General features: G+C 46.0%; 3 protein-coding genes across 5 annotated transcripts; 2 read left to right on the top strand and 1 right to left on the bottom strand.

The window, feature by feature from the left end:
- The first annotated feature begins 29,060 nt into the window (after positions 1 to 29,060).
- FAM210B (family with sequence similarity 210 member B) lies at positions 29,061 to 40,343 on the top strand. Its single transcript, XM_059897806.1, has 3 exons — positions 29,061 to 29,304; positions 37,610 to 37,785; positions 37,960 to 40,343. Exons 1-3 carry the CDS (start codon positions 29,119 to 29,121, stop codon positions 38,174 to 38,176), a joined length of 579 nt encoding a protein of 192 aa, XP_059753789.1. The 5' UTR covers positions 29,061 to 29,118; the 3' UTR covers positions 38,177 to 40,343.
- Positions 40,344 to 41,480: 1,137 nt separating this feature from the next.
- AURKA (aurora kinase A) lies at positions 41,481 to 60,371 on the bottom strand. Its single transcript, XM_059896396.1, has 9 exons — positions 60,043 to 60,371; positions 56,399 to 56,442; positions 53,215 to 53,494; positions 50,990 to 51,044; positions 49,705 to 49,896; positions 48,774 to 48,912; positions 44,308 to 44,456; positions 42,271 to 42,445; positions 41,481 to 42,129 (listed from the first exon to the last, which is right to left on the bottom strand). Exons 2-9 carry the CDS (start codon positions 56,435 to 56,437, stop codon positions 41,950 to 41,952), a joined length of 1,209 nt encoding a protein of 402 aa, XP_059752379.1. The 5' UTR covers positions 56,438 to 56,442; positions 60,043 to 60,371; the 3' UTR covers positions 41,481 to 41,949.
- On the top strand, positions 60,260 to 70,619 carry CSTF1 (cleavage stimulation factor subunit 1). Of its 3 annotated transcripts, none has more exons than XM_059896395.1 (6): positions 60,260 to 60,401; positions 63,041 to 63,241; positions 65,298 to 65,575; positions 65,740 to 65,937; positions 66,697 to 67,087; positions 69,864 to 70,619. In XM_059896395.1, the coding sequence occupies exons 2-6, from the start codon at positions 63,073 to 63,075 to the stop codon at positions 70,121 to 70,123; spliced, it is 1,296 nt and encodes a 431-aa protein (XP_059752378.1). In that variant the 5' UTR covers positions 60,260 to 60,401; positions 63,041 to 63,072; the 3' UTR covers positions 70,124 to 70,619. The 3 variants fall into 3 exon arrangements, with proteins under 3 accessions (XP_059752378.1, XP_059752377.1, XP_059752376.1); XM_059896394.1 differs by lacking the exon at positions 60,260 to 60,401 and adding an exon at positions 60,412 to 60,602; XM_059896393.1 differs by lacking the exon at positions 60,260 to 60,401 and adding an exon at positions 60,413 to 60,585.
- The last annotated feature ends 219 nt before the right edge of the window (positions 70,620 to 70,838 follow it).

Below are 70,838 nucleotides of genomic sequence, written 5' to 3'. Positions count from 1 at the left end.
TTCCACATCCTCATCAATACTTGTTATCTCTTATCTTTTTGGTAATAGCCATTCTACCAGGTGTGGGTGATATCTCACTGTGGCTTGGAGAGGTTGCCTGATGGCTCTGTGTGTCTCTGAGCTCCCAGCCAGCTGAGGAGGAGAGGCTGCGTGTTGGTTAGGACGAGCCTGGGAGAAAGTGCCTGAGCTCAACATGCAATGGACGCAGCCACCACCAACAGGATGAAAATGGAGACCACCGAGCCACACAGCCGGTCAGGTGACACAAGGAAAACTGTAAGCTCAGATGTACTGCAGAGGCTGGAATATCCAGATCCTCCCCTGTCTTTCTTTTGCCTCTAGTTTATTCTAAGGCAAGATTCCTTACCATGCCCACAAGCCCCTGCAAGGGCTTACCCTGCTGACCTCCCTGACCTCCTTCCTCTCCACACTGCCCCTTCACAGATATATTCTTTTTTTTATTATTATTCTTTTTTATTTTTGCTGCGTTGGGTCTTCATTGCTGCGTGCGGGCTTTCTCTAGTTGCGGTGAGCCGGGGCTACTCTTGGTTGCGGTGCGCGGGCTTCTCATTGCGGTGGCTTCTCTTGTTGCGGAGCACGGGCTCTAGGCGCACAGGCTCAGTAGTTGTGGCTCGAGGGCTCTAGAGCGCAGGCTCAGTAGTTGTGGCACACGGGCTTAGCTGCTCCACAACATGTGGGATCTTCCTGGACCAGGGCTCGAACCCATGTCCCCTGCATTGGCAGGCGGATTCTCAGCCATTGCACCACAAGGGAAGTCCCCACAGATATATTCTTATCTCATCAGCTTTATTTCAGTGCCTGGAACATACCAATCTCTTCCCACATCTAGGCCTTTGCGATGTATGTTCCCTCTGCCTGGAATGCTCCTCTTTGCTCTTGCTTTGAGTGGCTCCTTAGGTAGGTCCGGCAGAAATGTCACTTCTCTTATCAGAAGGCTTTCAAGAAGCCTTCTCTAAATGCTCCATCCATAGGAGGTCCCTCCATCTCATACTCTATCTCTGCACCCTGTTTCTTTCCACTGCAGCACTCATGAGAATTTGCATTTAGATTGTGTATTTGGTTGTTTGCTTTTTCACTGTCTATCTTTATCACTAGGAAGTACGCACCTGTGGCAGCTGGGATTGTGTCTGCCTACTTAATCTCTGCTTCCCCAGGACCTAGCAGGGTGCCAGGCCCTAGAAGACACTCGATCATTTTAAGTGGACAAATGGCCTTCCTACCTGAGCAGAAGTGCTTCCCTGCCATCCCTTTTCCCCTCCTCTCATAAGAACAGCAAGGCCCAGAGCCTTCGAAGTTCTGCTTTCTGAATCCCAGACATGCTCTTCCCAAGTCTTGGTGATCATTCACCAAGGTAGAACTATTGATTAGCCCCATTTTACAGATGAAGAAAACGAGTCTCAGAGAAATGAAGAGACCACAGAGCACCTGAAATAGCAGACCCAAGACTTGGACCCACTTCCGTCCAACTCCAAAATCCGTGTTCCTCCCATGAGCGCCTGTCACCTCCAGTTTTCCAGAGAAGGCTTCTCGAGAAATCTTAACATCCCAAGTACTCACAGCAGCCAGTCCATGCCAACCCAGGTGGAGGAGAAAAGGGTAAGAGAAATCTGGCTGAAAGGAATTTGAGGCAGGTTCCAAGGCAACAGGCAGAGAAGGAGTCCCCACCAGAGGAAAGCGCTCCCTGGAGACTGTGGGCTCCGTACACACACTGGCTTGGTCTTGCTCACGGCTGCACCTTCAGAGGTAAGAATAGTGCCTGGTACGTGGTGGGCATTCAGTAAATATGGCTGAAAGAACTTAAAATGCTAATATCAAACTGTTAGGAGTTCATAGGTAGGTACATAGCAAGGGTCTTAACTTGAGTAGAATCCCCACACATACGGGCAGGCTTGCCAAGCATCTCAGTTATACTGGGGTTTCTCAACCTTGACACTACGGACATTTGGTGCCGGATCATTCTCGTCATGGGGGCTGCCCTGTGCACCACAGGAAGAGAGCAGCATCCCTGCCCTCTGCTTTAGAGGCCAGCACACCTCCCCCTCCACGTGGTAACAACCACCAATGTCTCCAGACATTCCCGAAAGTCCCCTCGGAGGGCAAAACCACCTTCCTAACTCATGAGAACCACTGACTTACGTGCAGTTGAGCCTAATCCTTATTGAAACATGGGCTCAGACCCTCAGAGATTTTTGCCAGAACGAGGAAATAAGCTACCAGGATGCTTGGCTTGCCTTCCTTTCTTGTATAAAACTGACAATCTCTGTTTCAGGAGAAATAAGGGGAGGGAATCAAGAAGACTCTGCAGGTCACCACGAGGCAATTCTGACTCAGGACACCGCTGGGGCTAGTCGGGGGCTTGGAGCTGTAGTCACGTTGATTCCTGGAGAAGCTGCCAAGGTAAATTTTCCAAGTGTATGGCTAAGTAACATCTGGACTTAATCTGAAATGAGGTTTCACTGCCTCCTCTCTCACCTTGGGATAAAAAAAAATCTTTTTTGTTCAGCCTAAATCGGAGTCTCTAACACTTAAAATGAGAGATTCTTGAACAGAAGGAGTAAGCCATACTACAAACCACAAAAAGATAGTGGGAGAAGGATACTTCCTCCATCTGAAATGCTGCCGGGTTAAAGAAAAACAAAGATCAAGGTTTCTCTTACTTTGGGGGTGTGATCTTTCTAGGAACAAGCAGTGCAGAAAACAGGGATAAATCAAAAGAGTTTTCTAAGTGGCACTGTGAAAGCTCTGTGCACTTAGAATCTCATTCTCCCAAGAGTTTCTTATCTGAATTGTTAAAGACGCTAATCAGTCCAGCAGAACTGATGTCACCTTCCTCGTGAACCTTGAGGAAAAGCACAGACTCTGAGTCCCAAACAGACTTTCACACCTGCCCTTCCTCCACTCTTTCGAATGTAAAAGAGGAATGAATGTGTTTTCATCTTAAATGTCAGGCCTGCTCCGTGGAGGGCATCTCCTCGGCAGAACATCAGAGGAAAGACCAATCACAGGAGGGTTTTCTATTCCAGGTTGTGAAAGAAAAGCTCAGGTTGGATGGAGTTCACAGAGCATTTTGCTTAAACGTGACCTGTTACTTATAGACAAGGGAGCAGGTGGCGGTGGGAGGGCTCTCGAGAGTGATTTTTAAAATAGACTTCTGATATCTGGAACATTTTCTTCTCACAAAATCTTAAGGAGGATCTCAATAAAAAGCAGATACAAGAGGAGCCTCTGGGACTTCCGTGGTGGTCCAGCGGTTAGGACTCTGCGCTTCCAATGCAGGCGGCGAGGGTTCTATCCCTGGTTGGGGAGGAAGTTCCGCATGCCACACAGTGCGACCAAAAACAAAAAAGAAGGTAGGGCTTCCCTGGTGGCGCAGTGGTTGAGAATCTGCCTGCCAATGCAGGGGACACGGGTTCGAGCCCTGGTCTGGGAGGATCCCACATGCCGCGGAGCAGCTGGGCCCATGAGCCACAACTGCTGAGCCTGCGCGTCTGGAGCCTGTGCTCCGCAACAAGAGAGGCCGCGATAGTGAGAGGCCCGTGCACCGCGATGAAGAGTGGCCCCCGCTTGCCGCAACTAGAGAAAGCCCTCGCACAGAAACGAAGACCCAACACAGCCAAAAGTAAATAAATAAATAAATTAAATGAAAAAAAAAAAAGAAGGCTTTTTCAGAGAAATGGGAAGTCTAGAAATCCACCCCAGGCAATACTTCGCACCACCATCTTCCCCAAAACCTCACCATGATCTGCCAAAACAACTTGGAGCTCTGTGTCTGGGGGACTGGGTTTTCCCTTTGGCACTGGGTTGCCCCATGGATTTCCAATAAACTGTCCTTGCATCTTGAGCTCGTTTCTCTGCCCACCTGCTCCTGCTCGGTGGCCTGGGAGCTGATTCTAGAGACTGGCTTACGAAAGTCCCCTGTCGCAGCCAATGGGAGGCAACAACAGGAGGTCCAAGGGCAGGAGGAGACAGCAGTCAGGACATTTCTTCCCCACAGGCTCCCAGGATTAGTCAGCTCGGGCTGGTTTTGAACATGGCTATCTAAGCCCAATTTTCGGAGTCTGTTTCCATTTCAAACACCGTGGTTCGGATTTGGGGCTGAGAAATGTGGTCCCTGATATAAATGTGCCTTAAGTTCGATCCTTCCCTGAAGAACAGTCACATTATTTTACCTGGAAGTGGAATCTACTTTGTTGGTTGCCTGAGAGACAAAATGCACTGCTCTGTACCATTTAAATGTTAAGAGGGCTCAGACCTTTTTCTGCAAAAAGCCTATTTACCTGGCACTGAGTTCCCCAGGTCTCGCAGTTTCACAGGTTAGGAAGTTCTCTTTCATTAGAAAGTTTTTTAGAAAATGTTAGGGATGGATTTCATTTATATCAATTTCTTGCTGTGCTTTCTACTAAATTCCAAATTAATGCCAGCCCAGGGTTTAATAGATCAGATCCCCGAGGTCACCGTGACTTTATATCTTACATTAAGCCTGACCGCTATTAACTGAGCACTAGCTTTGTGCAAGCCATGTTCTAGTCACTGTCTCTCATGCTCCTAAAACCCCCAAGGTAAGCAGCATTCTTCCCAATGGAAAAACTGAGGCTTCGGAATAAGTGAAGTCACTTAGAAGAGCTAGAATTTCAACTTTTATGGTCCTGAAGCCCGAATCTTTCGTACATCTGGGGAATGACTGTTAAGGGGTATGAGGGTTCTTTTTAGGGTGATGAAAATGTTCTGAAATTAGATCGTGGTAATGATTGTACAACTCTCTGAACAGAAGAAAACCACTGAATTGTATACTTTAAAAGGGTGAATCTCATGGCATACGAATTATGTCTCAAAAAAACTATTTTGAACAGCACTCAGAACAATGCTTGGCTAAGTGCTAAGGAAGTTTTCATTAAATAAATTAAAATAAATTGCAAAAACAATAAATTATTATTTCAGATTTTAAAATCTTAATTCATCAAATCCTTCGGCCACCCCACCACACGAGATTTTTCAGAATTGTCTTCAGTCCTTCAGAGCCTTCACCCTCTTCCCCGCTTTCCCATATTTTCTGCGATCCCTCCCTCCCAGTTGGCTCCCTTCCAACTCCAAATTTCCCTCTTCCTGTTATTCAAAGAAATCCTGCTTTATGTAAGTTGGTGCAGCCACTGTGGAAAACAGTATGGAGGTTACTCAGAAAACTAAAAATAGAACTACCGTATGATCCAGCAGTCCCACTCCTGGGCATATATCCAGACAAAACTATAATTCAAAAAGATACCTGCAAAAGATGGCGGTGTAGAAGGACGTGCTCTCACTCCCTCTTGCGAGAGCACCAGAATCACAACTAACTGCTGAACAATCATTGAGAGGAAGACACTGGAACTCACTAAAAAAGATACCCCACATCCAAAGACAAAGGAGAAGCCGCAGTGAGACGGCAGGAGGGGCGCAATCACAATAAAATCAAATCCCGTAACTGCTGGGTGGGTGACTCACAAACTGGAGAACGCTTATACCACAGAAGTCCACCCACTGGAGTAAAGGTTCTGAGCCCCACGTCAGGCTTCCCAACCTGGGGGTCTGGCAATGGGACAAGGAATTCCCAGAGAATCAGACTTTGAAGGCTAGCAGGATTTGATTGCAGGACTTCGACATGACTTGGGGAAACATAGACTCCACTCTTGGAGGGCACACACAAAGTAATGTGTGCCTCAGGACCCAGGGGAAGGAGCAGTGACCCCATAAGAGACCAAACCAGACCCACCTGATAGTGTTGGAAGGTCTCCTGCAGAGGCGGGGGGTGGCTGTGGCTCACCGTGGGGACAAGGACACTGGCAGCAGAAGTTCCAGGAGGTACTCCTTAGTGTGAGCCCTCCCAGAGTCTGCCATTAGCCCCACCAAAGAGCTGGGTAGGCTCCAGTGTTGGGTCGCCTCAGGCCTAACAACCAACAGGGAGGGAACCCAGCCCCACCCATCAGCAGACAAGCGGATTAAAGTTTTACTGAGCTCTGCCCACCAGAGGAACAGTCAGCTCTACCCACCACCAGTCCTTCCCATCAGGAAGCTTGCACAAGCCTCTTAGATAGCCTCATCCACCAGAGGGCAGACAGCAGAAGCAAGAAAAACTACAATCCTGCAGCCTGTGGAACAAAAACCACATTCACAGAAAGACAGGCAGAATGAAAAGTCAGAGGGCTATATATCAGATGAAGGGACAAGATAAAACCCCAGAAAAACAATTAAATGAAGTGGAGATAGGCAACCTTCCAGAAAAAGAATTCACAATAATGATAGTGAGGATGATCCAGGACCTCAGAAAAAGAATGGAGGCAAAGATCGAGAAGGGGCAAGAAATGTTTAACAGAGACCTATAAGAATTAAAGAACAAACACTTAGAAGAATTAAAGAACAAACAAACAGACATGAACAATACAATAACTGAAATGAAAAATACCCTAGAAGGAATCAATAGCAGAATAACTGAGGCAGAAGATGGCGGAGTAGAAGGATGTGCTCTCACTCCCTCTTGCGAGAGCACCAAAATCACAACTGGCTGCTGGACAATCATCGACAGGAAGACACTGGACTTCACCAAGGAGGATACCCCATGTCCAAGGACAGAGGAGAAGCCACAGTGAGACGGTAGGAAGGGCGCAATCAGAGTAAAATCAAATCCCATAACTGCTGGGTGGGTGACTCACAGACTGGTGAATGCTTATACCACAGAAGTCCACCCACTGGAGTGAAGGTTCTGAGCCCCACATCAGGCTTCCCAACCTGGGGGTCCGGCAACGGGAGGAGGAATTCCTAGAGAATCAGACTTTGAAGCCTAGTGGGAATTGATTGCAGGACTTCGACAGGACTGGGGAAAACAGAGACCCCACTCTTGGAGGGCACACACAAAGTAGTGTGCGCATCGGGACCCAGGGGAAGGAGCAGTGACCCTGGGGGAGACTGAACCAGACCTACCTGCTGGTGTTGGGGGGTCTCCTGCAGAGGCAGGATGTGGCTCTGTTTCACCGTGGGGACAAGGACTCTGGCAGCAGAGGTTCTGGAGAGTTCTCCTTGGCGTGAGCCCTCCCAGAGCCTGCCATTAACCCCACCAAAGAGCCCAGGTAGGCTCCAGTGTTGGGTTGCCTCAGGCAAAACAATCAACAGGGAGGGAACCCAGCCCCACCCATCAACAGTCAAGTGGATTAAAGTTTTACTGAGCTCTGACCGCCACAGCAACAGTCAGCTCTACCCACCACCAGAGCCTCCCATCAAGCCTCTTAGATAGCCTCAACCACCAGAGGGCAGACAGCAGAAGCAAGAAAAACTACAATCCTGCAGCCTGTGGACCAAAAACCACAGTTACAGAAAGATAGACAAGATGAAAAGGCACAGAGCTATATACCAGACGAAGGAACAAGAAAAAACCCCAGAAAAACAACTAAATGAAATGGAGATAGGCAACCTTCCAGAAAAAGAATTCAGAATAATGATAGTGAAGATGATCCAGGACCTCGGAATAAGAATGGAGGCAAAGATTGAGAAGATGCAAGAAATGATTAACAAAGACCTAGAAGAATTAAAGAACAAACAAACAGAGATGACCAATACAATAACTGAAATGAAAACTACACTAGAAGGAATCAATAGCAGAATAACTGAGGCAGAAGAACGGATAAGTGACCTGGAAGACACAATGGTGGAATTCACTGCTGAGGAACAGAATAAAGAAAAAAGAATGAAAAGAAATGAAGACAGCCTAAGAGACTTCTGGGACAACATTAAACGCAACAACATTAGCATTATAGAGGTCCCAGAAGGAGAAGAGAGAGAGAAAGGACCAGAGAAAATATTTGAAGAGATTAGAGTCGAAAACTTCCCTAACATGGGAAAGGAAATAGCCACCCAAGTCCAGGAAGCACAGAGAGTCCCATACAGGATAAACCCAAGGAGAAACACGCCAAGACACATAGTAATCAAAGTGGCAAAAATTAAAGACAAAGAAAAATTATTGAAAGCAGCAAGGGAAAAATGACAAATAACATACAAGGGAACTCCCATAAGGTTAACAGCTGATTTCTCAGCAGAAACTCTACAAGCCAGAAGGGAGTAGCATGATATACTTAAAGTGATGAAAGGGAAGAACCTACAACCAAGATTACTCTACCTGCCAAGGATCTCATTTAGATTTGATGGAGAAATCAAAAGCTTCACAGACAAGCAAAAGCTAAGAGAATTCAGCACCACCAAACCAGTTCTACAACAAATGCTAAAGGAACTTCTCTAAGTGGGAAACACAAGAGAAGAAAAGGACCTACAAAAACAAACCCAAAACAACTGAGAAAATGGTCATAGGAACTTACATATCGATAATTACCTTAAACGTGAATGGATTCAATGCTCCAACCAAAAGACACAGGCTTGCTGAATGGATACAAAAACAAGACCCATATATATGCTGTCTACAAGAGACCCACTTTAGACCTAGGGACACATACAGACTGAAAGTGAGGGGATGGAAAAAGATATTCCATGCAAATGGAAATCAAAAGAAAGCTGGAGTAGCTATACTCATATCAGATAAAATAGACTTTAAGATAAAGAATGTTACAAGAGACAAGGAAGGACACTACATAATGATCAAGGGATCAATCCAAGAAGAAGATATAACAATTATAAATATATCTGCACCCAACATAGGAGCACCTCAATACATAAGGCAACTGCTAACAGCTATAAAAGAGGAAATTGACAGTAACACAATAATAGTGGGGGACTTTAACACCTCACTTACACTAATGGACAGATCATCCAAAATGAAAATAAATAAGGAAACAGAAGCTTTAAATGACACAACAGACCAGATAGATTTAATTGATATTTATAGGACATTCCATCCAAAAACAGCAGATTACACTTTCTTCTCAAGTGCGCATGGAACATTCTCCAGGATAGATCACATCTTGGGTCACAAATCAAGCCTCAGTAAATTTAAGAAAATTGAAATCATATCAAGCATCTTTTCTGACCACAATGCTATGAGATTAGAAATGAATTACAGGGAAAAAAACGTAAAAAAGACAAACACATGGAGGCTAAACAATACGTTACTAAATAACCAAGAGATCACTGAAGAAATCAAAGAGGAAATCAAAAAATACCTAGAGACAAATGAAAATGAAAACATGACGACCCAAAACCTATGGGATGCAGCAAAAGCAGTTCTAAGAGGGAAGTTTATAGCTATACAAGCCTACCTAAAGAAAGAAGAAAAATCTCAAGTAAACAATCTAACCTTACACCTAAAGAAACTAGAGAAAGAAAAACAAACAAAACCCAAAGTTAGCAGAAGGAAAGAAATCATAAAGATCAGAGCAGAAATAAATGAAATAGCAACAAAGAAAACAATAGCAAAGATCAACAAAACTAAAAGCTGGTTCTCTGAGAAGATAAACAAAATTGATAAGCCATTAGCCAGACTCATCAAGAAAAAGAGGGAGAGGACTCAAATCAATAAAATCAGAAATGAAAAAGGAGAAGTTACAACAGACACTGCAGAAATACAAGGCATCCTAAGAGACTACTACAAGCAACTTTATGCCAATAAAATGGACAACCTGGAAGAAATGGACAAATTCTTAGAAAGGTATAACCTTCCAAGACTGAACCAGGAAGAAACAGAAAATATGAACAGACCAATCACAAGTAATGAAATTGAAACTGTGATTAAAAATCTTCCAACAAACAAAAGTCCAGGGGGACCAGATGGCTTCACAGGTGAATTCTATCAAACGTTTAGAGAAGAGCTAACACCTATCCTTCTCAAACTCTTCCAAAAAATTGCAGAGGAAGGAACACTCCCAAACTCATTCTATGAGGCCACCATCACCCTGATACCAAAACCGGACAAAGACACTACAAAAAAAGAAAATTACAGACCAATATCACTGATGAATAGAGATGCAAAAATCCTCAACAAAATACTAGCAAACAGAATCCAACAACACATTAAAAGGATCATACACCACGATAAGTGGGATTTATCCCAGGGATGCAAGGATTCTTCAATATACGCAAATCAATCAATGTGATACACCATATTAACAAATTGAAGAATAAAAACCATATGATCATCTCAATAGATGCAGAAAAAGCTTTTGACAAAATTCAACACCCATTTATGATAAAAAGTCTCCAGAAAGTGGGCATAGAGGGACCCTACCTCAACTTAATAAAGGCCATATATGACAAACCCACAGCAAACATCATTCTCAATAGTGAAAAACTGAAAGCATTTCCTCTAAGATCAGGAACAAGACAAGGATGTCCACTCTCACCACTATTATTCAACATAGTTCTGGAAGTCCTAGCCACGGCAATCAGAGAAGAAAAAGAAATAAAAGGAATACAAATTGGAAAAGAAGAAGTAAAACTGTCACTGTTCGCAGATGACATGATACTATACATAGAGAATCCTAAAGATACCACCAGAAAACCACTAGAGGTAATCAATGAATACTGTAAAGTTGCAGGATACAAAATTAATGCACAGAAATCGCTTGCATTCCTATACACTAATGATGAAAAATCAGAAAGAGAAATTATGGAAACATTCCCATTTACCATTGCAACAAAAAGAATAAAATACCTAGGGAGACAAAAGACCTGTATGCAGAAAACTATAAGACACTGATGAAAGAAATTAAAGATGATGCAAACAGATGGAGAGATATACCATGTTCTTGGATTGGAAGAATCAATATTGGGAAAATGACTATACTACCCAAAGCAATCCACAGATTCAATGCAATCCCTATCAAATTACCAATGGCTTTTTTTACAGAACTATAACAAAAAATCTTAAAATTTGTATGGAGACACAAAAGACCCCGAATAGCCAAAGCAGTCTTGAGGGAAAACACGGAGCTGGAGGAATCCGACTCCCTGACTTCAGGCTATACAAGCTACAGTAATCAAGACAATATGGTACTGACACAAAAACGGAAATATAGATCAATGGAACAAGATAGGAAGCCCAGAGATAAACCCATGCACCTGTGGTCAACTAATCTATGACAAAGGAGGCAAGGATATACAATGAAGAAAAGACAGTCTCTTCTATAAGTGGTGCTGGGAAAACTGGACAGCCACATGTAAAAGAATGAAATTAGAACACCACCTAACACTATACACAAAAATAAACTCAAAATGGATTAAAGACCTAAATGTAAGACCGGACACTATAAAACTCTTAGAGGAAAACACAGGAAGAACACTCTTTGACATAAATCACAGCAAGATCTTTTTTGACCCACCTCCTGGAGTAATGGAAATAAAAACAAAAATAAACAAATGGGACCTAATGAAACTTAAAAGCTTTTGCACAGCAAAGGAAACTATAAACAAGACGAAAAGACAATCCTCAGAATGGGAGAAAATATTTGCAAATGAATCAAAAGACAAAGGATTAATCTCCAAAATATATAAATAGCTCATGCAGCTCAATATTAAAAAACAAACAACCCAATCAAAAAATGGGCAGAAGACCTAAATAGACATTTTTCCAAAGAAGACATACAGATGGCCAAGAGGCACATGAAAGGCTGCTCAACATCACTAATTATTAGAGAAATGCAAATCAAAGCTACAATGAGGTATCACCTCACAGCAGTTAGAATGGGCATCATCAGAAAATCTACAAACAACAAATGCTGGAGAGGGTGTGGAGAAAAGGGAAGCCTCCTGCACTGTTGGTGGGAATGTAAATTGATACAGCCACTATGGAGAACAGTATGGAGATTCCTTAAAAAACTAAAAATAGAATTACCATATGACCCAGCAATCCCACTGCAGGGCATATACTCAGAGAAAACCATAATTCAAAAAGACACATGAACCCCAATGTTCACTGCGGCACTATTTACAATAGCCAGGTCATGGAAGCAACCTAACTGTTCATCGACAGACAAATGGATAAAGAAGATGTGGTACATATATACAATGGAATATTACTCAGCCATAAAAAGGAATGAAATTGGGTCATTTGTAGATTCGTGGATGGACCTAGAGACTGTCATACAGAGTGAAGTAAGTCAGAAAGAGATAAACAAATATCATATATTAACACATATATGTGTAATTTAGAAAAATGGTACAAATGAACTGGTTTGCAAGGCAGAAATAGAGACACAGATGTAGAGAACAAACGTATGGACACCAAGGGGGGAAAGTGGGGGGGGGGGGGGATGAACTGGGAGATTGGGATTGACATGTATACACTGATGTGTATATAATAGATAACGAATAAGAACCTGCTGTATAAAAAAATAATATAAAATAAAATCAAAAAAAAAAAAGATACATGCACCCCTTTGTTTAGCAGCACTATTTACAATAGCCAGGACATGGAAACAACCCAAATGCCCATCAGCACATGAGTGGATAAAGAAGACATGGTACATATATATAGTGGAATACTACTCAGCCATAAAAAAAAATGAAATAATGTCATTTGCAGCAACATGGATGCAACTACAGGTTATTATACTAAGTGAAGTAAGTCAAAAAGAGAAAGACAAATACCATATGATATCACTTATATGTGGAATCTAAAAGATGACACAAATGAACTTATCTATGAAACAGGAACAGAATCAGGAAAAAGAGAACAGACTGGTAGTTGTGAAGGGGGAGGGGATTAGGGAGGGATGGAGTGGGAGGTTGGGGTCAGCAGATGTAAGGTATTATATATAGAATGGATAAACAACAAGGTCCTACTGTACAGCACAGAGAACTATATTCAATATCCTATGATAAACCAAAATGGAAAAGAATATTTTTAAAAGAATGTATATATATGTGTAACTGACTCACTTTGCTGTACAGCAGAAATTAACACAACATTGTACATCAACCATACTTCAATAAAAAAAATTTTTTTATTAAAAAAAAAAAGAAATCCTACTTTCCCAAGGCCCTTTGCTCCAATCCAGTGCCATGCTCATTTTTGTGTATCCAAACCAAGAATCAAAGCGCTTTCCATTTAACAAGATTCCACCCTGATTAAAAAGTAATTATGATTTATGTTTTTTCTCTTTTTCTTACGCAAGTTATTGTAATAGAGATAATACATGTCTTCTCTTTTTCTTTTTCTGTTTTTTTTTTTAAGAATTCAGAGGATAGAGTGGAAAAGGAAAAAATGAGTCAGTAAGCCAGAGACCGAGGAAGCACAGATGGGACTGAAAAACTACGAACTTTTTTCTTCTCGTTCACCTTTTCTCCCCATCGAGGACAAATTTCAGACACCTTTTGGCCTCAGGACTTTGTATTTACTGTTCCCGCTACACAGAATGCTTTTCCCGCAGGAAGCCACATGGCTCACTACCATAATCCACGCAGGTCTCTGATCACATGTCCCCACTTCGTGACATTCCCAGGGTTCCCTGATTGCATCTCATCCCTGACACCCACGATCCCTCCCGCCTGCCTCCTTTCCTCTCAATAGCTTGCCTTATGATCTGCCATCCTACGTATTTCAGTATTTGCTTGTGTAGGGTCTCTCGCCCCACTAAAATGTCCGCCCTCTCAAGGCAGTCTTTCGTCTTTCTTATTCACAACGGTACCCCCAGCACCGAGAACAGTGTCTGGTGCATAGCAAGACGCCCAGTAAATATTATTTGGGTGAATGAATGAATGAACAAATAAATGAATGACACAAGAAGCTAATTTTCAACAGGTGTTCTAGACAAGGGGGTCATATTTTGCACAGATGGCAGGTATTGCTCTACGTTGGGTGGTATTCCAGTTCACCTGTATTATTTCCCTGGGTACCATGGAGACCTCTAAGAAGCCATTGTTCTGAAATACAATTACGGGAGAAAATTAGTCACTTCATTCAGAAGTATTCATGCTTCTGTGTAATAATTTGATGTGAAAAGAAAGACATGGAAAGATATTAGTCTTATTGTCAGTACACTTTTTTAAGTTTTTAAAAATCAAGTCTCCTCTGTGCTTGTCTTGACATTTCATCCATCAGGTTGAGAACTCCCCAAGGGAAGGGCTAGGCGGGAGGGGGTTTCAGGACAGCGCTGAGTGTCTGGGGAGGGGGTGGATGTCAGCTTTTCCCTGAGTTCTGTGAGCTGTCCCAGCAAATTATCAAACCCAAGGAGGGGATCATGGGAACCCTGATTTATAGCCGGTTGGTCAGAAGTACAGCTGACAACCTGGGACTTGCGATTTGGCATCTGAAGTGGGGTCAGTCTTGCGGGACGGAACCCTGAACTTGTGGGATCTGACACTAACCCTAGGTAGACAGAGGCAGAACTGAATTGAGTTCTAGGACATCCAATTGAGAATTGGTTGGTGTGGGGGGGGGAAATACCTACACTTCTGGACCCAGAGGTGAGTAGTACAAGAAAAACATGACAGTCTTTTTCTCTCAGACTAGCCGGGACTACTGAAGCAGAAACAGGGCATGGGGCCCAGCAGTCTTGTTCTCACAAGCCCAACAGGTGACTCTGGTATGAACTCAAGTCTGAGACCATTGCTTGCTTCCCCCTGGGAAGTCCCTGAGCGTCTAACCCTCCTCCAGCTAGTCTAGTATCCACGGCTCTCCCTGGGCAGCGTCGTCCCATCTGGGCTCACAGCACCAATCTCCAACAAACCCCAGTGTTCACCTCCACAGCTCAAAATAATATGTTGGTACCATTATTCCTGATTCAGGTAACACATATTACCTCCCCACCAAGAGGACTTAGTCCATAACTTCCCCTCTCCATCTCAATTTTTGATATTTATAGTTCTGGGACTCTCTTGAATTTTAGATGATATGCTCAATCCTCTATTTCTTGTTCTATCAACTTTCTGCGGGATCCTGGCCCCCCTGCTTTATAAGATGCTCATTAGCGCCCATCCCCTCCCTGCCCTTCTCCTCCCTCCAATCCATGTCACAACTTCTGCCTAAGACTCCTTGGCTTTTATGTTTCTAAACAGATCTTATTTACAGTTCATTCCCTCTCAAGGCAGTCTTTTGTCTTTCTTATTCACAGAAGTACCCCCAGCACCGAAAACAGTATCTGGTACATAGTAAGATGGCCAGTAAATATTTATTGGGTGAATGAAGAAATGTACAAATAAACGAATGACATGAGAAGCTAATTTTCAATAGGTGTTCTAGACAAGGGGTCATATTTTGCACAGATGGCAGGTATTACTCTACGTTGGGTGGTATTCCAATGTAGAGTAACACCTGCCATCAGGTATTACTAAACTTATAAGCTAAGTCTAAATACTGAAAACCAGTAAATAGCCTTTATATTATTACGAGAGTATGTGTGTAAAGAGCATGGCACAGTGTTTGGCAAGAGTAAGGCCTCCATCAATGGTAGTTGATTATTAATTTTATGACAAGCTAAATATTGTTCAGGTTGGTAGCCAGACTCCAAAGTGGTCCCCAGTGATGCTCACCTCCTGGTATTCATGTTTGTGTGTAATCTCCTCCTACACTGAATAGGGTTGACCTGTTTGACAAATGGGATGTTGCAGCAGTGACAGTGTGTAATTTCCAAAGCTAGGCTACAAAGGGCATCGTAACTTCTGCCTTGTTCTCTTGGGATTCCTTGGGCTGGGAAAAGCCAGCCACCATGTTGTGAGGACACTCAAGCTGCTCTATGGAGAGGCCCATGTGGAGAGGAACCTCCAGCAGTCGACACCAACTGGCCTGCCATGTGAGTGAGCTACTTTGGAAGGGGATCACCCAGCCCCAATGAAATCTTCACATGATGCTAGCCCTGGCCCATGTGTTGACTACAACCTCATGAAAAATTTTGAGTCAGAACCACCCGGTTATGAATTCCTGACCCAAAGAAACTATAAGTGATAATAAATGTTTATTATTGTTTTAAGCCACTAAGCATTGGGGTAACTTGTTACGCAGCAATAGATAACTACTACACTTTACTGTAGTGTCAGCCATCCTATTGAAGGGCCATATTTCACAGTACGTGACTAATTCCAAATGACATTATTCTAAATCAGATAAAAAGATGTGTCTCGGGACTTCCCTGGTGGTCCAGTGGTAAAGAATCCACCTTCCAGTGCAGGGGATGCGGGTTCGATCCCTGGTCAGGGAGCTAAGACCCCACATGCCACGGTGCAACTAAGCCCGCATGCCACAAGTACTGAGTTCACGCACCTCAACTAGAGCCCGTGAGCCACAAACTACAGAGCCCATGCACTCTGGAGCCCACGCACCACAACTACAGAGCCGCCCTGGAGGCTTCACACCACAACTAGAGAAAAGAAAACCCACACGCCACAACTAGAGAGAAGCCCACATACCACAACGAAAGATCTAGCATGCCTCAACAAAGACCCTGCGTGCTGCAACTGAGACCCGACGCAGCTGAAAATAAATTAAATAAATAAATACATAAACATAGGGGGGGAAGAAGAAAAAAATAAAAAGATGGGTCTCATTCAACCAAAGTGGTCCTTTCAGCCTGTGCTAAGACATGGTTTTAATTATCTACAAAATTCTTTCTTGATCCTAGTGGCAAAAATCAAAGCCAGTTCTCTTAAGTTACAGGTCAGCATCTCACTGAGAGCTTTCAGCTTAGACATTTTAACAAAGGCGAAGGCTTTCCAGAGCTCAGCCTTGCACCACATTGCCTGCTCCCTCCCACCTCTAAAGCAGTGCAGAAAATCACCTAAGTATTGATAGCTTGCTAAACTATAGATCCCCAGACCCCATTCCCAGGGATTCTGAATCAGTGGCTGTAGCCTGGACCCAGGAATCCGCTTTATAAAGAAACCGTCCCCCAGGTGATCCCGATATAGGTAGAGATGCTCTGAGAGAAAAGATGATCTAAAGACTGGCGTCTCCTCTCCCCTGATCCATTAGCTGAGCCGTCACAGCTGGTGAGATGGGAGTAACACTGAGAGCATCTGCCAGCATGCTTTGGAGCCAGGCCTTCTCCAAGTCTGAAGTCAGGGGACAGCAAGCTGAGCGCCACCGTGTAAAACATATACAATCACAATCCTTTTCTCTGTCTCAGGAAATATCCACCAGTGAGTAAGTCAGAGAAAAATTCCTCTGGAAGAATCAGTAGCCATTCCTACCTCTTGTAGGCTTTTTATTTTCTTTCCCCGTTTTGCAAATCTGAGGGAGTTACATCTGTTTCATTATATCAGATGTTTGGGACCAAGATTGTTTTTTAATAGCTCTTTAGAGTCTCATGGACAATGCAGGCAAAACAACACGGAAACCTTGAAAACCTAAAGTGTGAAAAGAAGAGCTGGTTCTTTCCTGCTACCTTGCTTACCTCCCTCAGGGACGCTGATTCAAAATAATCATTTCCTGGCCCTAGTCAATACCCATTGATTATTCACCACTGCAGTTATTAAAGCAGGTTGATGTGAGAAAGCTAGAGCTCAGCTGGTGCGAAGCATAAAGGTTCTATTTTCAAACAGGACCAGAGATAATCTTGATCAAAGAAACCCATGGATACAAAACTGAAAGTCCGCACCCCAAGAGGCAAGCCCGCATAGATGCAGGCCCTTTGAGAGTAGTCACAATAAATCATTCTCTACACCCACATTCAATCAGTATCTATAAATTCTCTAAGATTTACATGTGCCAAGATTGCTGCAAGCAGAAAACCAAGATTTGTTTCTATTCCATAGTCTTCATCGCATTGTTTGCAAACTGGTGATTCCTGGGGCCCCATCTGGAGCTCAGAAATATTTGGTTACACCTGTAGAGGTTCTTTGTTTGAATTCATTGTCAACGTTTTAAAATCAGGAGATTTTACACTCAATGCAGATGGCAAGCCTGGGTCAGTTAGTATTTTCTGTGTAATAACCATTTACTGTCCCATGATTCTGGGGTTCAGGAATTTGGGCTGGGCTCAGCCAGGTGGCTCTGCTGGTCTGGGCTGGCTTGAATGATCTCTGCCAGCCAGGTTCATGTGTTTGTGGTCGGCTGCCGGATCAGATGGGGGCTGACTGGTCTAGGGTGGCCTCAGCTGGGACAATTGGCTCTGTTCCACCTTGGTCTCTTCCTCCATCAGGCTAGCCCGGGCTTGTTCACAAGGCAATCACGGGTTCCAAGAGCAAGAGCAGACATGCAAGGTCTCGATGCCTGGGCTCAGAACTCACACACCATTACTTAAGCTGAATTCTATTGCCCAAAGCAAGTCACAGGCCAGCCTAGATTCAAAGGGTGGAAAAACGGACTCCACCTCTGGATAGGAGGGGAAGATGTTGAGGCCAATTTTGCAATTTTACACACAGCTTATCTTAAGAAATCAACAGATGGAACCACACCGTGTGCTAGAGTATAGAGGCAGCTGCCCCCGTAAGGGCTATGTCAGCCCCCTTCTGCACAAGCCTTGCCCTTGTGATTCGTTTACACAACGGTCTGGCCCTGAGGGCGTGGCAGGGTTTGCCATTCCTGATCCCGGAAGAAGCTCCCACCCTGTGTATCCCAAAGATCCGTCCCCAGCCATGACTGCACCCACTGTCAGTACCCTGGAATCACTTTTCACTTCTCAGAAAACATCTCCTTTCTGTTTACCCTGTCTCCCTTCCCCCAATAAATATCCCATTTTCTGCTGGGAGAATGAATGGGGGAAGGGGATGAGAAAGGGGGAAGGAGGGCGACTCTTCAGTAGTTAGAAGACTCAGGAAAAGAGCAGCTTTAGAACCAACAGACTTGGGTTCTCCTTGTGGCTCCAAGACCCCATGAACTTAGTGTCTCTAAGCCTGTTTCTCGTCTGTCAAACCGTACCTGCTACGTTTGCTTACTTCTCCTTGAAAATGAATTATGTTCGTTGATCCATACATTTTGCATAAATATGGACCCATTTTTGATGTAACGAAGTTAGGCAAAAAACAAAAAGGAAGCAAAAGCAACGACAACCCAGAAAAGCACTCAGAGAAATGAGTGGTTAAGGTTATTTCCCGGCTCAGCTGTGAGTTTACACCAGGCTTCCTACAAAAACCAATTCAGGACTCATGTGCAGAAGCGATTTGCTGAAAGATCCAGAGACTTAATGGCCCAGGGGGCTGCTTTATGTCCTCGCATTTACAAACTGTAACTTGCCCCAAAGCTCAGAATCCCTGGCAATGCCTGCCTCTCCTTGGTGGGAGCCTTGGGAGGGCCTGCAGCGCCCCCTGCTGGGTGAGGACGCCTGGGACAGGGTCACCCAGGGCTCAGAGCAGGGTTATTGAGGTAAGTCCGGGACAGATCCTCACCCTAAGGGACCTGCAAGCATCACTCAGCTGCAAGCCGGTGAAGCCGGAGTCCCCTAACACCCACTTCCGAGGCCCAGCTCTGCAGCGCCTGCCACCTTCAGGGCCCCAGACCACCTTCCCCTTAACCTCCCTAAGCCTCAATTCCCTCATTTGCAAAATGGAAATGAGAATGCCCAACCCCATGAGGTGCCTGTTAGGTGCAAATGTGACAATCCAGAGGAAGCCCTCAAAGCCTGGAAGTAGAGTGCACAACAAGTAGCAGCTATTGAGGTCAGGCCTGAATCTCGTCTGAATAAGAGTAACATAACAAGAATAATCTATAGCGGTCCCCTACCCACCCACCAGGAGTGTGGTAACAACACGTACCGGGGATTTACCATCTGCCAGGCTCCGAGACCCTTAGGTGTACTGAACGTTTTTAAACCTCAAGCATTTCCATAAAGTCCATAACATTATTAGCCCCCATTTCACAGATAAGGAAAACTCAGATTAAGTAACTTGGCCAAACTCAGCTAGAAGCAAGTAGCAGGACTAAAATTCAAAAGCCAGCAACCTGTGTCTAGAAGTAATAAAAAATTTTCTTCCTGGATAGATATTAGCAAGTCAAAACTCTCCCCACCTCCCCCCTTTTCCCTTGATAATCTATTAAAAAACGGAAACTAAGTGAATCAAATGGCTTTGTTTTCCCCCAAAGACCCTCCGTGACACTTTTACTACCTGCAGAGCTCCTCACCGGCCTGGCGGCCCTGGGTATGTGTCCTCATCTTACAGAAAGAAAATGGAGAAGCCGGGTCAGGCTAAGCAGTTCCAATCACTTGCTTGTCACCCCCAGAAGCCAGTGGCGGGTGCCCAGGCCAGAACCCCGTGGTCTAGGCCGCACGATGCACAAAGCTTGCCAGGGCGTTAGCTTTCGTAGCCTCATTAAAGCCAAGTGAGGGAGGCTGAGGAGAAACGCCTCCAAATTGCCGGGGGACAGATGAGAGACTGGTGAGCACACACACACACACACACCACACACAGCCCTCACACACATACCTCACACACACACATACCTGGTCAACCAAGAATCAACATCACTTTTCGACGCCCCTGCGTGCTGAAGTCCGAGAACTGGCCCAGCTTGCTGACACAAAGGAGGCTCTGAGTTCCCACGAGGTCTCAGGCAGAAGCTTGACTCACCCCCGCACGTGGGCGCTTCCCCAGCTCGCCCGGCTCGGCTCGGCAGATGCCTGTCGGTCTGTCTGTCCATCCGCCCTGAGCGTCAGGACCGGCATGCGGCCCTGGGTTCGCAAGCGCGAGAGCTGCGGGGTGAAATCCGAAACTGACCCCTGTGGACCGAGGGCCAGGGGAGGCCCAAGAAAGGGGCGGACCCTCCAGATGGGTGGGTGGTGCTTTCAACACGCGGGGAACTTATGAGGCTTGAAAGTTGTACCGAGCAGTTCTCCGCCCCGCGCCCGAGAATCTTAAAAGTTTACGTCGGGGCCTTAGCGGGCCTTCGTCATCCAGACCGTCTCAACAACACACGACTCTCAAGGCTGCGTCCTCCTAATGGCTCCCACTGTGGGATGGTGGGCGGAAGGTACATTTCAAGGCCGGGGGAGGAGCCTCCAATCGTCGGGGCCTAGTTCAAGGGTCCAGCGGAGGTCACGTCCTCTCGGTGACCTCCTCCCACAACGCCGAGCCCTCCCTCTCTTCACCCCACCTCCAGGCTTCGCTCGTGTCTCCCAAGTCCTCCCACGCGGCGTCTCCCAAGTCCTCCCACGCGGCGCCCAGAGTTCTGCAGACGCCGCCCGAGGCGGAAGACGCCGCCGTCTTCCGTCTTCCTCCCCGACCCCGACCTCCCGGCGCCAAGCAGAAGGGCCTGTTTAACGTGGTCATCAGATTACATGGCTCCGGTGATTAAGATCCTTCAATGCTTACCCACCGCAGCTAGAATAAAATTGGCTGATCTGGCCCCTGGCAACTTTTCCCAAACCCCTCGAGCCCCTCACTCCTTGCACACCGGCCACTCAGGCCTCCTCTGACACTCCCGCCCCCAACCTGCCACTCACACTGCTTTCTTCCTCCTTTGGACCTGCACCCAGTTGTCCCTCTGCTTGACCCCTCTTCCCCCTGGAAGCTCCACGTCTGCTCCTGGGCACCTTCCCGATGTCCAGTGCCTCCTCCTCCGGGAAGCCTTTCTGATCACCCCTCGCCCAACACAATGCATGATGCCGTCCTCCCCTGGCTATCTGTTCTCTGTCCATCAGGCCCACCCAACTCGAAGCTCCCTAAGAGCAGGGACCATTTGCAAGCCACCCACCTGCATAACCTGGCAGAGTAGAGGGCAGATCGTAGATGTTCAAAAAATATTGGAGGGAGGGAGGAAGGGAGGGAGAAAGGGAAGGAATGAGAAGACAGACACCGGAGAACAATCAGTAATTATTAACGTAATTTGTGATAACAGCCAACACCAGGATGGGCCTGCTCTGAGCCTGGCGCTATTCCATGCACTTCACATGTGTTAATGCATTTAATCCTCACTGCGAGTCCCCATCTTACGTGTGCAGAGACTGAGGCTCAAGTGAAGTAACTTGCCCAGTGTCCACAGGAAGCAAGCGGTATGGCTCAAGCTTGAACCTGGGCTTCACTCCAGAGTTCATGATCTCAGCCTCCAGGAAGGAGGCCCTAGATGTCCATGGCATAGGGGAAAGGACACCCCCTCCGCAGGGAATACAAGGCAGCCGCTTAAAGAAGGATTTCTGTATTTACTGACTTGGACAGGTGTCCTTGATGGGACACCGGGTGAAAAAAAAGCAAATGAAGGACACATGTTATAATCCCATTTTTTTAGAAAACAACAGCCAGATGTGATTGTTCACACACACAAACGTGGCTGGAAGGACACACAAACCTGGCTGACGCTGGCTACTGCTGGGAGGGCTTCCCCGGTCTCTCGCTCCAGGCTCTAGGCACGTGGAACTCTCCCTCGAGCCCTAGCAGGCTGCCCTATCCACAGTCACAGAGCCCCAACTCCCCAGCCCCCTACTTGGCTTCCACGCTGCATTTGCTGCTGCCTGACACCAGAGGGCACACTTATTTGTTTGATGCCCGTCTCTGTAAGGGTAAGAATAAATGGAAAAAGAAAAAAGTTGATTTTCCCTGGCGCAAAAAAAGAGGAGAACCTTCGCATTCCCACTCTCCTTTTCTTAGAGCATGTGATTCTTTCTCTGCCCTTTTGAGATGTATGTAAATCTTTTTAAAGGCGAAATAAGCCGCTTGCAGGTCTTTAGGACCCAGGAATGTGTTAAGAGTCTGAGAGCTGTCTCCTTGAAATGTAAACATCAAGGAAGATAGCAGCCTATCTCCTAGGCCAGGTGAGGGATTAACTTCGGTGACTAGCTCTGTGCTATAATTGCATGCTTGTCACAGAGGCACGGGAAGTGTATTATTCCTTTGGATAAAGACAATTAGCAGGGACAAACGAGGGTGAACTATGTGTGACAAACGGTGCCGTCAAGTCCTCTTACCTGAGAACTAGTTACTTTTTGTCTTTGGATGAAGCCATCTGCTTAGCTGCATAAAACGAGGCGCTTTCTTCCTGTCTTTGGGATCTCTTTAGTGAATTGCCCGTGATCTGCATCACGTTCTAGCTTAATGTTTACTCAGTAATAAAACTCTTTTCTTTCTCTTCTCCTTTTGTGGAAAGGTTTTCTGGGTCAGCAGATTTTGTTTTGAATTCTCCCCACCACCCCTCCCCCCTGGCTTCTCTTCCCCAGTAGAACATAAGCCCCAGGGGACCTTGTCTTCCTACTTCACGGCTGTGTGCCCGGCACTGAGGAGGTGCTTAAAACCTGTTTATTGAATGAATAAACGAAGTTGCTGGCTTTGTCCTTTGAGTTTTCATTTTTTCCAATGATCAAATGTCACCTATGACAATAGTTTTGTTAAAAAACAATTAAGCTTTCTCCACAGTTGTGCAATACAAAAGGCAGCCGCTGGTTTGCTTAACAGATATTGATTTTATTTCCTGTTAATCCCCATGCTTCTCAGGCATGAGTCAGTAGTCTTTAAATCGTTATTACCAAGTACTTCAGACATTCTTATTAGCAACATATTGAGACATCGAACGAATGAGAAAATCTTCAAACATCATAGTTCCAGCTAATCCAGATCCTTCCCGGGTACCGAGAAGTGATCGTTTCTATCTCCAAGGCAGTCGAGAGGAGATTCTTGGAAAACCCTATCAGCACGTTCATCCTCAACAAGCTTTTCTTGGTGGTGGTTTTACAAGTAGCATCTCTCTCCCTGAGTGGCCTCATTGGACCGCACAGCTCAGGTTCTACGCCCTGTGCCCCCGACCCCGAAGCTTTTATTTGTGTCCAGCCCACACCATTCATCCTCTTCTCGGAACGAATGAATGAAAAGGAACAATAATAATAATGGCCACTGTGCTCACCACGATCAGCTTTCGGGAAGGCACTGTATGTGCTGGTCCCTGTGCCGAGCATACACATGCATGAAATTTCTATTATTCTTCACAGCAACCTTGTGCTATGGTGCTATTATTATTCCCATCTTACAGATGAGAAAACTGAGGTCCCAAGATGTTGAGTGACTTGACCCATCACACGGTCAGTGCACCATAATGGGGGGACACACCCCCAGGCAATCTGACCCCAAAGCCCCAGCTCTTGGCCCCAAGCCATAAAACACCATTTGTTTCAAAGCGTTGGACTAATCTTCTACCTTATTTGTGGAAACAAGAGAAAACCCAGCCAGGCAGTAACCTGGGGCAGGAGGAACCCAAATTCCTCTTAATAACTCACATTTTCTGAGCTCCTGCCATCAGCCAGGCACTAGGCACAGCACTCAAAAGGTGTCATCCCACTTCAGCCTCACATCAAACTAAGAGGGGTTCACTCACTGTCCGCATCCCAGAGGTGAAGCCTGAGAAACACAGAGAGGTGTCGGGACTTGCCAAGGTGCCACAGTCACTCAGTGGCTGAGTTGGAATCATATCCAGGTCTCTCCGCTTCCACGGCCCATGTTCTTACTGACGATTTTTTCCCCAAATGATGAAGAAAAGCAGAGATGATGATCCAACGTCAGCCCAAGTTCAGACAAGGACAGAGCTCCCACAGGGTGGGCCACGAGGAGAAAGAGGTAGCTCAGAAGTGGGTGGTGGCAGCTACCACTGGTGACATTCTCCACGCCCCCCTTGGTGCCTAGCAGAGCCCCGAGCATGACGCGGATGCTGAATTAATAGTGACTGAACAACTGAGAGCGAATGCACCTCTCCCTACAGAGACCTACAGCGCGTGCCTCCATGGTTCCCAGTTCAGACGTGGTCTGTGGGGCGTGGAAGCCCGTTTTCTCCTCAGCTCTCCTCCTCCCTTCGTTGTGCCCCACAGGCCATCTGTGCCGTGATGGAGGGAAGTGGGGTGGGGGGTGAAGCCTTTGTGGGGACTGATACCATGCCCGTCGTGCACACATGGGATTGCTCTTCACTTTTTCAGGAAGTCACAGACACATGTGTCGTTATTCCCATATCACAGGAAAAGAAAGCTGAAGTTAAAGCAGGCTACATAGCCTCCTTGGGGCCGCACGGCTAGTGTCACGAGCTCCCAAACTCCACCCTGACCCGTTTGCCTCTGAAGACCCTGCCTCACAGAGAGAGAAGAATCAGTAGGTGCCACACGATGGAAGAAAATGTGCACACGTTGTTGGCACCCCGTAAGTGCGTGTTGATAAGTGAATGGGTGAGACTCTTTCAAGGAGAGGGTTACTAACAGGATCTACTGCTACAAGATGTCGCTAACAATAGTTCAAGTTATAATAGAAAAAAAACTGGAAATCACGTATATATATATATATATATATATATATATATTTTTTTTTTTTTTTTTTTTTTTCAGGGAAAACGAGTCTGTTTAATGACACGGCTGGGTCTGGTTACAAACATCAGAAACTACAAAAGGAGGACAGGCAGTTACACGGATGGCTGCACAAAGATGGGACAGGAGGACACAGGCACAGTAGCCACAGCAGCAAAACATCCTTGAGGACAATACACGTGACCAAGGGGCACACATTGGGGGGGTCCCCAGCAACGCTGACCTAGATGGATGGAGAGGGCCGACTGCAAGCCAGCAGCCAGGAGAGGCAGGGGAGGGAAGGCCCTCAGCCCACAGAGCCCCAGGAAGAGATGGAGGCATCTGGTCCTGTCACCACTGCCCCACCGACAGCAGCCTGGATCCCCCTCCCGCCAGGGCCGTCTGTCTTAGTGGCAAAGGCAGATGGAGCTGGCATCCGAGGTTTCTGGACCATGGCCCCTCCCCCGCTGCAGTCATCCTGTCCAGAACTTCTGGCCCCCTCTGTCTCCCCTTGCCCATTTAGGGACAAGTCAGGGAGCCACCTCCTTTTGTGGGGGGCAGAGGTAGGGAACGCCAAATCCTTTCTGCCTGAAGTGGAAAGCAGGAATGTGGGGAGCTGGTCAGAGAGAATGGGCTGGGCTTTGCTGGCAAGCTGGGTCACCCCAACCCTGCCCACGCAGGCCCGGGTCCTCTCTGTGCTGATGTGGGACCCCGTCATCTCTGCCGGAACACTCTGTTCTCTGCCCAGAAGCTGCCAAGACCCCTTGGAGGGCAGAACCAAGGCTTCACACGTGCCTCTGGGCCTTCACGTATATATTTATTATAACCTATATTAGTCAGCTCGGGCTCCCATAACAAAATACCATAAACTGGGTGGTTTAAACAACAGAAATTTATTTTCTCACAGTTCTGGAGGCTGGAAGTCCAAGATCAGGGTGCCAACATGGTCCAGTTCTTGTGAGTGTCCTCTTCCTGGCTTGCTGATTGCTTCTTGCTGTGTCCTCACGTGGCAGAGAGAAAGAGTTCTGGTGTCTCTTCCACTTCCTATAAGGGCACTAATCCCATCATGAGGAACCCACCCTTATGACCTAATCTAACTGTATTTACCTTCCAAAGGCCCCATCTCCAAACACTATCATACTGAGAATTAGTGCTTTAACATATGAATTTGGGGGGAGACACAAACCTTCAGTCCATAACACCCATTACCAGGACACTGGATTAAATAAATCATGGAGCACCTATACTATAGAATGCTCTGCAGCTTTTAAATAATAATATTGCACAATTATGGTTTCAACAGGAAAGACATTAGTGACAGATGAAGTGAAAAAGTCACATTATGATGCATATATACAACATCACCCCATTCCTACCAATACTAGGGGCGTGGGGTACTTTGGCAAGACCTGGATCTCACACCCATCCCCTGACCAGAGGGCCACCAACCATTGAGATTGGACAACTTCATACAAACTACAATAGGAAGGGAGGGGCATCTCCAATAGAAAGAGGGAGATGGGCAGACAAAAAAGACAGAAACGCCAGCCACACTGCCACGTCTTGAGTCCTCACTGTGCCACGCCAGGTACTACAGGCACTGAAATATACTATCTCCTTTAACTTTCACAGTAACCCTTTGAGATGGGTGTTATTCCTCTCACTTCTTGCAAGTGAGGAAACAAGAGACTTAGATCGTTGGAGTCGCTTAACAAAGATTCTAAACCGGGCCTGCACTGCACCAAAGCTGTGATACTAACCAACAAATCATGAAACCACAAAAGCCTTACTTTTACCGCATCGCCTGCTGCTGGCACATAGCAGGTGTTCAGAATGATGAATGCTGATCGGAAATGAATGGAGAGGAGGCAAGAAGTGATGTATGGGCACGGGTAGTTGGATTTGCTTTGGGAAAAGGGACAGAAGCAGGAGGTTGGGGAATGGTGGAGGGAAACAGGGAGTTGGGCTGGAGCCATCAGTTAACACTCAGGCTTCCCCTGAGAAGTAGGAGGCCAAGGTATATGCCAGGAGAGATGGCATCAGGGCAGGAAGGAGGACTCCAGGTGGGCAGAAACTGTTTAGAACAGGCACTGCAGAATCTGACAGAGAAAGAGAACTGGAAGAAAACTGTTCTCGTCCTCAGGAAGACTCAGGTACAACCACAGAATATGTAATGGGAGAAAACGCGGCAATGTATCCCAAACACTGTCCAGTTTCTATTTTAACACAGTTTATCTCCTTGTGCTCCAGAATCTACCTTCCCACATTCTTATAGAAATGAGCCACAGTGAGTAACCCCGAGGCCCTGGACCCCTGAGCAGATTAACCATGGTTCCCTTGGAAACTGGGAAGAAGTAGTTCCTCCTCCACCAGAAGGGAAAACTCCTTTTTCTTCCTCCAGCACCCCGGCCCCCTTTAGGTTTCAGCCCCCTCACACACACACACTCATGTGTGCCCCTTCCCCCGGTACACGTGCACTTCCCGTGTGACACTCGCCACCGTGCACAGGTGCACAGCCCTGTCACACTGCCTGGAGTTACCACCCCCACGTCCCCCGGCAGCCACCCCCTCTACCTCCCTGCCAACAGAACCCCGATTGTGTTCAGGAAGACGATGTGCCTGCTCTGACCTAAGCCAGGCCTATTTCTTTTGCCGGATCCTCAAATTCCAGACTCCCTTGCAGCTAAGAGTGTCCTGTGACTCAGCTGTAGCCAGTGAGACAGAAGGGGCTTCTCAAGGTGGGGGGAGGGCCCTGAGGTACTGAATTTGGGCACATCGATTCCCATCTCTTTCCAGTGTAGAACGGCTAAACGGCTGGCAGAACGGCTATAATTTCCCTTTGCACCTAGGTTTCTGGATACGAACTCATTTCTGCCAATTGAATGCACTCGCAGAATATTTCAAAGGCAGAAAGGAGGCGGAGGCATCCTCCTGCGGTTTGGGCTGTTTGCTGCTGGTAAACAAGTGTGAGGAGACGTGGGGTTTTCTGCAGCAGAATTCAGGTGTCCAGTCGCCAGCCCATGGGTGTGGACAGTTAGTTATGGCCGAGGCAGCCGCCTGACCCTGCTTTCCGGTGTCCAGTGATCTGTTCTGTAGAAGCTGGAAAGCAGCTGCAGTGGCAGTTTCCTGATCCTGGGGTCACGGCTCTGGCAGTGTGCTCTAGAATTCATTCATTCCACTGGCCGACCCCTGACACCCACCTAACGGCTTGTGGCTTGTGTCCCCCGCTCTTGCCGGCCCGTGTTGCTCTGTCCAGAGAGCCTTTCCTGGGGGGCCAGCCTAATGTCCACTCCTCCAGCTTTTCCAATGGTTTTCCAAGCAACCGTTCCCTGTGGTAAAAAAAAAAAATTTTTTTTTCTGTTTAAAATAGCAAAGATGTAGAAACATTCTGGATCCTCTAGTTTGAACCAAAAAATGCTACCGGGGGGTCAGGCATGACAAAAGAATGAGGATAAGAGGCCTCAGGGAAGGTTTCATTTCTGTGAGCCTCAGTTTCTTCTTCTGCAGAATGGAGATCAAAGACTATTATCTTTATTACAGTTAATAGTTGACTACTGTGGTAGATTGCATTTCCCAAACATGGTCACGACAACATTTCCCATTCCACAAGCCCTTCCACACGTGACCTTGTCACTTTCCGTCAAGTCGGAGGAATCTAACCCCCTCACTCCTGAATCAGGGCTGGGCTGGCATCTGGCATCTGACTCGCTTGCAACCAACATGATGAGTCAGGATCCGCCGGCTGGAATTCGCAGGCTGTCGGAAGGGGTGCACGTCTCCAGCCCCGCCCATTTCGCGCGGGGCTCCAGCTCCGGTCCCGCCCCGGCCGCGCGAGGCTCCAGCCCCGCCCTCGCCGCTCAGGCGGCGGAGGGGCGGGGGTCGGTGGGCGGGGCCAAGGACGGCGCGCGGCCCCGGCCCCACCCCGCCGCTCTGGGCTCGGGCTCCCGCGGGCCCCGCCCACCGCGCTGCTCCCTCTGCGGTCCGCTGTGCGGGCGGTGGCGCAGGGCTGTGCACCATGGCCGGGCTGCTGGCGCTGCTGTGCCCCACGGGCAGGGTGGGCGCCCGGGTCCGGTCTCGCGCCACCTGGCTCCTGGGCGCTGCCGCCCCCCGCGCCCCGCCGCCCGTGTTTCTGCCGCTGCTCGGGCCTGGGCTGGACGCCCCGCTGCTGCGCGCGGCCCGCGGGAACTGCCACGGCCGCCAGGTAAGCCTCCCCGCCCCCACCCCGAACCCCGGGAGCCCCGATCGTCGGCCCATCTCCGCCGAAGGAGAGCCTGACTCGCGCAGCTGCCCGAGACCGAGCACCTCCAGGGTCCCCAGGCCTCAGATCTCTGCAAGTCAAGGAAGCGGGTTCCCAGTTGACAGCCGGGGAAACTGAGGCTCAGGGAAGTGTGGTGACTGCCCAGGGTCACAACCTCCAGGGGATCCCAGGATCCCAAAGCGTCAGGCTGTACTGTGGTGGTGGCCGAGAGGATTGGAGATGGGGCCTGGGCTTGGTATGGACGTTCTCACTGGGCGGTAGAGTTGTTCCCTTTGAAGTCGCGCCGGGGCCTCCTCCCTGGGCCGAGGAGAAAGGCTTGGTGGGTGCTGCAGTCTCTAACACCCCCCAGCACTTGCTGCCACTCCCTTTTTATCTAACCCAGAGGGCAGGCCTCCCTGTCGGACTGCAGGCAGGACGCGCGCAAGAAACTCAGTGTTACTTCATTGCATCAATATTTCACTTCGGTCGCTTCTGTGTATGCTAACTGAAAACTGGTTTCCATTCAGAATGGTAATGCAGACTATCCCTTTTTGAAAGTTTTGAAGTGGGTCTCCTTAAAGAAAAAAGGGGGTAAGCAGTGAAGTCTGGAGATCCAGAGCTAACAAGTTGGGAGAAGCAGTGCCTGGAGCTTTGCACCTTCGGTCCCTTTGCCTGCCTGCATCCACTCACCAGCGGTGCAGCCCTGCCCCAAGTGCTGAAGGCCTCTGAGCCTGTTTGCTGACCTTGCAGGCGTTTAAAATAGCACCTTCCCAACAATAGTGTGGGGAACAGTTCCATGAGCTGATGTGGACCTCAACATGGTGCCACCGGGAGCCAGTGCTTCCTGAATGTTGCATAGGCATTTGACCCATGACCTTACCATGCCTCTGCCACAGGTGGAGAAACTTCCTTCCCTGCCTCTGCTCCCCCATCGGACAGGCGGTAGATCTTGTCTCTGCCTCCTGAGCCCAGTTAGGGGACCCTCATGCGTCTGGCACCCTCCGCGCACACCCAGCTGTCTCCTGGTGATTGTTCGTGGATCAGCCCAGCTGTCCCTTCCTCCCGGAAGCCTTCCCTGACCACCAGTGATACCTTGGGTGCCTCCACTGGCCCCCTCCTCAGCCCCATGGGTGTGCATCTTCTATGCGCTCATCATATGGAATGTCCTCCCGACTTGCTGGTCTGTCTTGTGAGCCTGGCACTGGCAGGTGTGTGTGTGTGTGTATGTATGTGTATGTGTACTGCTCCCCCACCCCATATTTATTAAAGTAAGAAGGCTGTATTAGAAGGGTCAGGAAGGTTTGAGGAATGAGCCAAATATCTTGCTCACAAGTTCAGATTGTTTAGAGTGACACCTGTTTTCATTCATGCAATAAGTAATATTAATAATAAACACTATATTGTGTTTACTTTGTACCAGGCACTGTTCTGAGTACTTTGAAAATATTAATTCATGTAATCCTCACAACAACCCTGTGACGTAAGCAATACTGTCATCCCCCCCTTAAGCCCAGAGAGGTTGAGTAACTTTCTGAGAATCACACAGAGGTTACCTGCCAGAACTGGGATCCAAACCAGTCTCGTTCCAAAGCTTCTGCCCTCAACAGCTGTGCTGTGTTCCTCACTTATTCGTGAGTGTCTGCACTGTGCTAGGCACTGCTCTAAGGTGGGGGGGGGGAGGAATAGAGCAATGAACAAAACAGACACAACCCACCCTCAGGGAGCCTGACGTCTAGTGGGAGGGGAGGGACAATAAACAGAATATATATACACTATATATATAAACTGTATACACTACCAAATGTAAAATAGCTAGCTAGTGGGAAGCAACCGCATAGCACAGGGAGATCAGCTCTGTGCTTTGTGACCACCTAGAGGGGTGGGACAGGGAGGGTAGGAGGGAGACGCAAGAGGGAGGGGATATGGGAACATATGTATATGTATAACTGATTCACTTTGTTATAAAGCAGAAACTAACACACCATTGTAAAGCAATTATACTCCAATAAAGATGTTAAAAAAAAAAAAGAAAAAGAAAATATCAGGCTTGTTGATGTGACAGGTGCTACTGAGAAATGCCAAGGGGGGAGGGAGGGTGCAGATGGGCAGGGCTGCAGGGAGGGGTGCTGCCAGTTTAATAAATAAGGTCATCAGGGAGGGGCTCCCTGAAAAGGCAGCGTGTGAGCGAGAACTGGGAGGTGAGGAGGACGCTGGGGCTCAAGAGAGCAAGCCCTCCGCAGGAACATGAAAGCACCTATCTAAGAATAGACACCGGGGAGGTGCGATGTTGTCTGCATCCAGGGCAGCGACTAAGGATACATCACAGGTTCTTAAGGTGATATTTCACGAAGAAATGCATGCCTGAAAAGTTTCCATTCCTTGCAGGTCATCGCCTCATAAATTCCTTTATTTCAGTCTCTTTATTCTCCTCCAGGGTTAGGAAGAAAAATGCGTGACCTACAATGATTAAAGAGATTTGCAGGATAAAAGGAAGAAAATTGTCCATATTAGATTCTAACTCTAGAAAGTTAAAAACTAACCGCAGCACCGGCTAACAGGAAATTGTCCGTTGTGTCTGAATATTTTGTCCCTCCCATTGTCTTGCAATAGATGCTGGTTATTCTGTAGCTGGAAGTCTGGCTGCCTTTTTATTTTTCTTTTCTGGCCAAAAGGCCTTTTGCCAAAATAGAGGTCGTACAGCAAAGGGCTCTCAAGAGAGAGAGACAGTTCCGCCCGGTCCTGGCAAGTGGACAGAGGGGACATAATGAAGTCTGGTTGGGCCAGGTGTCCAGGGTGGGAAGTGAAAGGGGCTTTCACCCGTCATCAGCCGCAGGACGTTGTTTGGCTCTTGGAACCGGGGGTTGTCCACTGCTCCTCCTATCAGGGCCTGGCAGATCTCCCGTCTGGGGCACTTCATCCGCAGCCAAAAGGCGGGTAGGGAGCTGTTTATCAGGAGGAGCCTGAGTTCCCAGCGGCCGTTCTGGCTGCTGGGCGTCAGGGAACAGGGAGGGCGCGGCGCCGGCCCAACCGAAGGGTACTGGTGACAGTTGTCCTTCCCCCCTCCAGAGCCTTGACGTTCTGGAACAGGATCTTCCTTGAGGAATGTTCAGCTCTTGGGGGACATGAAGGGGAGCCTGCAGCACAGAACTCAGTCTGGGCGCTGACAGCCAGCTCATAGCTTTGCCCCAAACCATGGTCTCCCATCTGTCGAAGTGGGAGCGACAGAGGTGCCCACGCCGTGGGGTTGTGGGGTTTTATGGGACGGCGCCTTTCAAGTGCTAAGCCCGGTACCTGGATCAATAGAAGGGGCCTCTCTTGAGGACACCGGTGCTTTTCCTGAAACCTTTCAAAAAATGTTATGCTTTCTTGCCTATCAGAACCAGTCTCTGGGACCCCATAAGTGGATACTGGAGTTTAGTAGCCACTCCCCTTTTTTTAAGTGTTTGTTTTCATAAGTCTGAAAAAAGCCCGCAGAAGTCAAAGCTAAAGGCAGAGAGGAAATACAGTTCCTCCCCCGCCTTAGGACCTTAACACTTAATTCCCAGGGACTGAGCAGCCTTTAATGAAACAGATTTAATTTTAATTTAAGCTTTAATTTAAAGCTTCCAGGTGTTTTGGGGTTTTGTTTGGTTGGTTTTTTTTTTTTTTTTTTCAGTCCCAACTGCAGTTTGGGAACAAAAGAGATGCTCTTCCAGTTGGGAGGTAATGAAAAGACTCTTTCAACTAATAAATCTGAGTTTTGTACCAACTTTTTTGGGAGCAGGGGCAAATGAGTAGCTGCTGTGTATGATTAAAAATCAAGGATGATTCTGGGAAACGTTTTTTTTTTTTTTTTTCTTGGCCACGCTGCGCAGCTTGTGAGATCTTAGTTCCCTGACCAGGGATTGAACTCGCGCCCTCGGCAGTGAAAGCGCGGAGTCCTAACTACTGGACCACCAGGGAATTCCCAATTCTGGGCAAGTTTTAATCCAAGACTGAATTCCACCCCCTCCTTGCCGTGCGTGGAATGTGGCCCTTCACTGAGCCTTACTTAGTTCTTCTGGGGACAGTAGGAGAGTCTGCTTTTGTGCTTTCTTATCTTCTATGTACGTGCAGCACCCACGGTTTACCTTCCGTTCTGGCGGCTGGTCCAGAGCCAATCCCTCCTGTCCTGCATGAAACCAAGCTGAGAGGCTGCCCCCGGGGTCAACAGACACAACAGGGCTCCAGACACTGCAGACATTCTTTGTAGGGCAAAATGGACTGTGGCTCCCAGCTTGCCCTGAAGAGTAAATTTTAGAATCTGTACTTTGTATTTCAGTTGAATCAAATTCTGCTTCATAAAAAGGAATGAAGTTTGATACCTGCTACAATGTGGATGAACCTTGCAAACATGATGATAAGTGAAAAAAGCTGCCGTAGTCTGTTCGGGCTGCTGTAACACCATAGGCTGGGCGGCTTAAAAGGCAGACATTCATTTCTCACAGTCCTGAAGTCAAGAAGTCCAAGGTCAAGACAAGGGCAGATTCAGTGACTGGTGAGGAGGGCCTGCTTCCTAGTTCATAGCCAGCTGTCTTCTGTCTTCTTGCCATGTCCTCACATGGTAGAAGGTTCAAGGGAGCGCTCTGGGGTCTCTTTTATAAGGGCCCTGATTCCATTCATGAGGGCTCCACCTTCATGACCTAGTCACCTCCCACCTCCAAATACCATCCTGGTGGGGATTCAGTTTCAACATACGGATTTGGGGCGGGGTGGGGGGGGGATTTCCACAAACATTCAGTCTGTAGCAGAAGCCAGTCACAAAAGGCCCCATGCTGTATGTATAGCCCCGTTTACATGAAACGTCCAGAAAGGGCAAATCCATAGACAGAAAGGAGTTTCGTGTTTGCCTTCCCCCATCAGGATGGGGGAGAGAGGAATGGGGAGTGACTGCTAATTGGGTGACAAAAATGTTCCAAAGTTAGATCCTTGTGATGGTTGCACAACTGCAAACACACGTAAACCATTCGACTGTATGTTTTAAACCTTAAGATGGACTTTATGGCCTGTAATCTATATACCAGCAGAACTGTTACCAAAGTGGATGGGCCTCCCTGGGGAGGAGGAAGAAACGCACGTGGGGCGTTAGGTGGTGACGTCCCGATGGAGGGAACTGCACAGGAGCGGCTGTGTGAGGGTCTAGGTTTTAAAGAGGGTGCTCCAGGAGGGCCTCCCTGAGGTGAGGTCGGAATAAAGACCTGGAGGCGGGTCTGTGAGGACGTCGGGGAAGAGCATTCAGGCAGAGGAAGCAGCAGATGCCAAGGCCTGGAGCGGGCCTGGCCTGTCCTGCTTAAAGCAGCAAGAAGGCCGCATGGCCCGAATGGGTAGCAGGAAGGAGAATGGGGGGGAGGGGGGCGGGCCTGGAGGGCTGAGGGGCTGGTGCTTCCAGGAGGCCTCTGACGGGGGTGGTGCTGTAATCCCACCTCGGCTTTTACAGGCTCCGTCCGGCCACTGTGTTGAGTGGTCAAGGGTGGGACTGGGGCACCAGCTGGGAGGGAGGCCATCACAGTAACCCAGGGGAGAGATGAGGGGCCTGGGCCAAGTGGTCCTGAAGCAGCGTTCCCTAAACCCACCTAGGCTGGCACCGCTCAGTGCCCCTCCGGTCAGTAGCCCTGTCTGCTGCTCTGTAGGGTCAGCCCCTCATGGGAGACCTGCGAGGTCAGGCCCCGGGCCCCTAGGTGGCCCCTGGTCTCTCATGTTCCTGCCCACAGCCTGGGCAAGAGTAGCTCGGGAGGTCTGGTCCGAGTGCCGTCAAAGAAAGAAAACAGCCCAGGAGGCCGACTGCAGTGGGCCCGGTGGAGGGCGGGGCAGTGGATTCTGATGGGCAGACACCGCCATGTCCTGAGGATGGCAGGGCAGGGGTGGGCCACCAGGGCTGCTGGCTCAGGGGACAGCACGGATGAGCACGAGGGATGGAGGACGCAGCGCGGGCCTGGCGTGCGATGGGAGGACGAGGCTTGGGTGGGCAATGGAAGTATCTGAGGAGGAAGGGGACCCGCTGCACTTAAAACTCTTTATCAGGGAGTTCCCTGGCAGTCCAGTGGTCAGGCCTCCGCGCTTTCAGTGCCGAGGGCACGGGTTTAATCCCTGGACAGGGAACTAAGATGCCAAGGCACAGCTGTGTGGCGCGGCCAAAAAAATAAAAAAGTAAAAACTCTTGATCACATCCTAGTACCTGTGCGTGCGATCCAGCTCGACCCCTCATATACCGGGCAGAGATGGTCCCTTCACCCTCCCAGTGCTAGGAGCCGGGCAAGACGACCAGGTCCTCGCTCCCTGGAACCACACGTTCCGGCCCTCTGGCCAACAGCAAACAAGCGAAGAACGGAATGCTTACATACATGTATTTGTTCTATTTGTTACATTATAAGCAGGACAACTCCTGAAGATGGAAATCTCAGAGAGGGAAGTAGACATGTGATAGCGTGGCTGCCACTGAGGGCAGGCAGCTGAGGTGGTCAAGGAGGGCCTCTTGGAGGAGGTGACTGTGTTTCCAGCTTAGGAAGTGGCGTCACTCCAGTGTGTCGCAAGGCAGGTACATCTGAGAAGGGAAGGCCGTGTGGAGAGTCTGCTGAGGGCGGGCAGGAGCAGGGCAAGGGGAGGCGAGAGTGCTGAGCAGGCGTTTACCTGGCAGCGCTGGCTGATCACTTCGAAGCACCAGGGGAACTGATACCTCATCGCAGTGCCCAGGCCTCACCCCAGATCTGTGAAATCAGAGGCTGGGCGCCTGGGCGTAGACAGACGGATCAGCACCATCCGGGTCCCCTGGGAGCTCTTGAGGAAGGCAGCGTCTGGGGCCTCCCCGCAGACGTGCTGGTCAAAGCTCCCGCCTGCCCGCCTGCCCACCTGCCCGGCAGGGGCTCCGGGGCAGGGCAGGGCCGGGAGGAGGACCTGTGCCTCGTTGTGTTTGGAGGCTGCTGCCCTGGGCACCTGTGTCATGTCACTTTCATCCCTGGGGGTGCCACGCTGCATGTCATGTGTCCCCACCCCCCCACCGCAGCCTTTGAAGCGTGGCTCCACTGCAGCATGTTGTAAAAACACAAGAAAGCACACAGAAACAAAGACCCAACACAGCCATAAAAATAAATAAATAAATAAAATATTAAAAAAAAAAAAAAAAAAAAAACACAAGAAAGCAGCCGTCCCGCTGCAGAGGCGGTAGCCGGAGCTGAGTCCCGCCGCAGAGGCGGTAGCCGGAGCTGAGTCCCGCCGCAGAGGCGGTAGCCGGAGCTGACCGACCCAGACGCTGTCAGAAGAGCTCTGAGGCCTGTCGTTAGAGCGGAAGAAATCCTTTGATGAAAAAGGCACTCTCCATGTTGAGCAGTTTTGTCTTGTTAATCCAAGGTTTTTATTTCTCCCAAACATTCCAGGCCTTGTAGATGCTCAGTAATTGTTAACAAACACCCCATGCAATGAATACTTTCTGTACTAACCCTGCCGCTGCATTTATGGCCCGGGAACTAGCCCTCCCTTTCTCCGTTCAGATCTCAGGGGTAAATCTTGATTCCAGAAGTAAATATGTCACGGCTTCTGCTCTGTTTTATTTCGTACCCACTGTCTTGTAGAGTCTAGCATGGTTGTCACGTCACCACAGACCTGGTGGCATGAGACGACACACATTTATTCTTTTACGGCCCTGGAGGTCAGAAGCCCAAACAGGGTCTCACAGGGCTAAAGTCAGTGTGTGGGCAGGGCTGGTTCCTTCCAGCTGCTCTCCGGGAGAATCCATTTCCTGCCTTTTCCAGCTTCTAGAGGTGCCTGCATTCCTTGGCTCGTGGCCTTTTCCTCTGTCTTCAGAGCCAGCAGCACAAATCTCTGCAAATCTGACTGCTTCTGGCCTCACATCTGCTTCTCTGACCCTCCTGCCCCCCTCTGTCCACTCACAGGACCCTTATGATTAAGGTCCCACTGGTCCCACTCAGAAAATCCAGGATGATTTGCCCATCTCAAGATCCTTAACTTAATCCCACCTGCAAAATCCTTCTGCCACGTAAGGTAACATATTCACAGGTTCTAGGGACTAGGACCTAGACATCTTTGGGGCCATCGTTCTGCCCATCGTACCTGGTACCCAGCCCTTCACTGCACTCAGTGGTTTAGCGGGCATTAGCCTCAGCTGACAAAGAAAGAGAGTAACTCATCTCTCACTGGACGGGAAAGAGCAGAACGCTGCCTGCGTCTGAAGCTGTTGACGACACTAACATCCTTGCTCCTGCCCTAAAGTGTCTCCCCTTCTTTGACTTGTGCGCAGGACACCAGCAAAATCACTGTGACAACAGGCGGCAACAGCAGCAGCACAGAGGAGAAAAAGCAAAGCAAGTCGCAGCAGCTGAAAAAGATTTTTCAAGAATATGGTGCCGTTGGCGTGTCAGTGCACATTGGAATCTCATTAATCTCTTTGGGCATGTTTTACATGGTTGTTTCAAGGTAAGATTTTGACAGTAATAGATATTTGTTTTTCGCTGTCACCCAAGTGTCTAGCTACTTTCATCACATTTTTTAAAAATACTGTAAATGTCATAGCCAAATTGATCGGTTAACTCTATCCCTTGCTGTAGTAAACATCTTTTGTGTTTGTCTGTTTGCCTCTCTCCCCTCCAGTGGTGTGGACATGTCAGCCATCCTGCTTAAACTCGGGTTTAAAGAGTCACTGGTACAGTCGAAAATGGCAGCAGGCACAAGTACTTTCGTGGTGGCCTATGCCATCCACAAGGTGTTCGCACCCGTGAGGATCAGCATTACCTTAGTTTCCGTGCCCCTGATTGTCAGATATTTTCGGAAAGTGGGAATTTTTAAACCTCCAGCTGCAAAGCCTTGATGAACTCTTCAGTTGTGGGCCTGAAAACCTATTTCTTTGAAATGACACATTTTGGACTGGTTTTATGATGTAGGGTTTATGGTGGGGGTGAGGCAGGGGCTAGCTGCTGTCTTCTCGTGAATAGGATTTACTTTTGCCAGCAAAAATTCAGGGTTTCAAATCACTGTAATGTTTTTGCTTTGTAAGTTTTGGTAATGCTGTTCATCATAGGGCTTGTCTGCATCACCTAAAATGTCAGCAAAGCATCACTACTGCGTTATCATCTGAAACAAAACTGTCAGCCAGGAAATGTTCCTTCTGGAAGATCATTGGTGAGGGTCTGCGTGCAGAAGCCTCAGGGGTTAATCTTTGCTCAAGTTCTTAAAGGGCAGCGATTCATTAAGCTGGTTTTTTAAATTCCCCTTCCTCCCATATTTGCTGTCAGGCTGCCTTCGTTTTAATATGCAGTATTGTGCAAAACAGCTGCCAGTGCTACAATTAATGAAGCAGAATTTAAGACTTCACAATATGGAATCAGGATCTTAATTATCATCAACACTTTGACATTCATTACACTTGTTTGGGGGGAAAGAAAAACAAGTATTTCTGGTACGTTTCACTGATCCCAAGACACCTTCAAGTCTGGACATGATGGGGCCTGCCTCAGCTGATTTTTCCCAAACTTCATTAAAGTAGGTCAGAATCATTTGTCTCTGTTTCGGTAAAATATGGAAACTTCATCCAATAGTAATGGCATCAGTTGGCCCCGGACGCCTGTGTCCTCAGAGGAATCTGGATACTGCATATATACGCAAAGCTGAGACAATCTTGGCCTAACCTACTCTGTCTCAGACTTCAGACATTCCAGAACTACTGTCACAGTGTTAACATTGTGTTGCTACTTATATTTTTTAATTGAGTTAAAATTATGTAATGTATGCAAAAAAAGATTTTGTATCACTCTCTAAAAAAGGAAAATTACTAGCAGTTGCTATAAATGGGAGACAACCGCAAAATAATAATACAAGCCGGGCAGGGACTGAGCTAGTTTACCAGATAAAGGGTGTGTGACTTTAGGCCCCTCATTCCCAATGTTTGGGACATTGGTTAAGAATAGAAATGCAAGCACACAGATCCCAGTTGAGACTTTCTCCTTGAGACAGTCAGGAGCAAGCGACGGAGGAATATATTCCCGTGGGCTTCGGCATCACTGACAGGACACTTGCTGCACACCCCAGGTACCCCAGTGTAACCAGTCTGCCCTGCCACCATGGTTGAGGGGTTGCATTTATCTTTCTGGCTCCCAGATTTATTTTTTTATTTTAGTTTTTTGGTTTGATTAACTACATTTGTGACAATCAGAAAACTCAAGGAACTATAAACTGATCATCCTGGTTTTACTGAGATCTGACTATTGACAGTTTCCTAGTTAGCCCGTAGTAACCCATGTCAATCAGTTATTTCAGTTAACTTTTATGAGAATCTTTGTGAGACAGATTCTCCACTTGCAAGATCTTTAAAGTGGATCCGTTATTCCACCCCCCCACCCCCCCTTTTAAAGCAGTTAGCCCACTGCCAAAAGGTTTTAGCAATTTAAAGTTGGAATTAGACTGCCTTTCTGGGGTCTAATTCCCAGGACACATCCACAGCAGAGAGAGATGGCACCAGTGCTAGGTAATTCCTCATGAGGGCAGGACCAGCACTTTTGTGTTGCTGTCTGTGTGTGAACAGTTGGCTTTGGGCTCCTAACCACCTTCCTCACCGGCCTCCCAACCATTCAGATCGTGAGTAATGCCTATGCAAAAAAGCCGATAGGGATTCCTACAGGTTTAAGGGCTTGAATGGGAGTGGAATGAAAGGGCAAGCAATAAAACAAATTATCATACCAAATAGCCATAGCGTTCTCTTGTAAGCCCCAACTCCACTCCACTCCAGTGGCCAGTTGTCAGAACAGAACAGAGTAACTAGAGAGGCAATCAAAGGATCAGGGAGTTAGAGCATTATGTGAATTCACCAGCAAGATGTACAGATCACTTGTATTTACATTGTTTTTATGGAACTAGGGGAATAAAACTGATGATCTATTTTAAACATGTAAGCCATTGTTCACCTCTAATTTTTTATCTGACAAAATGAGCAGCTTAAATTCCGTGAAACAAATAAACATCTTTGTAAAGTTTATGAAGAACTTTTTATTCTTAAAGAGCCATCACTGCTGCTGATTATGAAGCCGCAGCACGTGTGACTAGTTTATTAATGCTGTGCTGCTACAGTGAGCTCTCTTCTGTGCTTGTGTGGGATTGTTTGGGGAAATGACAGCTTAGCTAGTAGTATCACTGGTGGGGTTATTCATGTTGTGTTGACTACAGCCGGGGTGGATGGATGAACTACTACTCTGGGATGTAAAAGCTCAAGACTGTGGGAACCAAAAGCTCCTTTGTCCCAAGGGGGCTAACTGGACACGGCATGTTTTACTCAGTTCTTAAGTTTCCACGACTACTTCGGCAACTCTGACATGGAAGCGTATAGCCACGTCCTTCTGTGTAGACATTTCTGAGGTCTGTATGCCTCTTGCACTGAAAGTCGGCCATGAAAGCATATTTCCTCTCCTAGTTCTCAGTAAGTTCAACATTTCCACCTTTGCCTTCATCATGGTCAAGTTCACCATCTTTGATTGATGCACAGATGTTGGCAGCTAGAAATACGTCATTTTACGTGATAGGAACACACAGAACCTGAGACCAGCTCCTCTCATGGCACCTCCTCATTTTTAGGCCAAGAGTGAACAGGTGGGAAAAGAATTACCCATGCACTGCAGACAGGTGTATTTGTGGACTCAGGTTTCAAGTTCACACAGATGCCACAACTCCAGTGTGTCCCGTGGGAACCAGGTGACAAGGGGAAGAAGGGAAGCCTCTGCCAGCTGTACTTAAGGGGCAGCAGGCGTCCACTTTATAAGCCACGATGAACACTGATAGCGCCCAGATCCAAGTACAGCTGGGGAGGAGGGATTCCGTTTAGGCAAACACTCCTTCACCACAGAATCAAGACAAAAGCCACACTTGGAAAATCCGTTTGCCAAGAACTGGTTCACCCCACGTGTGAAGCTCTTTGCCACCCTGTTGAGAACACGGTCAGAGGCCAGAGGTGGGCAGGTGTGGATGTGGAGGACCCCTCCCCTCTGTCCTGACCACCTGCAGCTCTGGTGGTCCCCCAGAGGCCCCCGCTCAGTCTCGCCAGGAGCTAAGTGGCTGAGGACCAACAAGCAGGCTCGGCGGGGGCACTGGACAGACATGAGGGCGGTCCTAAAGGAATGCCATGGACGTAAAAATACACGTCTATACAAATGTCTTTATTTTAACATTTAAAAGAAAGAATCACATGTTCATTCCGACAGCTTTACCAGACCGGGCCACCCGATAAGTTACACGCACACAGGGACTTGGAAAGTTATTGCACAGCTTTTCAACGGGTCGAGTCAGGACCAAGCAGCTGCCCTTCCTCACAGGCGGCAAGTCCATCTTCCACAAGGACACCTTACTCGAAACAGGCTGCGGGGTGGCTGCACTTGAACCTTGCCTCCAGATTGATTACATAACCGCGGCTACTCCCGCTGCAGAGTGTCGTGTCTGCGGAGGTGGAGCTCTGAACTGGGAGGCCGAGCACTGCCTGCTCATAAACAGCATTTCCTGTAGCATCTCGACGGCGGGCAGGCAGCAGGGAGCTATGCCAGCAGCCTGTTCCAGGCAGGTAATCAGCAGCCCTGTCTCGAGGATTTCTGCCCCCAAAGGTTCTTAAGATTGTTTGCTAGCTGATTCTTTTTTTTGACTACTCGATGGTTTTGAATTTGCCGTGATCCAGGGGTGTTCAAGTACTTCTTTGAGGGTGGGCCGCTGGCTGGGATTATGCTTCAGCAGTCTGGAAATGAGGTCCCTGGCTCCCTCTGGCACAAAGTCAGGGAATGTGAATTCCACCTGGGTAAGTGTACAATAAGTGACAGAGTCACAAACGTGGCTAAGAGAGAACAGGACAAATATTCAGATGGTAGCCTAAAGTCAAGGCTGATAAGGAAGGAATTCTAACAGAATGATGGGTCCTTTCTAGTGATGTCTTACCCGCGATATTCTTTTGTAGGTCTCTTGGTATGTGTTTGCCTCAAAAGGAGGCTTCCCAACTAGAAATTCGTAGCAAAGCACCCCAAGGCTCCAGAGATCCACCTTCTCGTCATGCATCCGGCCTTCAATCATCTCAGGCGGCAAGTAGTCCAGGGTGCCGCAGAGGGTGGTTCTCCTAAAAACGGAGGCAGGTTCAGGTTGACGTGCTTCTGTTTCTGATGCACAACAGCTGCTCAAAATCACCAACCACTACACTAACGTTGAGCGCTTTTCCTAGGCTAGATCCTGTGCTACGAAGCAGGTACTGTTACAGATCCCCACTTTTAGACAGGGAGATGTACAAGATCTCACAGCTAGCAATCAAGCTGCACTCCAAATCTGTCCAACTCCAGAACTTCCTTAAATGATATAAAATATAGGATTTAAAGTATCACCACGATAAAATTTTGTGGACAACTAGGGAAATTTGAATATGGACTAAATAGTAGGTATTAACAAGGCTGTTAATTTTCTTAGGCATGATAATGGTTGTGATTATACAGGACAATGTCCTTATTTTTAGGACATGCACACTGAAGCACTCAAAGGACGAAGCACGCTGTCTGCAACTTATAAGCAGACGACACACCCAACATGGCAAAATGTTAACAACTGTTTGAGTGTAGGCACTGGATAGACAGGTGACCAATTCAGCACATTTGTATGTTGTTTTTATAACAGAGGTTGGAAACAAACATCAAAACAGGAGCAAAGACCATGCAGGTTTTGCTGGTTTATATCAGTTACTCTTTGCCTGGTGCCCAGGGAGCGCACAAATGTTCGCTCGACTGCATGGCGACCCAGGATTAAGGAGCTGCCTCTCCAGACATCTAGCCTCTCATCACCACCGAGATTCAGGAGACGGCCCGAATCGGGGGTTCTCAAATGACAGCACAATATCGCAGGAGCTCTTACAGTTATCAAGGTACGGGAGGCGAGGACAAGTGACCAACATTTACACAGTGTCCTCTTCAGAAAAGGATCAGCTACCTCTCCTGTCACGATGACACCACTGGGAGGGTTAAGGTACAGTTTAGCCCTGCGATGCCACGAAGCCAGGTGCCAACAGCTCCCACCCGCAGCAGACCACCAGATTTTTTTTTTTTTTTTTTTTTAAACAGAAAGAGACTGCAGCAGCAGATTCAGTGCCTTGCTGGAAACAATTAGGAGTGGTCTGTAACAAAAACAAAGCTCCCCACACCCAATGGCATCTATTTTAGACTATACAATTTTTTTCAACTGGCTTTAAGGTAATCTGGCTAAAACTTTTTAAAGACCTACCCCAAAGCTGACAAACTCTTATTGATGGATGTATGCTTTTAAATGCCCTACTTCACACGTGGTTCCAAAAGCTCATTTAAACTCCACTTAAATTTTAAAAAGGAGAAAATGTTTTAGCTCTGTTGGCAAAGTTCACTTAAATTGTTTCATTAGGTTGATCTCTCCACTTTAAGAGGAGACAGGAAAGGACTGTTATGTTGACAAACAGAGGACGAAAGAATCTTTGCCCCCCACCCTGAAAGCTCCATCCAAACCAGTTTGGTTCCTTTAAGTTCCCTGAAGAACTGTGCTCTTGGTTCTAGATCTTTGCAAGTGCTGCCCTCAGAAACTTCTGTCTCCTGGTCCAGGAAGCAGTGGAGTCTCCCTCACACCAGTCAGTCAGGTGTTACTGCCCCTGTACACATGCTGCACTTCACCTGTCATACAATTGTCATATCTTTTACTTATTTGTCCCCTTCATTAGCCTCGAAGGACATTACGCATCTTTTAACCCCAGGCTTAGGACAGGATAAACAGCGCAAAACGGCTGCAGAATAAAAATGTTCTTGAAGACGCTAGTTTACTATCAGGCTTAAATTACACCAAAGTACATGTGTCAGTTACCTGCCCCAACTCAGCACAACATCTATACTTTACATTTTTTACTATTTAGCTCATGATTAGCCCCTGGGCTTTTGCTAAACCAAACAAACAAGTTCCACGTCTGAAGTTACATACCTGGAGGATGGGGCATGTACTGACCACCCAAAATCTGCAATCTTAAGCTCTCCAGATGATCCAAGGAGCAGGTTCTCTGGCTTAATGTCTCTATGAATAACTCTCTTTGAATGACAGTAAGACAGGGCATTTGCCAATTCTGTGATATACTATTCAAAAAAAAAAAAAAAAAGTATTGAAAGTCTGTGTTTCAGATTTATATAACACAACTTTAGACACCTCTTCTGAAAGGAAACCCGACATAGATTTTAACATGTTTCGTAGATTTTTAAAGCCAAAACTAGAGACAATGGATGACTCTACAAGAAAACAAACCAATTTAGTGTTCAGCATGAAGTACAAGTGATTTTGTGCTACGTTATTTGCTAACACAGCAGATGTGATATTGAAAGACAGGAAAACACCGAGACAGCACTACATCCCCACGTGGCAATATATGGCCCAGCAGCAATGAATTAAGACAATATTGAAAAACTGGTATAAATTAGGGAGTCAGACGTGTAAACGGTTTTTAACATTTAAAACAAAAACTGTTAAGTACAGACAATTCCCATTTTTAAACCAAGGCCAATTTACAACAAAAGGATTTGTCTGAAGCTAAAACTTGAAGAGCACCGGAGGAAAAAAATCCTGAACAATAAACTAAGAGCAGTTGTCCTGGCATGTTAAGTAGTGGGCTAAATTTGGGGGCACATTACATAGTAATTCATTAGTCAGCTTCAAAGTACACAAGCAAGTCAGTCCTTTCATTCGTTTTGTTTCCATTTCAACTAAAAGATCTAGCAAGCAAGTCCAGAATTTGCTTTAACATATAAATAAGAATTGTTTTATAGTATACTGAAAGAATATATTTAGCTCTGACTTAAGTTAGAGAAGTGTTTGTTTCCCAAAAGTAATTCTAGACAGGACTGAACATTATTTTATACCAAAAAAGGTTTACTAAACAAATGGGTAGAAACCAGATGTTATCGTCAGAAAGGACATTTTTCATTTTTTTCAGCCAAAAGCCAGAGACCAAAATTTAGACCATAATAAACTGAAAGTGAAGGCAAAGAAAGCTCGTCGCCTGCACCAAAGCTGGGCTGATGATGCTCCAGGAGCACACGTTACAATTCCGGAGGGCAACAGGCTGTCCCTGCTCAAAGCTCGGCGAGAACCAGAGCCCTCTGGCATCAACTCCCTCCACACCTCCCACATTAGATTGTGGGTACACGTAAAGGTCCCTAACACTTCTCTAGAATTAGTTTTATTTTAATGAATCAGAAAATAAAAACAGGTGCGTATATATATCTCCGAACTACTAAGGAATCTAGAAAGAACCAATCTTTTCTTTCAAATAGCTATACGTTTACACCAAAGTAAACTCCATCTGGACTGAGGAAAACTGAGTACTACAAATATTAATTGCCAATTAAATAAGAAACTAGTTTGGTTAACTAATATTTAAAAAGCAAATAAAATAGATTTCTACTTATCCAAAGGGCAAATATTTAAGTTTAAAATAGTATGTCCTCGCACAGACAGGACCAGAGGGTCATTCACCAATAGTGCTGTGATTTCATCAGAAGATAAAAGTAAAACCACCTGAACTTAATGCCATTTAGATCAATGCCAAAAAGAAAATGAGTGTACATACTACCCAGAGACGTCCACCAGGAAACAGAACAAAGTAACCACCATTCAACAGGCCCATCGTCGGCTATTTCAACAAAAAACAGCCCAAATTAAGACTCAGCTTCTTCAAACAATTTTCACACAATAAAGGAGAGTAGAATTCGTGGGGGGGACAAAACAAAAACCTGATATGTTGAACTTTATTAAGATTAAAAACGTCTGCCCCCTGAAAAACAAAGTTAAGAGAATGAAAACACGAGCCACAGACTGGGAGAAAATGTGATAAAGGATACATATCACAAATACACACGAACCCTTAAAACTCAGTAAGACAACAAAAATTTTTAATGGGCAAAAGATCTGAAGAAACACCTCAAAGATGATATACAGATGGCAAATAAACACATGAAAAGATGCTCAACATTGTACGTCATTAGAGAACTGCAAATTAAAACAGTGAGGCACCACTGTACACCGACTGGAATGACTGAAATCCAAAAAGCTCAACACCACCAGTTGCTGGTGAGGAGCAACAGGAACTCTCATTCATGGGTGGGAATGCCAAGATGGTATATCCATCTTGGAAGACAGTTTAACAGTTTCTTAAAAGCTAAATGTAGTCTTACCATACAAGCCAGCAATCGCACCCCTAAGTATTTACCCAGCCAATTTGAAAACCTATGTCCCACAAAAACCTGCATGCAATTGTTTATAGCAGCTTTACTCGTAATCACCGAAAACTGGAAGAAACCAAGATGCCCTTCAGTAGATGAAGAGATAATAATGGAATAGTATTCACCAATAAAAAGAAATGAGTTATCAAACCCTAAAAAGATACAGATGAATCTCAAATGCATACAGTTGTTTCCCACAGGGTAACTGGTTAACAATGCTACCACTACACATGAACACTGGAATTGAACAGATAAATGGATGGCGGAGGGTGGAACCCAAGTTTCTCAATGTTGGGGTGGAGGTTACAGATAAGCAAGGGAGGAGGGTAAAATGATCCACGTGATAATGGACTCATGTTTTGCTTAATATAGATACGGATGGATAATATAGAAATACTTTCAGATACATGCATTTACATGGATTACTATACACATATTTCCTTGCTCTCTGTCAGCTGAAAGCCTAGAAGTAATAACACTCAGTAGCAATGATCATATCCAGCGCCCAGATCTTGGTTTCTAATAACATTTTCCAATAAAAGGAACCAAAGCTCCTTGGAGAAATAACGAATTCTAAGACTGGGATAGGAAATGTACAAGATGAAGCTGGAACATCTTATAGCACCAGAAAACAAGAAAGTGCTTTTACGTGCACGCACACACACAATGATAGGGACATATCCAAAGGACACAGGAACCACGAGAGAGCTCCCAGTGGCCAAAGCTGGAACAATGAAAGCAAAGTGATATTAGATTATACTCAAAGTATAAAATAATCCATGAGTATATATTAATAAATGATTGACTACATTTTCTGACTATTTTAACATCATTTTGCCTTTGGTGTGGATATTTGTTGTTATATGTCTTTTATGTCTATGGACTAATTTTGTCTGCTGAATCAAAGGATTTATATCATTTATCAAATTTGGAAAATTCCCAGCCATTATCACTTCAAACATTACCTTCTGCCCAATTTCTCTATTTTTTTTTCCTTCAGGATTACTAAATTTATTACTAAATTTATATAAGAAGTAAACATTACTTCCAAATGTCAAAAATAAATAAATAAATAAATAAATAAATAATGGAGAATAGAGAAATATCTGGTACAGAATTCCAAATAACTTATGTCGATACCCTGCCCTATAGGAGATGAAACATAACCCCCCATGGGCTGTTCCTCTGAAACGACACAGCATGCAAACGGAGAAAAAGAGTAACTTTACAGTGGAGAAACCTGACAAACACTACCTCAGCCAGGTGATCAAGGCCGACACTCAGGGATGAGGAGTTAGGTTAATAGTATGTATCCTTCATACGAGAATGCATTTTCCCTCTGATCTTCCTCTCAAAAACCCATGACCCTGGGGCTTCCCTGGTGGCGCAGTGGTTGAGAATCTGCCTGCCAATGCAGGGGACACTGGTTCGAGCCCTGGTCTGGGAAGATCCCACATGCCACGGAGCAACTAGGCCCGTGAGCCACAACTACTGAGCCTGCGTGTCTGGAGCTTGTGCTCCGCAACAAGAGAGGCCACGACAGTGAAAGGCCCGCGCACAGCGATGAAGAGTGGCCCCCGCTTGCCGCAACTAGAGAAAGCCCTCGCACAGAAACGAAGACCCAACACAGCCGAAAATAAATAAATAATAAAAATAAAGGAATTCCTTAAAAAAAAAAAAAAAAACCCATGACCCTAATCTAATCATGAGAAACTAAAGAAATCTGAATGAAGTATGGATTTCAGTCAATAGTTATGTACCAATATTGGTTCATTAGTTATGACAACTGTACCACACTGATAAAATATAAATAGGAGAAATTAGGTGTGTATTTATAGGAGAAAGTAAGTCTGTACTATCTTCAGTTATTCTATAAATCTAAAACTAATCTAAAACAAATTTTTCTTTTCTTTTCTTTTTTTTTTTAAAGAGAGCAACTATACATTTCCACAGAAACAGCTGTGGAAACCAACCACAGTATTCCATTTGGTACCTGATTTTATTTGTATATAAAAGATACACCTAAGCTATTTTGATTTTTCCATTTCAAATATTTGATCTGATTAAGCTATCTTCCCATGAGACAAAACCCCCTCTGTTATAAAATGAAAGGTACACTGCTAGGTAGGACAGGTATAGAGGAAACAGAATTAGTCCGGACAACAAATGAAAACTTACAGTAGCAGTTCTCTGCTCATCAAACTTTGACAGTTTCTGAAGTTCTCTATAGACAGCTCCGAGGGGTGCATATTCCAGAATTAGGTAGACTCTGGTAGCATCATGGAAATAACCATACAGCCTGAGAATATTTGGATGCCTGCAACGAAGGACGAACACTCTAACACCTGGTTTTGGAGCTGATATGTACTGAGTATCAAACAAATCCTCATGTGAAACCAGTGGTGAAAACTGCTGCTGGCCACAGATCCCACCTTCCACCCGCCTTGAGAATTTGAAACTACAGACCCACTGTAAGAAAAAGATGTACACTGCTATCAATTTACATGCATTTCAAGGTATTAACGGACCTTGGGTTTAGTTAAGACTATTGCCTTCCTTTAGGCCATCTATATTCTTAGGTGGGGAAAGAATTCAGATAAATGTTAAGTCTCTGCAAATTGGAAAAAAAAAAAGACATGGCACTCCCACAGTAGTTGAAACCCAAATACCATGAGACAGACAACACAGGCAGTGTTCACTAATGGCAGGGGATGTGCTGCTGACAGCTTTGGACAGCTGAGCACAGGCTATCTGTTTTTTTGTTTTGTTTTGCTTTTTTTTTTTTTTTAATTCACTGAAAGCAAAAAGAAAAAGATCCACTGGCCAAAGTCAACCTGTAGGCTGCCAGTTTGCAACCTGAACTCAAAATAAAAGGTATCATTCCCTTTAATTATCCACCAAAACAAAACAAAACAAAAACACCTCCGGTAAATTACTCCATCGACAAAACAAACCTTCAAGCAATTTTTCAGGACCACGGCACTGAAGTCTAGTGAGTTTAGTCACTCTCTGCAGTACTACGGAGCCAGCCTTCTACAAAGACGTTTACAATCATTTAACTCTTAAAGTTCTGTACACCACTCTCCTGGACATCAATCTGAAAACTTACCTAAGGTGGGACTGTATTTCTACTTCCCTCCTCAGCTGATGCTCAACTCCTGCTTTCTCCAACTGAGCTTTAAATAATACTTTAAGAGCCAGGATAAACTTGCTTTGTTTTTCTCTTGCCAAATAAACATTACCAAACTTTCCTTTACCCAGCGGGCGACCAATTTCAAAATCTTCCAAAGCCCACTGCCTTCTAGGAGAGAATTGAACATTTTAAAATGTGAAGAAAACACATCTTTTCTAACAACATATATTAGTTAGTAGACATCCTATAAACTTTATATCCAAAGTTGTACTGAGTATGTACCCTCTGCAAGAACCAAAACAATAACCACAATTAATGAGTCACCACAGACATTAAGCCCCCCATGCCCCCACCTGCCATCAGCTGAGTGACTCTGTGACAAGGAACAACCTGGACTGTTAGAGCTGAAGCTCTCACTGGGAAGCGTCCCAAGGCAGTACTATGCTCTGGAGCACAGACCTATTAACAACAGCACTTAGGACCACAAGAAGGATGAGGTGAGTAACTGGAGAGGGAAAAATGCTGCAGAACCACCTGTGAGCCTCTTTCAAACCAAGTACAGCCTCCTGCAGCCCCGGAGGTGCCAACATTCTCAGCTGGAGAGCAACCACTCCGGTTAAGCGAGCCGGATGGAGCCCGAAGGGCAGTGGGGTGAGAACCATTGGATGTAGATTCTCAGAGAGCCGCTGGTAGGCGCTAGAGCAAAAAAGGCTGTGGGTTCATTCCTGGCTCCTATCACATTCTAGAATCTAGACAGTTCAGAGATTGAGAGCAGGGGAAAATACAGCCAAGCTTTATTATGAGAAACAAGTATAATAATTCTATCAATACTTTCAGAATACTCAGACAGTCGTGTATTAGTCCATAGCTCTGCAATAGTACCAGATTTTGTCGTTGTTTTTTTAACTTCCACCTCTTTACTAGAATAGAAAAAAGTATAGAAGCATACATAAACCATATGTAGTAGTTACTTCTGAAGGCAGAGAGGAACTTTTACTTCACACATTTCTGTAACAGATTCATACAAGCCATTTCTAAATTTGTAAAGCAATAAGAAAAACTCGAGTCCCTAATAAACATACATCATTAAAATTCCTTCTCCCTTTTTTAAAAGATTGGAAATTTGAAACATCTATATTTTCTAAGTGAAAATACAGTATAAAGACCTATTTTAAAAGTGTTCCCATAACTAAATTTGCAATTAAATGGTGTATTCTAGTAGAGTGATGGCACAGAACTCTGTAAACAAGATAAAACTTACCTTTTTGATTCTTCATTTTTCTGTTTTGATGCCGCTTCCTTTTCAGGATTATTTCCTAGATAGAGTAAGTTAAAAACCTGTTGTTAGGGCTTCCCTGGTGGCGCAGTGGTTGAGAATCTGCCCGCCAATGCAGGGGACACAGGTTCGAGCCCTGGTCTGGGAAGATCCCACATGCCGCAGAGCAACTAGGCCCGTGAGCCACAACTACTGAGCCTGCGCGTCTGGAGCCTGTGCTCCGCAACAAGAGAGGCCACGATAGTGAGAGGCCCACGCACCGCGATGAAGAGTGGCCCCCGCTTGCCGCAACTAGAGAAAGCCCTCGCACAGAAACGAAGACCCAACACAGCCATAAATAAATAAATAAATAAATAAATAAAAAGGACAAAGATAAGCATAGATAAAAGACTATAAATGTATTAAATAATAATAAATAATATTTTAAAAAAAAAAGAATAAGTTAAAAATCTTTGATTAGAGATGAATCAAAGAATAGCTACCAAAATATTAGTGTATGTCCAGAATGATAGATCTGAACTATTACTAGTTTTAATTTATTTATTTTTTTTAAAAAAAGGGACGTCCCTGGGGGTCCAGTGGTAAAGAATTCGCCTTCCAGTGCAGGGGATGCGGGTTCTATCCCTGGTCGGGGAACTAAGATCCCACATGCCGCGGGGCAACTAAGCCCATGCGCCACAACTACTGAGCTTGTGCGCCTCAACTAGAGAGCCTGCACGCCACAACTACAGAGCCCATGCGACCTGGAGCCCGTGCATCACTACTAGAGAAGAGAAAACCAGCGTGCTGCAACGAAAGATCCCACCTGCCTCAACAAAGATCCCGCGTGCCAAAACTAAGACCAAACACAGCCAAAATAAATAAATAAATAAATAAATAAAATATTTAAAAAAAAAAAAAAAGACTACTACACTGTAACCTGACTCCTGCCATTTGAAGTCTTTATAGAACTTCGAGAGTAAAGACAAGCAGATACATACAGCTAGGCCCTTAGACAATCTCCCTGAAGCCTCAGTTTCTAAATGAAGAGCTTCTAAAGCAAAATTACCAATCTTCCCATCCATCACAAGCTCCCACCTCGTCACCTTTTCCCCAGGAGGTGGGCCAGCCAGCTGTCCATTTGCTACAGACAACGTGCAACAAAACATAAGCCAACCACCACCCTCCTTCCACTGTATTAGTGGCCAATGGGAAATTACATGGGACATTTCCACTTGTCTATTTCCAGCACTTCAAACTCTTAACAGCAGCACATTTTGCTCTGGTCAGATATTTGAATTCAGGCCTCACCTGGACTCTTCCCCTCCCTGGTTCACAATCTCAGTTAAGGCCACCAGTACAACCACCATCCCCACGTCCGGTTTATTGCCCAGTTCTGTCAAGTCTGCATCGTAAGTGAGCTCTCGCATTTGTCTGCACCACCCCATCCTGGCTGTCTTCGAATAAGTTAACACTTCGAAGTCTTAGCTTCCTCCTCCACAAAACCAAGTTAAAAACTGTGGCTGCCTTTGCAGAGTGGTTACGAGGACAGAACGACGCAAGGTGGATGAAGGACGCCTGCCGTGTGAGCACTCACACCTGGTAAACGACAACTGTCAACACCGACCCCACTCCACCTAGTCAGCTCACTGCCATACTGGCCCCAAACCACAATGGCTTCCCTCCTGCCTGGTACCCCTGCGTCCAGCAATGCTACTCTCCAATTCATGCCCCACATTCAGGTGAGCTTTCTATAAAGGCAGGTCAGCCCGTCCTCCGCTCAAAAACCTTTCAGCAGCTTCCCAGTGCACACGGGATGAAGCCCCACTCACCGCGGCCAGCAGTGCCCACCTCAACCTGACCTGGCCCGCCTCCGTCCACCCACTCCCCACGCCCGGCACTTCCCTCCACGCTCCAGAACCCTGGAGTTGTTCAGCTCCAAGAGTACCTGCTACGAGAACCCCGTCCCTCCCCTCCGCCCCTAATATGCAATCAAAGAACACGGCAATGGTGCTGCGTCCTCCCTGGCTGCCAACTCTTCCTTGAGGGTGGGAGTCCGGCCCGGCCCACAGGAGACACTGGTACTTCACCCGCACACCAGATTTTCTCCCCATCCTCAGTAGAAAATGACGTAAAAGCTAGGGTTCCAAACAATAAAGACACGTCTACACACTTGCTTTTTTAGCAACTAAAAAGAACGGCTCTCCAATGAGCCTCAGAGCGCTGATTACCAGGTGCTGGGAGCTGGGGCTGCTCGCTCTTCTGGGTATTACTCAGCGGCCTGGAGACAGGACGAGGGGCGCTGGCTGCCTGCGCCGGCTTCTGCTTCAGGGGCTGTACGGGTTTTTGGCTGGAGACAAGCTTTTGCACTTGTGAAGGAAGACGCTGCGAGGAATTTGAAGGACACAAGACCCGCTGAGCCTGGCCACTGTTCGCAGACACCGGATTCTGAGAAGGAAATTGCTGAGTCACTGGAACACGTTTTGGGCCATCACCAAGTGGAACTGTAGTCTAGATTGGGGAGGAAAAAGGAACTTTATGGTCTCCATGAAAAAAAGCTGAATATCATGAGAATATTCCAGAAGTTTGTTTTCCAATATAAGAAAATGAGTGTCACTCACTGAGAAGACATGGAAGGGGAAAGCGATTTTAATCAGCACTTCCAGAGGATACAGTTAGTATGCGGCTGAAATACCTGAATGATACCTCCTCCCCTTGCCCAACACCCCACCCCTGAAAAGCACACTCCCATAGACAAATGTTCATTAACAAACTTTCATCTAAAAAGGGAGGCATTAAACACTAAGAATTCCCAATGACTTGGGAATTATTATGTAGCAAGAAGCTGCAATTTGGAAACTTTATACCAAAATCCCAGTTCCAATGACATTTCTTTGACAATACCTATGTTTAGAAAAAAGACTGAAAGAAATACATCAAAATATTCAACAGTGATTATCTTTTTTTTAAATTAATTAATTAATTATTTTTGGCTGTGTTGGGTCTTTGTTTCTGTGCGAGGGCTTTCTCTAGTTGCTGCAAGCAGGGGCCACTCTTCATCGTGGTGTGCGGGCCTCTCACTATCGCAGCCTCTCTTGTTGCGGAGCACAGGCTCCAGACGCGCAGGCTCAGGAGTTGTGGCTCACGGGCCCAGTTGCTCCTCGGCATGTGGGATCTTCCCAGACCAGGGCTCGAACCCGTGTCCCCTGCATTGGCAGGCGGATTCTCAACCACTGCGCCACCAGGGAAGCCCTCAATAGTCATTATCTTTGAGTAAAGAAGTTTTGGAGAATTTCTGTACTTGCCAGATTTTCCACAAAAGCTAATTACTACTTTTTTTTTTACAATAATGACCACAGTTTTAATAGTCCAAAAAGCTAATTACTACTGATTTAGTAGTGTTTCAATTTCCAAGTGTTCAATACTGACAAAATGCATCTGAGGCAAAAGACAAAATAAACATAGGCTCTTCAAAAAGTTACTACTGGGCTTCCCTGGTGGTGCAGTGGTTGAGAGTCTGCCTGCCAATGCAGGGGACACGGGTTCGAGGCCTGGTCTGGGAAGATCCCACATGCCGCGGAGCGACTAGGCCCGTGAGCCACAACTGCTGAGCCTGCGCTCCGCAACAAGAGAGGCCACAATAGTGAGAGGCCTGCGCACCGCGATGAAGCGTGGCCCCCACTTGCCGCAACTAGAGAAAGCCCTCGCACAGAAACGAAGACCCAACACAGCTATAAATAAATAAATAAAATTAAAAAAAAAAAAAAGGATTTAAAAAAAAAAAAAGTTACTACCAAAATATATTATTTACATGCCTGTAAGTTGGATGTCACGAGTTTTTAAAATACTTAAATTCTAAGGCCCTGAGCTAATCAAACACAGGGCAGGGGGCACTTCCTCTAGCTTCAGTGGAGGAAATTTCCTCATAAACGAGGAAACAGTGCCAGAAGAAAAGCCTCACAATCCATCACCAGCTTGCTGGTACAAGTGCTTTCCAAGAGAGGGTTTCCAACTTGCAGGAAAAAGAGATTGCTTCTGAAACTAGCAGCATCCACAACACAGCAGACATTCGGGCAGCAAAAATCATTTTAAACACCGAGCAATTTTTTTAAAATATACATTTATTTATTTATTTTTGGCTGTGTTGGGTCTTCATTGCTGCACATGGCCTTTCTCTAGTTGCGGTGCACGGGTTTCTCACTGTGGTGGCTTCTCTTGTTGTGGAGCACGGGCTCTAGGCGCGCGGGCTTCAGTAGTTGCGGCACGGGGGCTCAGTAGTTGTAGCTCGCGGGCTCTAGAGCGCAGGCTCAGTAGTTGTGGCTCACGGGCTTAGTTGCTCCGCGGCATGTGGGATCTTCCCGGACCAGGGCTCGAACCCGTGTCCCCTGCATTAGCAGGCGGATTCTTAACCACTGTGCCACCAGGGAAGTCCCTAGAGCAAGTTTTTAAAATGATTACCATCATCAGAATTGAGAATCAAATACAGTGAATCAACTTAGCCTTTTTCTGGTTGGTCATTTTTACACTTTCAGCCAGTAAAAAAGGCTAAGTATCCATTTTTCGAAGATGAAGACTTCTAAAAACAAACCCCTCCCCTCAAAAAAAAACCCACAAAAAAACAAGCAGTGTTTATATTCTTCTAATTTCCTAGAAGGAAAAAAAACCCCAGGTATTACTTATATTAAAAGGATCTTTCTGTGAGAGACCCATTCACCTAACTGCTCCACAAATATTCATCAAATGCTAAGTAAGGGCCAGGGGGTCTCTCCTCCTGGATTCCAATCTACCCCAAGCTGAACTGAGCACCCCTCCTAAGAATTACTCAGGTTATATGTATATATAGTATGGTACTGGCTCACACACCTACCCAGAAGGGCTCTAAGTTCTTTAAAGTCAAAGGCCACGTGCTTTTCACCATTGTGATCCCTGCACCTGACACAGAACCTGGCTCCAAGTGGGCTCCCAGGAAATGCCCACTGAACTGCTGCTCGACGTTCCTCTAAAGCGTGAGCAGAACCAACTATGGCATAGAAATTAATTTCTGGCAAGCAAGGAAGTACAGGCAAGTATTAAGCACCTACTATGTACGTCATTATCCTGCATGCAATGGAGCAATATAGATACTTAAACAGCTAACTGTAAGACAAAGCAGAGGAAATAAAACTTACGGTGAAAGAAGCAACGAAGTGTTATTGAATTTGTAGAAAAATGACTAATTCCCACCCAGGAACGTGGTAGAGGGATCTAAAGTTACAACCCAAAGTAAAGGTAAAAAGAATTCTAGATTTAAAACCCAATCTCAAACAACTATACCCCAATAAAAAATAATAATAATATAAATAAATAAATAATAAAAACCCAATCTCCCTTTGGATTTTATAAATGTGACTTGAGATTACAGATCATTGGATTTACCTTAGGCCCCGAGATGCTGTTTTCTTTACATTTGTCCATGATGCCTGAAAAGAAAAAAGAACCACCTTTAATTTGTAAAAATCCACCTGCTTCCAAGTGTTATGCTGGATGAGGGTTATAAATCCTGATGAAATAGCCTCAACATCACACAGAATTTTACATGTTTTGTCATCCAAATGAGGCTGATAAGGGAGCAGTGCTTTCTCGCCTGATACCATTCCTCCCCCCTCACACACTGCTCCCCTCCCCGATACTCAGACTTCACTCCTGAACGGCCCTGTCCTGCCCCATCGTCTCTCTAACGGACCACTTCCATCACTGTACAAGCCAGCTTCCACACCTGCTGCCTTCAGAATAAAAAAGGTCCTCTTTACCCCAGAACTGACTCCAAAGCTATGGCCACATCTCTGGTCTCCCCTTTCAACAGCAAAGCTCTGCAAGTCTCTACCACTTCCCTCACGCTGCCGCAGCTCCCTCCCACAGGGCTTTTATCCCCACCGCCAGCCCAGCTCCAGACTGACCCCTGCTGTTGCTAAACTCAAAGGTCAATTCTCGGCCTTCCTCTAATGTGCATTCCCCGCATTCCAGGGGATCCTGCACTCTTTTTCCACTCCTTTCTTCGCTTAGCTCGCAGATTTGTCTTCACCTGACTGCTGTCCCACCGCAACCACCTTTGCTGATCAGCCTCACCTGTACCACCAATCTCAGTGTCTGGGGTGACGCCGGGATGGACTCCTCAGGTCTCCATCTACACCTGCCTAGGGCCCCAGGGCTCTAAACATCTTTATCAAGAGAACTCGAATTTGCGTCTCCTGCCCTCCCCTCTCCTGCGACTGCCAGGCTCTCTAACAACCTGCTCAGGATGCCCCAGGAAGGTCTGCCAGGCGTCTCAACCCAACACACCCAATGAAACCTCTTCTCTCCCGCACACTTCTTTTCCCTTTTGCCATGGGGGGTGCCCAGAAACACTTCTTTCCCAACTACACTCACTCCCTCGGTGAGCTCATCCCGTCTCCTGGCTTTCAATACCATCCACAGGCTGAGGATCCCCAACTTTCCATCGGAACTCTGACCACCTGGTAATCTGAGAGGCATCTCAATCTTAACCTGTCCCAAACTGAAGTCCTGCTCCCTTCCCCACGCCCATCTCCGACAACCCGCTCTCTCGGACTGCGGGCTGGGCTGCCCCCATCTCAGTAGACGGCAAATCCATCCTGCCAGTTGCTCAAGTCTAAAGTCTTAGCACAATCTTTTACACGGTTCTCCCTCAAACCCCATATCTGATCCATCAGCATATCTTAACAGGCTCTATCTTCACAATCACTGCTCACAGCCTTTACTACTCCCACCTCATCAAACCACAATTTTCTCTCCCTGCAATTATTTGCAGAAGGCTCCCAATGGTCACTCTGCTTCCATCCTTCTCCCATTAAGTCCATTCGCGACACTGTGCCCAGTGATCCCATTAACAAGTCAGATATATGGTCCTTGGTTCAGAGGCCCCTCATGGTTCCTCAACTCAAATTCAAAATCTTACTTGCACAAATAGGCCTATAAAGTCTCACAGAATGTGGATCTTGACCACCTCTGTGACCGGATCTCCTCCTCTTGTCTATTGCACACCAGCCATTCAGGGCTCCTCCCTTTCCCTGGCAGAGAAGCCCCCTGCCACAGGGCCTTTGCACTTCCTGTTCCCTCTACCTATGAGGCTCCTCCCTATAACAGAAGTGTGGCTGTTCCTTCATTTCATTCATGCTGAGAGGCCCCTTTCAGATCATCTCTCTTTTATTTTTACTTAACACCTTACATAACATTATTTGTACTTGTTTACCATCTGAGTCCCCAGACTCAGACACCCAGCTACCTGCTCAGTATCTCTAAAGAAAGTAAGCTCCACAGGAGGAAGAGCTTAGTCCCATTTTGTTCACTGTTACCTCCCCAGAACATGCCTGGCACATAGTATGTACTCTCATCTTTTGGGAATGAATCAATCAATTAACAAAGCAGATCAGTAATAAAAACACAGTTTCTAACACTTAGGAAGTGTTAGAATCACTTCCTGTGAGTCAGGCACAACAACCTATCCAGTAAGTAGAACATTTCTATTTCTCTTACTCAGATGCTCCCTATATTCTAGAATCCAATCAGAAAGCACTCCTCAGCCCCATGCTTTCACATCCACTTTATAAGTAATCAAATAACTCCACCTCGAAGACGGGACCAGGCTAACGAGCCTGGAGTCCTTATATCAAACAGCCATTTAGACATTACAGACAAAAAAGAAAAGGAAATACATTCTCCTATTATGTGAATTTCACACACGCTCTGATGCTTTCTTCACTCTCCCTAACAGTTACAAGCAGCAGACTCAGGAGAGCACACAGGCCAATGAACACTGATTCAACAGTCTTCAACTGAAGCTACATTCACTCACTCCAATATAATGCACTTTCCTTCTCAGGAAGAACAATAACAGAACGGAACATGATTCTGATCCAGAAATTCTGGAGAAAGCCGCAAGAAGACTGCTTCTCAGGTGATTCTGGCCTGCAGCCGAGTTCAGGAGTCACATGTCCAGACAACCTGCACAAGATCCCTGCAGTTCAAACCAGAGATCCTACTAGTATAAACAGCAAAACAGATTTAATAGCACTGTGGGTTGAGACTTTTCCTTCCTTCATTAAACCTGCAAATGTCTGCACAGATGCAGGAGAGTGGAGAGGAAATGAGTATATTGCTGAGAAGCATTTAATTCAAAGAACTAGGAAGGTTAAGGACGAGAAGGAAACAGTGAAAGTCAAGGGTGATGGCTACATCTACATCAGGAGGACATTTGCTAGAAATGGAGACTTTCAGGCCCAACCCCAGACCTAACAACTAGATCTTGCATTTCAAAGACACCCCCAGATAACCAGCATGTGGCTGGGCTAGACCACTAGTTCTCAACGAAACATGAGAATCACCTGCAGAGCTTGATGAAAATACAGACACCTGAGTCTTACACCCAAGCGCTTCTGATTCTTTCGGTGGGTTCACATTTTTAACAAGGACGCTCAAGTAATCCCGTTAAGGGTAGTCCAAGGTCTACGGTTTGAGAAGCACTGGCCCAGGAAGGCCTCTTCGAGGAAGTTAGTTATTTATTCACCCACTCATCCATCCCGCCCGGACAAGGGCCTTCCCTGGCTAGTCAATCCAAAGTAGCCCCCGGTTCCTAGCGCTCATCCCTATTGGAAGTTATCTTGCTAGTTCATCGTCTGTCTCCCCACCCCCCAGAACGTAAACTCCAAAACAACAAAAACCTTCTGTACTTCCTTACCCAGGTGCTCACTGAACACGAGAATCCCATCAGAAAGCACCCCCCAGACGCCCCACCCCCCGACGCCACACAACCCAACTCACTCCAAGTGTTTAATAAACACCAGGCGGCATGTTACAGGGCGTCTGGGGACCCAGGAGCTGATGGGAGGGCGCTGGAAAAGCAGGGGGGGACGCAGGGAGGAACTGGGGGACCAAGGTAGGCTTTCTCGCCCCGACTCTCCCCTCGCCGGCCCAGCGGCCCCAAAGACCGCTTCCCTCCCACCTACTCCCAAAAGCCACCCAGGGTCCTCCCGCCCGCCTCACAGAGATGCCCCAGGTCTACGTACCTACGGCCTCCCACCTCCGACCCGAAACCTCCGAGTCCTCCCGAGAGCTCAGCCGTTAGGGGTCAAAGTCTTCATTTTAAATAGGAGTTAAACCCTCGAACCCGAAAGCTGATTGGTCGGGGCTAGAGAGGCGCTGCCTTTTCATTGGTTCAAAACCAACTCGACGGCTTGAGTCACGGCCCGGCGGAGACGGCGCGCAGGCGCACTTGCGTCGTAAGGCCCCGGAAGTGATGGAGGCAACGGCCCGCCACACCCGCGGCCGTTCTAGCGCCCGCGGTGCTCTCCGGATCTGACATTTGTCCGTGAGGCAGCAGTCCGTTGGCGTCAGGGTTGTCGCGTCGGAGATAAAGTCGGAGGAGGTGAACGAATCTCTAGAACGCCCCTGTAAGATGGCGAGAAGGGCAGGAGCGAGTGGGGTCAATCGATAGCGCAGCGCTCGGCGCGATACCCTTTGTGCATGCGCAGTGAAGCGATCGATCGGGCAGGATTCGCGTCTCCATTTTTCTAGGAGAGAGCAGGAGACCGAGAGAGCGGGACGAGCCGGTATGGGGGAGCCCGGGGTGCGTGGAATGGCGGGTGCGGTCGGCTAGCGCTTTTGGGGCACCACAGGAAAGACGCGGGCGAGGCGGGAAGAGTCAATAGTGAGCGGGGCGGCATGCGCCCTGAGTTGCCAGGCTGGGCCTGCACTGATCCTCCTCTTCCTCAAAGGCCTTTCTTTCACCCTCACTCCATCCTTCGCTGGCCTCTAGCTCGGGATCATAGCGGAGCGTACGGTGAGGGGGCGTTTGTGTTCTCGCCCTGGTCTTCCTTCCAACTACGGGTACAACCAGTCCTGCACCAGGTTCTTCCTGTCTTCGGGCCGCAGACCCTTCACCTGCAAACTGGGGGCGGTAATTAGGCGCTTTCTAGCCCAGCGAGCGGACGTTCTATGGGAGTTGAGAAGCAGGGCTCGTCCTCTCTTTTCCTGTTTTAATCTCTTGGTAGCCCTATGATGCGCCTGGCACGAGTGAAGGATGGAATAGTGGTTAAGCTCTGGGCTCTGGGGTGGGTAGTCCTGGTGGCCACTTTAACCTTGGACGAGTTACGCAGCCACGTTTTACTTGCGGTATTTCCTAACCTCTTTGAGCCGGTTTCATCATCTCTGTTGTGTCCTCGTGTTGTCCACACAAGCATGGATTTATGTATATTTGCTTAATACCCATCAGTAGAGCACAGTGAGAGCTCAGGCTCTGGGTTAGGATCCAGGCTCCGCCATTTACAAGCTGTTCGATCCTGGGTGAGTTAACTTTCCTGTGCCTCCGGTTGCCCACCTCTAAAATGGGATAAGCTGAAGATTGAATGACGTAATGCATATTAGTTGCTTTCACCATGTGTTTTATATGCGGAATGTCTAATGAATTTTAGCTAGTTTATCATTAAGTTTTTAAGGAGCAGTACACGCAGCGATTAGAACAACACTATCTCTGGAGTCAAACCGCCTGCGTTCTAATGCTGGTTCCTCCAGGCACTAGTTCTGAGATCTTGGGCAAGTTATTTCCCCTCCTCACCTGTAAACAAGATTACTGGACCTCCTTTATAAGATGTTGTTGAGGATTGAGATGAAACATGGTAAACACTTAGGAAACATTGGCTATTCTTATCAGTAGCCTCAGTAATTCTCCAGAGGGCCTTGGGTAGTTAAAAACACTGTTCCCTGCCCCTTTCCTACAGCACCTCCCACTTTCAGAATCACCCCTGTGAAGTGGTGTTAACTGCCCACTCGCCGCCCTTCTTTCTTACATTCTTCTCTCTCTCCTGTGCTCTGCCTTCCAGTTTTCTTCTGTGCCACAGCTCCCTGTCTGCCTGTGACTTTTATTCTTTATGGCTGTTCCCCAGCTCCTGCAGCCTTCCGATACCTGTACAGATCTACACGTGTACAGACATTGATTTTTTTTTATTTATTTATTATTTATTTATTATTTATTTTTGGCTGTGTTGGGTCTTCGTTTCTGTGCGAGGGCTTTCTCTAGTTGCGGCAAGCGGGGGCCACTCTTCATCGCAACGCGCAGGCCTCTCACTATCGCGGCCTCTCTTGTTGCGCAGCACAGTCTCCAGACACGCAGGCTCAGTAGTTGTGGCTCACGGTCCCAGTTGCTCCGCGGCATGTGGGATCTTCCCAGACCAGGGCTCGAACTCATGTCCCCTGCATTGGCAGGCAGATTCTCAACCACTGCGCCACCAGGGAAGCCCCAGACATTGATTTTTATAATCAGATTATCTAATCACGTCAACCAATTGGAGTTCTTTTTTTTTTTTTTGCATAAACTGGAAACCATCTGTAATTTTCTCTTTTGCTTTCTGAGCCTGAGAGAGAACTTAAACACTTGTAAATCAATCTAAATGCACAGTCCTTCCAATTTTTCCTTTTTTTATAGTTATTTTGGCCATATCCTATTTGCCTATATTTTATTCAGCAATGCTTTCCAAAGTATTCTGTAATTCAATTATGTAATGTAACAAGCTCGGTTGCCTTGAAACATGTTTTAAGAATGACCATAACTGACATGAGTAAATATAACAGCTTAGCTGGTGGAAACGGTAGTGTCCAGACATCCAACAATAGCAGCTGTTGTACCTATTGCAAGTATTAGCCAGGGTTTCATTAACAGAAGAAATGGAAGATTCTGGGATAGCAATAAAGAATAAAAATTGCAGGTGGGTAATTTAGCAGAGAAAAAATGTTCATGAAGAGAGGTTCTACTGTAAATATTGGCTAACGTGATTTGAACCATTTCTGTGTGCCACTGTGCTCAATGCTCTACATGTATCATCTTGTTTAGCCTTCACTGACTTATTTAACAGCTGAGGACCCTGATCTCAGAGAAACATAGTTGCTGACCAAAGGTAATGCTGATAGAGCTGGGATTTAAGCCCTGGAAAGGCTGACCAGATTCCTGTGTTGCTTCTGTGGTTTACTAGTGCCTCTGCCCCTCATCATCACCTGTTTTCTCTCTTGCAGCTGGCAGGGAAATTATCTTCCTCTTCTCCAAGATGTACAGAACCAAAGTGGGCTTGAAGGATCGCCAGCAGCTCTACAAGCTGATCATTAGCCAGCTGCTCTATGACGGCTACATCAGCATTGCTAATGGCCTCATCAATGAAATCAAGCCTCAGTCTGTCTGTGCACCCTCGGAGCAGCTCCTGCACCTCATCAAACTAGGTAACTTGTGAATGCAAATTCATTGAGCCCGTGACAAGGCTTCAGATGTTTTTCAAGATTACTGCCCTTTAGTTTTAGTGCCTAGTATGTGTCAAGCACAGTGCTGGATACTGCAGGAGAAAGCAAAGTCCAGATTGTGAAGGTTTTGAGCTGGTTCTAGCCTCAGGATCTTTATATGAATTATCTGGAGCTTTCTGCCGTTGTATTATTGACTTCAAGTCTCAACTCAGATGTTGTCTCAGAGTCCTCATTTCTTCTAAGATAACCCGAACATCTTCCCCGTACCTCCCCAAGTGCTCTAAAACAACAGTCCCATTTCCTTCATAACAGAATCACTGTCTGAAATTTTCTATATTGTTTTGAGTTTCCCACACAATCCATACCACCTGCCAAAAGACTGCAAGTGTTTTTGGTTTTAGTTTTGGTTTTGGTTTTCTTTATTTTTTTGGCTGCGTCAGGTCTTAGTTGTGGCACGCAGGCTCTTTGTTGTGATATGCAGGCTTCTCTCTAGTTGTGGTGTGCGGGTTTTCTCTCTCTAGTTGTGGCGTGAGGGCTCTGTAGTTTGCAGCACGTGGGCTGTCTCGTTGCGGCTTGTGAGCTCAGTAGTTGTGGTGCCCGGGCTTAGTTGCCCCGCGGCATGTGGGATCTTAGTTCTCCAGCCAGGGATAAACCCTCATCCCCTGCATTGGAAGGCGGATTCTTTACGACTGGACCACTGGGGAAGTCCCAGACTGCAAGTTTAATAAAGATATTGAACCTTGTCTTGTTCAACAGTGCATCCAAGTGCTTGCCTGTGTCATAGAAAGCACTCAGTAAAATACAGAATTGCCAAACATATTTATACTCTTTGACTTGGCAGTGTAAACTGTTAGAATTTGCCTGAGGAAATAAAATGAATTCCACTGAAATGCCCAACAATATGGAATTGGTTGTACATGTTCTCATATTCATAAAGTTAGATCCAACAACATGATGTGGGTGAACGTTTATTACGCTGGCCAGGTGTTTGTTTATTCCATATGAGTAAATGACCGAGTATGTCACACCACGTTACATATTGTGATTTTATTTGTGTTTTAAGAAATGAGGGGGCTTCCCTGGTGGCGCAGTGGTTGAGAGTCTGCCTGCCAATGCAGGGGACAAGGGTTCGAGCCCTGGTCTGGGAAGATCCCACATGCCACGGAGCAGCTGGGCCCGTGAGCCGCAATTGCTGAGCCTGCGCGTCTGGAGCCTGTGCTCCGCAACAAGAGAGGCCGCGATAGTGAGAGGCCCGCGCACCGCGATGAAAAGTGGCCCCCGCTTGCCACAACTAGAGAAAGCCCTCGCACAGAAACGAAGACCCAACACAGCCATAATTAATAAATAAATTAATTTAAAGAAAAATTTAAAAAAAAAGAAATGAAACAACTGTGTGCGTGGAGAAAGGTCCAGAAGAATTCATACCACCGTGTTAACAGTAATTATCTCTGGGTGGTATAATACAAGGTTATGTTTATTTTTTTGTTTATCTGCATTTCTGATTTTTCCTCTACTAATAAAAATTGTTTATATGATATGTCAAGTTATTTTTCAATTTAAAATGCATTTTCTTGATAAACTTCAGTTTGTTTAAACCTCAACATTCTTTCAGAGATGTTTCACTAATGTTATTATTAACAATATATCTGACTTAATGAGCTTCAGAGCTGCTACTAACAGATCTCAACACTAAAAATATTAAAATTCGGAATGGGGAAAAATGGACAATTTAACTACAGAACTGCTGTTTTTCAGTTTCTGTGGTTGTGGTTAAAGTAGAAACTTTTGGAGGCAAGTATCTGGGGAGGTGACTTTACCTGTTGGAGCCTAACCTGCCACAACGCCTATTGCCTTACAGCGTTGTCACTGTGCGTGCACCCAGGTCACAATACATAACTTTGTACAGTATTAAGTACCATGCAGCTCCGAGAAAGAGTAAGTTGACATCTGCAAACACCTTTCCCAGTTTGGATCCAGAACTTTGTCCTGTCTTTTTAAAATAACGTTTTTTCATGCCCTTAATTTTTATTCCTTTCAGGAATGGAAAACGATGATACTGCAGTTCAGTATGCAATTGGTCGGTCAGATACAGTTGCCCCTGGCACAGGAATTGACCTGGAGTTTGATGCAGATGTCCAGACTATGTCCCCAGAGGCTTCAGAGTATGAAACATGCTATGTCACATCCCATAAAGGACCATGTCGTGTAGCTACCTATAGTAGAGATGGGCAGTTAATAGCTACTGGATCTGCTGACGCTTCCATAAAAATACTTGACACAGAAAGAATGTTGGCCAAAAGTGCCATGCCAATAGAGGTAAAAATCCTGGTAATATACTTACCATTTGCCTTTTGTTGTTCATTCTTGGGAGAATGAGAGCATAGTTTAAACCAGTTTTAACTTAGCATAGCTGTAGAATGTACACTTTAAGCCAGACAGATTTTACACTTTGCGATTCTCTTCTCTTCTTGCTGGCCTAGGTCATGATGAACGAGACTGCACAGCAGAACATGGAAAACCACCCAGTGATTCGAACTCTTTACGACCACGTGGATGAAGTCACGTGTCTTGCTTTCCACCCAACAGAACAGATCCTTGCCTCTGGTTCAAGGGATTATACTCTTAAGTTATTTGATTATTCCAAACCATCTGCAAAAAGAGCCTTCAAATACATTCAGGTTAGGAATGTTTGGCAAGGAGCTGTATGCATTTTTTTTTCCTAAATACAATGAGCTATTGTGTGGCTCTTCTCTTTTTAAAAGTCGTCTCAGTGGTCATCCTATAAATAAAGAGGATGGCAGCAAGGACGCAGCGCCCACCGCAAATGGCACGGCTCTCGTGCTGTCACGCGCCCACTTCCTCTGGCCAGTCAGGACGGCTGCCGGTCACAGATACGGTTCATAATCCACATCACTCTTTAAAGGTTGCAGATTCCTATTTAAAGACAAAACACAATGAACTTCTCTAACTTAGGGGAATTAAAAAATTATTCAGTTGAAATTCTCAGGTGTTTGCTGGAAAAGCGACATTTGGTGCTCTGTTTTGAATATGCAGTTCAGAAGTACTAATGTTTTAGTAGTGGCTTCCACCTCAGTATTTGGAGCCCTGGGACAAATTAAAGAAACTATTCTTATAGTTTATTTTTATTCATTAATCATATGTGAATGTGTCATAGATTGATAGTATTCCCTTCTGAGTTAACCTGCTGTTTATGTGCAAATGATGAAGCTCACCTGTGATCTTTGGAATAATCTCACCAGTAGATAGTTTCGGAAATCTGTGTTCAGATGGTCCTTTTGTGTATTCCAGAAAGTTCTTTGTTCTTCTCTTAGCTGTGTCATATCTAGTCACTGTTTTATAGATTCTTTGCATCAGCCAAATATTCTCCACATTTCCTCTGGGTTTAATTGTTCACCACTTGGTCTCTTTCCCAACAGGAGGCCGAAATGTTACGCTCCATCTCTTTTCATCCTTCTGGAGACTTTATACTTGTTGGAACTCAGCATCCTACTCTTCGACTTTATGATATCAACACATTTCAGTGCTTTGTCTCTTGCAATCCTCAAGATCAACACACTGATGCCATATGTTCCGTTAATTACAATCCTAGTGCCAATATGTATGTGACTGGCAGCAAGGACGGCTGCATCAAATTGTGGGATGGTGTTTCAAATCGATGCATCACAACTTTTGAGAAAGCCCACGACGGTGCTGAAGTTTGTTCTGCCATTTTTTCCAAAAATTCAAAATACATTCTGTCAAGTGGAAAAGACTCTGTAGCTAAACTTTGGGAAATATCAACAGGACGAACCCTGGTCAGATACACAGGTATGTGAGAAGTTGATATTACTTCACATTTCTGAGGCATTTTAGTTTCCAGAACTCTCTTTTAGATCCTCGAACTAGATCCACACAATCTATGTGAATCAAACAAGAGGCAGAGCTGGAAATAGAACCACAGTTTCTTAACTTTGCCCTTCTCAATATGTTAACAGCTAAAATTAGATCTGATTCCATGCAAGTAACACTTGAGAATTAGATGGTCTGTTTGTAGACCCATGGCCTGCCCACTTCCCACAAAAACATGAAAGCAGTCCAGAGAAGAGACTCAGTAAGTGAGAGGAAAGATCTTGGCTCATGCCTGAGAGAGGAGAAGGAGCCCCCAAAAGAGACCCCAAGTGTTCTGAACCTAGATATAAAGTGGGCCCTTCAGACAGAAACACAAAATTGTTAGTCTGATTGTCTAATTCATTTTGGTCTCTAATTGCAACAGTTGCGCCTGTGAGCTCTTTTTATGAGATCTGTTTAAATTTATCCTATCACTAGTAGTCAGTGTTTGTCTAATTATTTGATAGTAAGTATTAAAATATTGTGTTTCATTCTTCTGCTCCTTGTAGCAGCAAAGGCTGTTTGGTAGAAAACTTCAGCTTAGCTTCCTCTGTTGTGAGACGTTTGTGTCATACACTGAAATTGCCGTGACCAGAACTTTAAAACTCAAAACAGCACTATTGTAAGGGACTGCTGGGATGTTAGTAAGTGAAGAAAATTGAGGAGTTGGTGACGTCTGAACCACTAGGGTGCAGCATAACCTACTATAGATTTATCTCATTGTAACCAGAGTCTGCTTCCTGCCATCTCTCTGGCTTCTGGTGTAGATGGTATCGCTAGCAAGTCTTTGGAAGAGTCACTTTTGTTTTATGAATGTTTGGGATGTTTTATGGTTATATGTGGCTGATTGGTTTGTTTTTCTGGAGAATTGGGATTTGATTTAAAAATGAGATTATAATGAATTTATATGCAAATTCCCTCTTTTTCTAGTTCACAGTTTAAGACCCCTTCATGTCAGCACTTTTGGATCTGCTTTTCCAGTTTTAATGTTTAGTTAGAATTCAGAGGGCTCTTGAAATAATGAAGGAAAAGGAAGAACTATCAAGTAAACATTAGAAGTTTTGATGTTGAAAGTTAATTTAAAACACTGTAAACAAAATTAAATGCTGGCTAGGGGAAAAAAAAAAATTCTTAGCATAGGTAATAAACATAGGTCAGACACTGCTCAGTGAACCCCAGAAAAGATGACCAACTTCACTATAAACCTAAGAAATGAATATGGAAGTATCTTTTTGCTCATCAGATTTCAGGAATTTAAAAGATTGGTATTATATAGTATTGATAAACGTTTCAGGAAATCACATATTGTTAGGAGTATGATTGGTAAAATATTTCTGAAGGGCAGCTTGGTGTCATATTATCAAAATTTTAAATATATATATTTTTGACTTGCTAAATTGTTACATAGCCTTTCACGGCATGCAGCCTTTAAAAATAAATACTTGGGCTTCCCTGGTGGCGCAGTGGTTGAGAGTCTGCCTGCCAATGCAGGGGACACGGGTTCGAGCCCTGGTCTGGGAGGATCCCACATGCCGCGGAGCAACTAGGCCCGTGAGCCACAACTACTGAGCCTGCACGTCTAGAGCTTGTGCTCTGCAACAAGAGAGGCCACGACAGTGAGAGGCCTGCGCACCGCGATGCAGAGTGGCCCCCACTCGCCACAACTAGAGAAAGCCCTGGCACAGAAACGAAGACCCAACACAGCCAAAAATAAATAAATAAATAAATAAATAAAATTTTTAAAAAACCACTCAGTAATGTTTGTTGAACACTTATACTGCAGAGCTGAATGGGCATTACACCTCATTTTAATCCCTGCAGCATCTTGTGGGCAGGTGCTGTAATTATCCCTGCAGAGCAGAGGAGACAGTTAAGGCCTAGGGATGTTAAGTCATTTGTTCAAAGTCACATCGCTAATGAGTACTGAGTCCAGACCCAGCACCAAAGTGTGTATTTTTATCCGTTAAGCCATATTCCCTCTTTGTAGGTCTCCACCACAAACTGTTGAATAAAAACTGTATGCCGTATGCCCTGATTTATGTAAATTACAAATGAGTATACAACGCACAGAGATATTTGGAAAAGATATTCATCAAAATGTTGACTCTATGTAAAATTATCAGGCAGATTTTTTTTAATAGTTCATATAATACTTGAAACATAAAATATGCTTTTTTTAATTCATGGTCAAAAAAAAAAGCATAGAGTTTCCTCTGGGAGAGCAGCTGTTCATTCCATCCCAGTGATTCTGGTCCTAGGAAGTTAGTCCTAAAGAAATAACGTGTTCTGTACCAAGAATGTTTGTCACAATAGTACAGTTGGATACAAACTAACTGCCTAGCAGGAAAAGAATCATTACCTAATGGTGCTTCCAAACAACGGGATCCTTTGCAGCCAGTAAAAACACAACATATCCAACATGAAGTTAGATAATGTGGCACCACTTTTGTATTTTTTTAAGGTGTTTTTATGCCTAAAAATACATCAGAACATTAACAGAGTTGCATTAGGTGGTGGGCCCAAAGGTGATTTTCTTTTTCATACTTTTTTTAGAGTTACCAAAATTGCACAGTAAATGTGTATTACTTCAACAATTTTAAAATGCAGTTTTTACGTCAACAGAGCTAATAACAAAAGTAGAACAGTCCGGGCTCTAAGGTGTGAACTGGAAAGCTAGCCCTGGCGCCCAGGCCTTAACCTCTCGGTCTCTGCACAGGCGCTGGCTTGAGCGGACGGCAGGTGCACCGGACGCAGGCCGTCTTCAACCACACGGAGGACTACGTGCTGCTGCCCGACGAGAGGACCATCAGCCTCTGCTGCTGGGACTCAAGGACGGCCGAGCGCCGGAACCTGCTCTCACTGGGCCACAACAACATCGTGCGCTGTATCGTGCACTCGCCCACCAACCCCGGCTTCATGACCTGCAGCGACGACTTCAGGGCACGGTTTTGGTACCGGAGGTCAACCACGGACTAGAGCCGCCGCCGGCGTTCAATAGGGTTCTTTCCTCGAGGACTCTGCCCCTCCTTCCCCTTGTGTCCCGTCACCAGCTTCAGTAGTAAGTCATTGTACCATGTTTGGCAGTTGTGCTGCTACCTCTGCGTCCTTCTGGGATTTGTATGAAAGAATCTTTTTTTACCTTGATGGAGAATCATGGTGGAAAAAGTTGGAATCACAGATCTGTGCGGTTGTTCTGCAGTCACTGATTATTACAGTGTGATTTTCATCGGTTTTGTAAATACAGGACTTGCTCTTTCCCTTGATCATTTGAAGAAGGATAGAGTATTCAAGTGCTTTCTAGATCTCAAGTGGATCTGTCATGAGGAATGTTTCATTTGGATATTTTGTCAACTTTTGTGCCTGTTTTACATCCCCTTTGTACGTTTCCTTTCAAAATACATTTTGGCAGATATGGGGGCATATGGCTCTGAGAATCAAGAGTTTTATGCCATATTAAAACCATTTTAGAAAATCGATAGTATCAATTCTATCCTAAAGTGACATTCTGATAATCAAGTTCAGATCTGCGACGTTACTGTTGACACATTTTTCATTTCAGTGAAAGTAGTGGCCAGCTTTTCCTGAAGATTTATAGGAGGTATATCTCCCATCACACGTCCCACATTATCCTTTCACAACCTAAAATCTTGTCTTCAGTAAATGTGTTCTGATGAGATGATTACCGTTTGAT

This window comes from Balaenoptera ricei, chromosome 15, assembly GCF_028023285.1.
Source record: "Balaenoptera ricei isolate mBalRic1 chromosome 15, mBalRic1.hap2, whole genome shotgun sequence".
Taxonomy (NCBI): domain Eukaryota; kingdom Metazoa; phylum Chordata; class Mammalia; order Artiodactyla; family Balaenopteridae; genus Balaenoptera; species Balaenoptera ricei.
Note: the sequence above shows the minus strand (reverse complement) of the source record. Positions and strands in the feature narration are given on the sequence as shown.

Bases quoted from the DNA above. Each gene is read 5' to 3' on its own strand.
- CSTF1 (XM_059896395.1), top strand. From the start codon at position 63,073: ATGTACAGAACCAAAGTGGGCTTGAAGGATCGCCAGCAGCTCTACAAG. The intron at 63,242-65,297 runs GTAACTTGTGAA...TATTCCTTTCAG, and splicing joins CCTGCACCTCATCAAACTAG to GAATGGAAAACGATGATACT. The intron at 67,088-69,863 runs GTATGTGAGAAG...GTCTCTGCACAG, and splicing joins AACCCTGGTCAGATACACAG to GCGCTGGCTTGAGCGGACGG.
- AURKA (XM_059896396.1), bottom strand. From the start codon at position 56,437: ATGGACAAATGTAAAGAAAACAGCATCTCGGGGCCTAAG. The intron at 53,495-56,398 runs GTAAATCCAATG...TCCCCAATCTAG, and splicing joins ACAGCATCTCGGGGCCTAAG to ACTACAGTTCCACTTGGTGA. The intron at 49,897-50,989 runs GTAAGTTTTATC...ATTCTCTCCTAG, and splicing joins AAAAATGAAGAATCAAAAAG to AAGGCAGTGGGCTTTGGAAG.
- FAM210B (XM_059897806.1), top strand. From the start codon at position 29,119: ATGGCCGGGCTGCTGGCGCTGCTGTGCCCCACGGGCAGGGTGGGCGCC. The intron at 29,305-37,609 runs GTAAGCCTCCCC...ACTTGTGCGCAG, and splicing joins GGAACTGCCACGGCCGCCAG to GACACCAGCAAAATCACTGT. The intron at 37,786-37,959 runs GTAAGATTTTGA...TCTCCCCTCCAG, and splicing joins TTTTACATGGTTGTTTCAAG to TGGTGTGGACATGTCAGCCA.